Here is a 70,552-nt window from a genome sequence, read left to right as displayed (position 1 = left end):
AATGAACGACTATCCTTCCTCCTGAGATGCAGATCTCAGCCTTACAAACTTGCCACCAAACGAATTCTGGCAATCTCTTGGTTACGGTGACCACTCATGGCCACGGTGCCAAAGACCTAATTTGTCCACGCCAAATCCATGCCGGCCATGCATCCATGCCTATGGCTTCCAAACGGAAGGTTGCAACGATCAACGGCTGTCCTTCCTCCCAACTCTTTGGCCACGTCACATACTTAGCAAAAACAATTATTTGGTCACGACACCAAACCCTAATTAGCGACGCCAAGAGCATGCGCAAGCCATGCCAACATCGTGGCCACGCCACAAGGTAACCACAATCAACGGCTAACATTGCTCTCAAAATGCGAAATCTCGGCTATCGAAAGTCACCACCGAACCGGCAAGCCTCTCAATCTTAACTTGCCAAACAATAGCAACATGCTACACGTTTTCCACGAAAACACTTGAGACATCAAGACATGTCATAAACTGCGGGATGCTCATTAGGGTATTGGTCTGGCGGTTTACAGCGTGCGGCGTACACTACGCCCGTTACAAGAAAGTGTCATAAGAGTGAGGCGGTTAGTAAATACAAGAAGTAACGGTGAAACATTTTTTTTATTATGGAAACATCAATTCCAGGCGTTACCCGTTACTGATTTCTTCCATTTACTCAACTGTTTCAATTCTTACGAGACCAGGATATGTTTCGTTGCGACTTGTATAAATAGGTCTCACCTATTTCCACCAAAGAACAAGTTTGTGGTCAGGAGAATACAACACTCAGAAATCACTTGTTAGCTTTCTCATACGTTAGCTTTTCATTTTCTGATACAAGTCGCCAAACAACTACTCTTTCCGAATCAACTATTCCAGTATCAACACTATTCCGTTTTCATAACAAGCTCAATACACGATCAGTCCTCGAGCGCTCGTCCTTGAGCAGCCAGTTCTGATCAATGTTTGCGCATGTCATGGACTAATTTGCTGCTTTAGATCTGAAATTTGTTTGGTGAGCTGCTCAGCTGATTTGATGCGAGATTCAGACAAAATAAATGTAAAGGTGATACACACAGTAGCTTGAATTTACCTCATGTAACTGGGCATAATTCTATCCGTAACTAAGAAGCAGAAAACAATGTAGAAGATTTTAACTAATTTCTTGAACTTATCAGTCTTATCTAGGTCCTTGCAATTGAGAACACTTTGGCAGTGCAGTTACCACATTTTTTTGACCTCTGAATGTCAACTAGTTGGATATATCCACATTTAAATATAGAATAGAATTCAATAGAGTACATGCAAATCTATGGGAAAGGCAGATAATTTTAATTCGGAAATGATATGTTGACAGAGGAAAGCTCCCGATTTTTTGTCCGGAGTTTAATACAAGTGGGACCCGTACGCCCCATTACCGATGCAGATGCTGAGAAGCTTGGGTAGAGACCGTTGATTTCCCTATCGGGATTTTTTGCCGGATTAAATGTCGGTATGTCTAGCACTTCCGATTTTAGTTTCACACTCATCTTACTTGCTGATAAAATGCAAGTGGTTAAACGTTTGTTTTCCTTTTAGTTCGTATCTAGCAAATGACAATTGCAGACTAGATAATTTTCAATTTTTATTTATTTTTTGAGCTCGATATTTACCAAAATGTATCTATCAATAATTTACTTGGTATTGGGGTTAGTACTTCCACTATTTCATCCCGGGGCCTGATCGGTTTAGGCCTTTAGGGTTTAGAAAGATTCGACCACTCACTATATAAACTTAGAGATCCATCTCTATCGATTATTCTCACTATGTTGGCTTCTGCATTATGTGGTCGGCTTTGTGATTCCGGTAGCATCTCCAAAATATTTTGGCCTACATGAAGCCTTCTAACAACAAATCCCTCACCTCACCTTCAAATGAGCTACAATCAAGGCAATGAAATAAAACTTTTAGAGTTGAAGGAATCGGCATTATTCCTGCACAAATTATACTTGGCGATGCATTAAACTTACTGTAGCAATGACAAATCAAAGCTAATGAAAATTCAGATGGTTTTCGTTTTTTATTGATTTTGCTTTCTATTTTACCAAAGTGCTTGTATAAATTAATTTATTAGGTTCCCATTATGTGATCTAGGCTCCGGTCACTTATGTGGTGGTGCGGGATCATCAAGTAAGAAATTAGTTTGGGTGTAAAATTTTAAAACGACTTCTAGTAACAAAAAGATCGACTTTTTGTGAGGAAAAATTTCTTTGCTTATGACTTCTGCTTCGATATCTAAACGGGCTATCATAGTATTAGCTAATAAACTGATCCTGGGCCTGATCAGGTTAGGCCTTTAGGGTTTAGAAAGAAGTATTACCACTCACTGTATAAACCTAGAGATCTCTCTTTCTGTCTATCTCCTCTCATTCAATCTCATGAAACAAAACCCTAGCCGTCTTCACTTCAAAAATTGTAGTATGTCTGCGCCATTCTGTCTTGGTCGCGTATTTGGGATCAGCTGCAAAAATTGCTATTGCGGAGGTAATTGTATAGGATAGGAAGTCTTTGACTATTATTTTGCGGCCAGAAGCTTGAGTCTGTTTGAGAAATTAATCAAGCAATAACAAAGTTTTCTTCTGCAAGCAAATTATCAATAAAGCAGCAATAAATATGCCATACCTGCTAGACGCAATAATAATTCATTAAATTTGGCCGACATCATCAACTCCATTTTATCCCTTGCTTCTTCTTCTTCTTCTCTATCAGCAAAAATGTCTGGATCCAACCCCAATTAAAGTCAACTATAAAGCGAATGTGCACAAAATCGACCATGTATACATGTACTATCCGCATGTACGTACATGAGAAAAAAGTCTAAGTAACGCTTGTGATGCACTATCTACCTTATTAATGGTTTAAATTCTTTAGCTGCCGGCTCTCAAATAAGATTTTATGTCTTTTATGTTTGGTTCTGTAGAATCTGTAAGTTCAAATGCCTAAAATGACACTTCCAATAGACCGTGGTGCTCAAACTGTAACGATGTAGTAGTTGGTATTGAGATACGACGCTTTATCCTTTTGAGAAAAATCTTCACCGAAATTCAATTCTTTGTAAAAACAACAATAATGGGCTATGCCACTATAGATCTAAATCACAACTAACATAATTTTCTTTAAAGGTGCAATATTGGTGTATACAAGTGGACATTTAAGCTTTGATAGGAGAAGATAAGATCGGACAACACATATTTATTATGGACACCCCAAGCTCAATACCCCGACAACATTTTCTTTGTCTCTATCCCAATTTTGACCAATACTCTCTAGCAACTAAACTGTACACGCCCTGAACTAGTCAATTTGTTTGTCTATCTTATTTTTCAATAAGTCTATAAATTCAGTCGAAAATCACACTCATTTCCTCATCCTTCTCTATTCAAAAACAAATATTTCATCGCAAGAGAGATACTATTTGTCGATTTAATTATTAGCTAGCTAGAGAGTACTAGTTAAAATGGGTACTGGAGAGAATGTCAAGGTTTTCATTTTGTTGGGTCTTCTGTTAGCTGTTGTAACACTAATCTCTTTTGAGGTTTCAGCTGCTACGGATTTACCGGAGAAAACAAGTGAGTATCATCAATTACCAAATCTTAGTAGGATAATTTTTTGTTAATGTATTTCCTTATATGTAGATGTTTGGCATCTAATTCCAAATTTCCAATACTAACTGTATATTATTGTCGTGTATAGCTGCAAAAGAAGAGACAACTAAGAAAAATGGTCTGCAGGATGCCAAGTTCGGAGGATCTAATGGTGGTGGATACCCAGGTAACGGAGGATATCAAGGTGGCGCCGGATATCCAGGAAATGGAGGGTATCAAGGTGGCGGTGGATATCCAGGTAATGGAGGGTATCAAGGTGGTGGTGGATACCTAGGTAATGGAGGTGGGTACCAAGGCGGTGGTGGACGTAATGGAGGTGGGTACCGTAATGGTGGAGGTAGAGGAGGTAATTACAGATGCCGACATGGTTGTTGTGACCGTGGTGGGTACTATAGAGGCGATTGCTACAACTGTTGCTATTCTGCTGCTCAAGCCAAAGCCTTTGCTGCTGAAACTACCACTACGACCGATAATATCAAGCCTTAGAGATCTAGCTTACTATGTGTATCTTGATAAATATGTATTATTCGTGTGAGGTATCTTCGAAGAAGCTACTTAGTGAAGTGGCATCGACTTCGAGATTCTATATAATTAATATAAGTAAAATAAAGTTTTTTATATCGTCTGTATGCAGTTGGAGCACAATTTGCAAATCTTCTTATAAGAAAATTCACTCAAATTTTACCTCAAAACCACCTACCGCAATTAAACTCATCATTTGTCGCTTTGTTATATCTTCTTATTGCAAATTAAGATACAACAGAAAGGAAAGGATCATTTGAAGATAGAGCAAATGAGCATTATAAGATTATGCCAGAATTAGATACTCAAAGAATGGAGCTATGGAAAAGAGAGAGGCACAGATTGAAGCGGAACGCTGCAGCTGATCATGTAATTGCTGTAAGTTCAATAAGTTTGTTGGTCGTAGCTGCCACGACTAACGGAGTAACTGATACCACATTAACATCGATCAGTAGTGGTGCATTCAGTGGAGGCAAGCATATACCATCTTGCTTCTAAACGTGCATACATATGTTCGGTCATTTGGACGAAAAATAAAATAAAATAACTTTAGTCCGATCCAGAATACTCTTTGATTTTTCTTTATTAGTAGGATTATCCCCTTCAGTTTTATTTTTCTTGGTACACTAATTGATACTGGGTTGATACATTAATTACGTACTAATGGGTTGATAAAACCACATTCATGCTTAATTTTCAGCACCGTTAATTACTAATGGTTGCGACAACATCTAAATTCATCTGTGATTGTTGCTGATGAGGATGAGCATTTTGGATAGCAGAAAGAAGTTACGTCCAAGCATTTACATTTAGGAGGCTGAGACATGGCGCACCTACAGAGCTCGCAGTTTGCATGACACTGAGGCTTAATGTCCTCACACTGGCATTTTGGTGGGATAGATCTTGTACAAAGGCACCCATCACAACATGCTGTAGCACCCATCTGTCGATCCTTACTGCCTGACTGATCATCTGCGGAGAATGGAGTTATAACAAAACACAAGGCACGAAACATATTCATGCATGGATCTTAGCAAGTGAATATATTATACTAATTACTAAGTATTTAATCAAAAGACTAATTAAAAAGTTTAATTTTATACATTGGAGTAAGTTAGAGTGACCATCATTAACTCCGATGAAGTTGTGGATGGAAGAAGACGAGTACTTGAGCGTTTCTTCAGTTTCAGCGGTAGTTCTAGTACTTGTTGCTGCTACGAACACTAGGAAAAAAGTTAGTAAATTTGTATTGATTGTCTTGATGATGCTCGGGGATTCATCCTGTATTTACAGGAAATCCTACAACAACACCCCTTAGATAATCTATAGAACAAACTATAAAACCATTATGAAGAACACTTAGAAGAATTTTATTAAACTATAGAACAAACTATGAAACCATTATGAAGAACACTTGGAAATTTTTTATTAAGTTTAGAAATCAATACAAAGAAAGAAGATAAAACCATAACTTGGGGATGTTGATAGTGGTTTTTAGCTTAGGATTAAAATCGTAAAACCTTAATCTAACGCGACGTCACTCTTTAAGAAAACGAAGCCGAGAGTACTAATAGCTCCACTAACAAATTTATTGATCCATTCAATATGTCTACGTGAAATTTACCAGGGTACCTTTTTTTTTATACATGCTATGTTTCATGATAGAACCCTCAGTATTGACTGGCATCATATCCGCGTCAAAGGCATACCATGTCGGCCGCCCCACCGTGCCAACGGCATGCCAGCCATGCCAGCCACATCTCCGCGCCAAAGGCATACCATGCCAGCCGCACCACCGTGCCAACGGCATGCCAGTCATGCCAGCCACATCTCCGCGCCAAAGGCATAACATGCCGGCGGCACCACCGTGCCCGCGGCATGCCAGCCACATCTCCGCGCCAAAGGAATACCATGCCATCCGCACCACCGTGCCAACGGCATGCTAGCCACATCTCCGCGCCAAAGGCATACCATGCCGGCGGCACCACCGTGCCCGCGGCATGCCAGCCACATCTCTGCGCTAAAGGCATACCATGCCAACGACATGCTAGCCACATCTCCGCGCCAAAGGCATACCATGTCATCCGCACCACCGTGCCAACGGCATGCTATCCACATCTCCGCGTCAAAGGCATACCATGCCAGCCGCACCACCTTGCCAATGGCATGCCATGCCGACCACATCTCCGCGCCAAAGGAATGCCAGCCGCACCACCGTGCGAATTACATGCCATGCCAGCCACATCTCCACGCCAAAGGCATGCCAACCATGTCAGCCACACCACCGTGCCAACGGCATGCCATGCCAGCCACATCTACGCGCCAAAGGCATGCCAACCATGCCAGCTGCACCATAGTACCAATGACATGCCATGCCAGCCACACCTCCGCACCAAATCCATGCCGTCCATGCCTCCATGTCGCTGGCTGCCAAATGACGGGTTGCAACAATCAACGGCCACCCTTCCTTCTGAGATGCAAACCTCAACCGTCCAAGTTCTCCACCAAACGCGTGGCAACTTTTGTCCCAATGCCAAGCCCTAATTTTGGCCGCGCCTAAACTATGCCAAAACCCTAATTTTGGCCGCGCCTAAAACTATGCCAAAATCCTAGCTTGGCCGCGCCTAAACCATGCCAAAGCCACGCTGGCCATTCCTCCATGTCGCTGGCTTCCAAACGAAGGGTTGCAACAATCAACGACCACCCTTCCTTCTTAGACTATCACAAGTAGGTGTAATCCCTTCCCATGTTTCTAGCGCCAAAATTTAGTTGCAGGAAATCCTACAACCACACCCCTTAGATAATCTATAAAACAAACTATGAAACCATTATGAAGAACCCTTAGAATAATTTTATTAAGTTTAGAAATCAATACAAAGAAAGAAGATAAAACCCTAACTTGGAGAGAAAATAACTTTCTCTCTCCTAAAATTCTATCTCAACTCTCCAAAAAAGTCAATCTCAACACGATGGTAGTTGGTCCTATATATAGGAGTTTTACATAGTGGAAGACAGCTAATAAAGCCCATATTTTCGGATATGACGTGCGATGTCCTCGCACGTTTATATTTAGATCTTCTCGCACATGCTCTTTGAACTTCGCACAGACTTCACACTTTACTCGTGAGTTCATGACGTCATTGGTTCCGTCATCTTGAATATGCTACATGAGAAGGTAGTTCGCTCCTTTATAATGATACCACTTCGCATGATAACTATGTATGCGACATTTTACCCTTACACATCATTCTAGCTTCCACAAATTTTCCTCTTCTAAATTTTTTGATGCAAAACTCTCTTTAATCCTCCCTATCTTTATAGACCGTCTCTCTCATTCTCACCCTCTTTCTCATTATTTTTAATTTTGAGCACCATTAATTTTTTGCCTGCTCTCCTGCTGCCGGTTTTAGTGAACACTTAATTCACGAGTTTTACCTACTATGGTTTTTTAAGGTGATAATAACAGTATTTGTTTCACAAAAAGAATATTTTTTTAGCTTCTAGAAGGTTGTTCTCAAATTTTATTCAGACCTAATTCCAAGCCCAAAAATAAGAATGGATCTCGACGAGGGCCCAAACATCCTCAAAACACTAAACCCATTTAGTCTGGGGAGCCGTTACTTCTTTTGGTGGACTTAAGCCTGAACGATTAAGACCCGTAATAACTTATGTATCGGTTACAGTGTTGTTTTTCATTCTGTAATGCTTAAAATTATTGCGGGGGATTATAAACTTCATTCTGTAATGAAGTTTAATGAATTTTCTCTGTTGCACTCTCTGTGGCAGTGACTAAATGCAACCCACACAAAGTTTAAATACAATCCTCATCTAAAAGTTTGAATATTTATTAACCTAATCTATGTGGCTAATTAAGACCTACCAACATCACCGTTTGTTCTTCAAACTCCATGAAAATTAGGGTTTGATCAATCCTTTTGTTTCACAAATATGAATTAAGCCCGTAATTAGTTCAGTATCTTGGATGCTTATAAGATCGTTTTTTATTCTGGATAAAGAAATTTTGATGTTTTGTTCTGCTGTGATGAAGTTACAACTTCTATTGGGCTGAAAAGTGAAAATCAATGATATGATGATTGGACAGAGTCAACATTTCTGTCTATATGAATTTGGCTAAAAAACAAAAGGGGGTTGATGCATGTGTGCCCTTATTAACAACCAAAATAGAATCACTGGAAAAACACTTAAACACACATGATACTGAAGAGAGATAATGCGAAGGTATTAGATTGTCATGAATTTATCCAATGGAATAACCACCAAATCAAACGGAATAGCGATAAGAGCATGCAGTAAAAGGGTAGAGATGGTGAGAGTAAAAGAACGTATATGATTTTGATGATCTTTTATCTTTAGTCTTTTTATATAATACGGCAGGAACGATGGTGGGTTTTGTTTACGCATGAAACTTAGGTCAAAAAAATATTTTGACTTTTAGATAAGGATTGTATTTAATTTTTGTGGGGTTGTATTTAGTCACTGTCCTACGTGTCGGCTCCGGATCCTCTGTTACGAAATTCCTCTATTCCTCTGTTCCGGCCAATCTCCGACAGCCGCGTGTCTTTAATTTTAACAGAGGATATGTTTACAAATTTAGATGCAATTTACTCGACTAATTAATGGATTTTCTAACAGGGAAATAAGTATTCTTCCCTTAATTATCTCTTCCGTCCATAGCATACTCCAACATACTCCCGGGTCTTTTTCCTTGTAAACAACTTACTGAGATATTCGTTATAACGTCCGATCTTAAGCTACGCTAGATTATCACAATTCACAATATTAGTGATGTAATGTTTTTATGATGAAAAAAATTTCAATCAATTCCGATGGAATGAATACATTATTGTGCAAAAAATTAATTTACCACAGAGTGAATGCTAGATTTTCTTATGCATGATGCTCTAAAGTCTTATCACAATAGATAAATACGTTTTGTGATTGTCTCTTTGGTTTCTGGGTATCAATCTCCCACTAAAATTAGAACAAAACTTATGTTAGACGGTGATACAGAAGTCCACAGTGAAGTCAGATTAAACCACTGGGATTCAAGGACCATGTGATCCTAATTCAAATCATTACCTCAGCTATGTATTATGATCCTAATTCAAATAACCAGTGATTGAAGTCACCCACTAATTACTGGGTTGTTAAGAAGATGATGATATTAGGATAATGGTAGTGGTAGAAAAAGATAAGTTGCAAATCAAATATTTCCTTTTTCTTTCTGTTAGAAAATCCGTTAAATTAGTCAAGTAAATCACGTCTAAATTTGTAAACAGAGGTGGTTAAAATTTGAGATACGTGGATGTTGGAGATTGGCCGGAACAGAGGAATAGAGGAGTTTCATAACAGAAGATCCGGAGCCCTATGTGTCTCTTTCAACAAAAAAAAAGAGGAAGGAATAGACTCCTGAATTAGAAGTTTAGAACTGGAAAAGTGCGAGGCACAGATCAAAACCCAACCATAAAATCTCAGATACGACAAGAAATCCAAGGTAGCTTTTTTATAGGGCGTTATTTTATATACCCCATAAAATACTAACGGTACCCCCATTAGTTAGTTATGGTAGTTTTAATTTGGTTAACATGAAAATCATGAAATTATTCAAAATTTTGAGATTGATACCCCTTTCAAAAATTTATTATACAACCATATATATATAGACGTAAAATTATATTTCTAAATACGCAAAATCTTTCTTCCAAATATAGAACATTATTTTGACTGTGAGTTTAATTGTGAGATTATATACTAAAAATATTATATCTTATGGAAGAACATAGAAAACCATAGTTAGGTAAATCAACTATGGAATCGTTAGAATCCCATTTGGAAGGTTCGGGGATTGAATCATATTAAGATGAACCGTAAGGCATTTTATCAAATCATGTTTAAACAAAACCCACAAATCAAAATATCTTTTTAGAATCCTTAAATTACAATCGATTGCAAAGAAAATTTTTAAGGCATTTTATCAAACGGAGAAGGTATGTTGTACAAAACAATAAGTTTTCAAATTAGGCTAAATAAAGCATAACATAAAATTAATATCAATGATCATGAGTTCATGAATCATGATTGTTTTATTGATAACCTCTACAAACTATTCATTTTAATTCTCCTCATCCATCACTATTGATACAGTAACAAGAAATTAACCAGACGAAAATTTTTATTCCCAAAGAAGAGAACTAAAAAACCAAGATTAGGATTTTTTGCGAGCTATCATTAGCTTCAGACATTCCATTGTTTTGTGTAGAGGAAGTGAACAAATTCCAAAAGAAAATTTAAAGTTCGAGACTTTTACAAAGAGAAGGAAGAAGAACAAAAACTCTGTAATAAAGGTGGGTTTGTGTTTTTATTTCTGATTTGTTATTCGGGGGTATAATTATTTTTTGAATTTGATGGGTAGGTAGATAAATGTTGGGGGTATATAAATAAAGGGGTATAGTTAGTATTTCTGGGGGTATATAGAAGAACACCCTTTTTATATCATTAATTTATTTATTTTGAAAGGAAGCTTAATGTTGTTCATGTGTGCCCTTTAATCAATTATTCCCTCTGTCTCTAAATAATAGACTGGTTTCCTGATGCAGGTTATGGCATTCCGTGAAATGGTGAGGAAATCAAAGAAGATTTGGTTTTGAAATTAGCTAGAACAATCATCAGAGAACAAGAGCATCTTCAATGCTTGGGGTCAAGGTCATCATATGTGGAGGTCTTAATAACACCTTCTTTTAGTGGGTCATTGCTGAAAGACAGAAAGAAAAAAAGATTAAATATTTCACCGAAAATGTATCTCAAAATTCCAAGGTCTTATCATATCAGAATTTGTTTAAATTTAGAAACAAATGATGATGTTCACTTAAGACCAAAGGACATAAAGAAAGTCTAATCTAGACTTTCTCCCTTACCTTCACTTAGTTATGTCATCCTTTTTTATGACCTTCAACTTTGCATTGGAGATCATACTTTGGTAGAAAAGATGTTAAATTTCTGGTGTCATACAATTTTAAGACCTTGACACTTTGTCACTCCGAAGAGGAACTAATATAAAAAATATTATTGTGTTATGGCGAATATAGTTTTTTGAAAGATATATCAAAGTATGTCTTAAGCCTGTTTGCCTTTTGGTTTTGGCATGTGTTTGGAGTGTATGGAAAATTTTTAGTAGTCGAAAATCCTCTAATTATTTATTGTAATTTCAATGAGTTATTCTTTTTGAATGGCTAGTATAATATGGATGAGTTGTGGAATATGATATGTTTTTCAATATCTTGTATTAGAGGTGTAAAACGCGCCAGTACGTATAGCCCGATCCATGAAGTCACGTGTTTGGCGTATTACGTGCTGGGCTGGGTTGTGTCAGAGATTCAGACGTGTTATGTTGTTCCGTACTAAATGGCGTGATGTGTTGCGCCAGAAAAAATAATCGTGTTCTGTCGTCTTGTGCTGTGATAGCCTACTTATTTAATGTTTTCCAAAATATATATATTTCCAATTGCTTAGTTAGTAATATATTTGTATTATTATAGAAATTAATCAGTATAATTAAAATAAAATGTCAAAGCTAGCTTAAATAAAGACTTTTTCTTTGAAATATGCATGAATGTGATGTATTGTGTTGAATTTTATGCATAATTTGGGGTGCTTTCCTCGCGTGTCATGCTGTGTTGTGCCTAGAGCTTACTCGTGCCACGTGTTGTGCCCTGCTGGTGTGTCTATTTATTTGGCACAACACAAGCCAATGCACTAATCTAACGTGTTGAGCTTGTGTTGTGCCAGGTCCCGTGTTGTGCCGTGCCGTGCTCGAATTTTAACGTGTTGTGTTGTGCCATAAACATGCTGGTCCGGGCCAATTTATATCTTTACCCTATATAATGTGCCCAAAAATAACTCATTTCATGTAGAGAATACTTTTGTCATTGCAGTTTTATTCAAAAGATGATATAGACCTTTGTATTCCCCGTAGAAAATCTATGATACATTGATACTGCAAAGAACTCTATTTATAAGAATCTTCAGCCAAGCACGATGTGCCTTGAAGATTAATGGTGGGGATAAAAACTAAGAACTATGATTTTAGGCGTACCAAAAACTTTCAAGGTATATTAAATAGTTTTTCCATCCTAGGTAACCTTATAAGGGGTGTCTATTGGGTAGTTTAATTACCTATATACTCTTGAACCTAAAATCAAAAAATAAACTATCCTAAACATCTCTTCTTCTTCCTCTAGCTAAACCACCTTCCTTTTCTCTGAGATTTTTTTTTTCATCACTGTAATTAATTATCGATTCGTGAAAATTCGATCATCGGTTAAATTGAACTATATAATGGATCGTACAAAGAAAAAAGCAAACATCAGGTGTTCTAAATCCTCTTCCAATCCATGAATTAAAGAAGAAGAACCAATTGAAGATGAAGGTGTAAAAACTATAATTGAACCGGAAATTGAGTCGAAAATTCAACCATTTGAAGCTCCAAATACTGAAATGAGGATAAAAAGGTATTCCCTACAAACCCAATCTTTTATTTGTTGTTTTTCATGGATTGAATGGGTTAAATTGCTAAAAACTTAGGGTTTTTGACGGTTACAGTAGCGGGTTCGGCTGATAATTGAGTTGAGTTTTGAGCCGAACTGTTCTTGGAATTTCTCCCTGAAAGTGTCTATGAACAGTTCAGCTAAACCGTAAATGTCAATTTTTAGCCAAACCCCAAACTGTGTATTGAATACGCCCCAGAACAGTGTCGGGTTCGGCTAATACCTTGCAAACGTTCCCGACCGAACCTGAGAAGTGAAATTTACTCCAGGTGGTTTTCAGGTTCGGCTGACTCGATTAGATCACTTTCAAGCAGAACCTATTTATGTAAACACTTAGAAAATATTGATTTGAAGGATCTAGGTTCGGCTAGCTCGTGTTGTTGAGTTATCAGCCGAACCTTCTCTTTGCACACTCAAGTTTTTCGGTCTTGTTTTGGCCATAACTTTTTCGTCCGATGTCGGAATGACCTCATTCTTTTTGCGTTGTGTTTGTATTTTCATTATCTTGAAGTTGAAGAGAAGATCTAATTGATTTTAATGAGTTTAATATGGACCTTGGTATTCTCCATCATTAGACTTCACTTTCTTAACATTTTTAGTAATTTCCACTTTTTTTTGTTTGGTTCATCCTATGAAAAGGCTGCACAATAGAAAACATATGTAATAAAAATCCTAACCCCTAAATGTGTATGAATTTAAGTGTTTCATGGAAAATCAATATCATGTTCGGCTGATGTGATTTTTTGAATATGAGCCGAACTTGGAAAAATATATAGTTCGGCTGATACGATATTTAGATTGAGAACCGAACCTAACTCTCAGGAATAAGTTCGGCTTGTTATTAGACTTTAAAATAAGCCGAACTAGGATCTTGCAAATAGGTTGGAAGTTGGAAAATAAAGGTTTGGCATATAACGTTAACAAATTCAGTTACCCAAACTGTTCATCAATTTAGTGGGTTCGGCTTAAATTTTTAAGCCGAACATAGTCCTGGTTCGCCGAACCATCATGAAAAATACAATTTTTTGATAATTTCAAGCTACAAAAGTGAGACTAAACATAAAATAGAAGTGTACATGTGTGTTAGAAGCATTGGGTTCCTCATCTATGTATTCATCATATGGATTTGGCTCATAAAAATCATCATCTTGAGTTTGAGATTGAGTTTGTGTAAAATCATTCTCATAATCTAAGAAATCAGCCATTTCTGGATCCTTGTTGTAGTTGATATGTATTTTCCTAGGTTTTTTAGATGAAGATTGACCCTCCTCATCCTCCGTTGAATCAAGAAGAAAAAATTTCTCACTTTCTCCTTCTCTCCTTCTCAATAAAAACTTTGATTTTTTTTCCCAATTTTTTTCATCTAAACAAACCTTTATAATTCTGAAATTTATCTTAATCACTAAACAAAAATTTTAATCACTAATCCAGATTACTAGCACTAATACGTAAAGGGTAGATTTGCCATTAAAAAAATTTTGGTTTAGGGGATATCTGATTTTGTTATTTCACATTCTTTTTTGTCTTTATTCAATATGCCTAATAAGATTTCAGTATGCCAAAAATCATAGTTCAAAACTAAATGATTGGAAGCCATTTTGGCAAAACTTCAGCTAATTTTGAAAACGAACACAAAAGAAGTACAAAGAAAAAAAAAAAAAGAAGAAAGCCCAGTTTCCTGTAATATTCTTATAAGACAGATAATTCTACCCCTTACATTTTTTTCTTTTCTTATACCTTAAACTAATTATCTTAAAATACTTTTAAACTCCCAAACTTGAAGTGGATTCTGGCAATCACGGATCGAAACCCGTAATATGCCTTACCAGTTAGACACTATAATTGCCTTTTAAAAGAAGTAGTATCAAATATCTGTAACTTCAGCAAGAGCACAATAAGCCCCATGGAGCATGTGGGGGGATGTCATTAAATTTGGCCGACATCATTCGTATATTATCCTCTCTTCTTCTTTTCTATCCACCCAGAGTCTATTATATTGCAGAATGTGTGCAAAATCGACCAAGTATATGTACATGTACTCGCCGCGTGTAGGAACATGAGCAAAAAGTCTAAGATATGGTTGGGTAGTACTATCTGCCATTTTAATGGCTCAGACAGATACGTTTCAACTTAGTTATTAGAAGATCAGATTAATTTTGTCATATTCATTGATTACGGAGACCCTAACCCCAACTGTATTTTCTTGCCGACCACAATTTCGACTAGCACGTATACTACTCTCCACTAAATTGCATTGTCTATTATCTTTCTTTGAAGTCCATAAATTGAGTTGAAAATCACACTGATTTCCTCATCATTCTCTACTCTAAACACAATTTCATCTCAATAGTACTGAAACTAGCTACTTTGTGTTATTGTAAAATGGGTACCAGAAACAATGTCAAACTTTTCATTTTCTTGGGTCTTCTGTTCGCTGTCGTTTCATTAATCTCTTCTGAGGTTTCAGCAGCCAAGGATTTGGCCGAGAAAACAAGTGAGTCTCGTCAACTGTATATACAATCTTAATCTCAAAATATTCATTTGTGCAGATTTTTATTATTCATGTTTAGCATCCAATTCTTATAGTAAGTGTATATTATCGTTGTGTTTTCCAGCAGAAGATGAGTCAAGAAAGAAATATGGTCTAAAAGATGCCCAGTACGGAGGATCTAATGGTAGAGGTGGTTACCAAGGTGGCAATGGAGGTGGTTACCAAGGTGGCAATGGTGGTGGATACCAAGGTGGAAATGGAGGCAATGGAGGTGGGTACCAAGGTGGAAATGGAGGCGGATACAAAGGTGGCAATGGAGGCAATGGAGGTGGATACCAAGGGGGCAACGGAGGTGGGTACAAAGGTGGCAATGGAGGTGGGTACCAAGGTGGCAATGGAGGGGGATACAAAGGCGGCAATGGAGGCAACGGAGGGTACCAAGGTGGCAACGGAGGTGGATACAAAGGTGGCAACGGAGGGTACCAAGGTGGCAACGGAGGTGGATACAAAGGTGGCAACGGAGGGCACCAAGGTGGCAATGGAGGTGGATACAAAGGTGGAAATGGAGGTGGGTACCAAGGTGGCAACGGGCGTGGTGGAAGAGGTGGAGGTGGTGGCGGTAAAGGAGGCCGTGGGTGCCCACATGGTTGTTGAGACCGTGGAGGATACTACCGTGATTGTGATGGTTGTTGCTAATCTTCTGCTCAAGTCGAAGCCTTCACTTTTCAAACTACGACTACAATTAGTAGTACCACTACCAATAATCTCATGCCTTAGAGATAAAGCTCGTGTATCTGGATGAATATGCTGTATTATTACTTTCATATATCTTCGAAGAAGCTACTTCGAAAATAATCGCTCGACTTGAATTAGAATTCATACGAATGAAATAAGATATTTTATGCCCAAAGTTATCAATTTTACCCTTAATGGGAAATTAGCTAAACTATATTCACGCACGTAGTAAATATTTTTTTTTTCTAATATTGCCAAAAGCAAGAAAACATTTATCCAATTCAATCAGAACTCTAAAATGTGGATAGCCAAATCTCCTGATTAATCTATGATTACGATCAACTATCAACCTCATCGGCACTGGACTAACCAAAACTTGGGTTATAATTAATGGTTCGAAACTTATAATGACCAAATAAAATATCCTTGTTCCTTCATAAAGGCTGACTAAATGCAACCCATGGTTGGACTAGATACAACCCAACCATTAGGCATTAAATACCTTGCTAACCAGTTTAATGTAGGTGAGAAAAAACCAGGTCATCAAGATCATGTTTTCTTGACAGTAATGTTTTCTCCATTGATGAAAAAACTACTACTATATTTTTTTATTTTTTTTAGATTAAAATATGATAATCCTACCATCTTATTAAAAAAAGATGAAACTAAACATCAAATTAGGCTGGCAAGATTATAAAAAGATGAAACTAACCATCAAATTAGGTTGGCAAGATTATAGAAGCATACAAACCAGATCACAGAAGGTTGGAAATATTTTGGAAGCATAAAAACAAGAGCAGGGAGAAGATGATAGAGGTAGGTTTTGTTTACCTATGCAGCTATGCTAATTAGGTTTTGTTTAATTAGCTATGCTAATTGCGTTCTTATTGGTTGAGAAGATGATTGTGGTAAAAGTTATCCACCAAACCATCCGTAAAAAGTAGTCATCCCATATATCAACACCTTATTCTTAGAAAATTATCCTCGGATAGTATACATAATAATCCTCGGATAGTATACATAATATCACGCAGAATATACATATGAGAATATTTTGCTCAAAATAAACAAAGATCTATCCTTCGTTATCGAAATCCACATTTCTTAAGGAAGACGAAAACCACATTCCGCCGCAAGAAGAAAATCTTGGAAAATCTAGATAAATATAGAACGTCGGGCGAATTCTAGGTTGCTAACCCTAAAATATTCAACATCAATATATCTATATAAACCTGAAAATGAGATTACCACATTCCACCGCAAGAAGAAAAGGAAAAAAAAATGCCGAGGAAGCATGCCAACTTCTTGAGAAAAAATTGTAAGTTTTACTATGATATTAATACGATGTTTTATAGAGCTTCAACTATAAGTTACTCTGCTTATATTTTTTTGGCGTGCAACAATCTTCACAGTACTTCTAATAAAATACAAGGAAACCTACGACATTCTGAAGTAAAATTTTCTTTTACAAGGTTCTTTCCTCCTTTGACTTTCCCTTATCAATTCCCTCCTTTATTTTCCGATAACGATTAGCCTCTAGAAACATACATAACATGGAATAGCATTCACATTGAAAACAACAATGACCGATATCTTTTTTTTTTGAAGAGAACAATGACCGATATCATAGCATGTCCAAAGTGCAATAAAGGACACGTCTGGCGTAATGGAGCGCCATGTTTTGACGCTTAAGAAAAAAAGTTAGAACCCCGGTTGCACGTTAAAAATGGAGTTAAAGTGATATACCATACCGAAACAGATACAATGCGTTGGTACCACTGCCTAACCCTTTCTCAATAAGGTAAAAATATCAAATTAAGAAGGGATTCGGCAGTTGGTCCCAACACAATTATTGCAACTTTCAGCTCCAACGTGCAACTGAGGTTCTAACTTTTTGTTCACAAATGTGGCACCATGGTGCTACATTATGCCGGATGGGTTTTCTGTTGCAGTTGGGACACGCCATAAAAAACCCAGTCGGTCGATTCACAATATCAGCCATTATTGCTTTCAAGGTGAATGCTATTCCCTGTTATGGATATATATCGACAGAGATTAATGATTAACAGAGAGTAGAGAGGGACGCAAAGTCAAAGGACGAAAAGAACTACAATTTACAGTGATCCGCACTGTAAAAGAAAAAACTACTACAGATTGTCCGCGAGATTTCCTTGTAATCAATAAAGCAGTTATAAATATGCCTTACCTGTTAGAAAAAACAATGTTTTCCAAGCCCCGTCAAGCATGTGGATGTGGAAGAATATCATTAAATTTTCCGACATCATCATCATCCATATTACCCCTCTCTTATTCTTTTCTAACTGCAAAAATGTCTGTATCCAAACCGAAAGTAAATGGTAAAGCGACTTTGCGCAAAGTATTCATGTACTATAACCCCGGGTATGTACACGAGCAAAAAGTCTAAGAAACGATTAGGAAGTAATGGTTTATAATTTTCAGATACAGGCCCCAAATGGGATTTATGCTTGTTTGGTTAACAATCTTTAATTTTGGTTTTATTGAGATGCTTAAATGATACTTACAGTAGATCATATTGCTGCTCAAACATTAAGAATCCATGATACTGAGATACGACGATTTATCCTCGGAGGAATCCGAAATTTAATACTTTGTGAAAAACAAATAAGGAAACGATACTGAAGGGCAAATAACATGAATGGTGCAAACTCGGTGAATTCGAAATGCGACAGTGGGATTTTGGTGTGTACTTTCCATGTTGGTTATTAGGGACGCCTATTTTCGTAACTGTTATATACAGAAATATTTGTTTGAAGTGGGAATGCTATAAATACCCCATTTTGGTTTGCACAAATATCCGGGAAGGGTAAAAAATAACTCTGCTTTGAAAGGAAGTTGTAGAAAGTTGCTTCCAATTTTAAAAGCAACTACTAGTGGATTTTGAGCATTGATAACTAGGAAAAGATAAGATGGATTATTTAATATGGAGACCCCAAGCTCAACACCCCAACTACATTTTGACCGATAAACTCTGTAGCTGCCAAATTGTACACGCCTTAATTAGTATGGTTAGTCAATTTGCCCTGTCTATCTTCCTTTCCAGCAGTCTATAAATTGAGTTTGAAACCACATTCATTTCCTCGTCCTTCTCTACTCCAATACAATTTCATCGGAAGAGAGAAACTACTTAATTTGTAGAGTTCATTACTAGATTATAAAATGGGTACTGGAAAAAATGTCAGGGTTTTTATTTTGTTGGGTCTTTTGTTTGCTGTTGTGACACTAATCTCTTCTGAGGTTGCAGCTGGCAAGGAGTTAGCAGAGAAAACAAGTAAGTATCATCAATTATGAGGCATACTTTATTGTCCGATACTTTGTATGTAGATGGTCAGCATCCAATTTCGAATGCCAATTATATATATTATCGTTGTGTATTGCAGAAGAAGAGACAACTAAGAAAAATGGTCTTCAAGATGCCAAGTTCGGAGGGTTTAACGGTGGTGGATACCCAGGTAACGGAGGATATCAAGGTGGCGGTGGATACCCCGGTAACGGAGGGTATCAAGGTGGCGGTGGATATCCAGGTAACGGAGGGTATCAAGGCGGTGGTGGATACCCAGGTAATGGAGGTGGGTACCAAGGTGGTGGGGGGCGTAATGGAGGTGGGTACCGTAATGGAGGCGGGCGTGGTGGTGGAGGTAGAGGAGGTGGTTACAGATGCAGACATGGTTGTTGTGACCGTGGCGGGTACTACAGAGGTGATTGCTACAATTGTTGCTATTCTGCTGCTCAAGCCAAAGCCGTTGCCGCGAAAACTACCACTACGGCCGATAACCTCAAGCCTTAGAGTTCTAGCCTAGTATATATGGGTATCATGATAGATATGTATTGTGAGTGTGATGTATCTTCGAGTAAGCTACTTAGTAAATTAGCATCTACTCGAAGACTATAATTAATACAAATGAAATAGAATATGATATCGTTTGTTGGTTTGTATGCATTTTAAAACACAAGTTGCAGATGTTCTTAACAGAAATGCCTCAAAACCGTTTACGGCAATTTAATTCATCATGCTATTTGCTGCTTTGTCATATCGCCCTATTCACCACACTCAAATATTCGCCCTTGGGCTAAATGAGTAGAGGTACTTACTTGAACATTGCACTTTTCATTTAGTGACAGGTTAATAATTTAAGTGCGGGTATCATATCTCAAAAATTTAACTGTTGCTATCACCTAGCATATCTAGATCTCAGCGACTTTTACTATTTTGTTGTTAGCCAACAGACTTCGCGTAGACTTCTAGAATTCGCAATGCCCCTGTAGTTGTGTTCTACACTACGCAACGCACATGGTATGTGTTTGGAACAGATATTAGCGTCGTGTATTGCAGGAGAAAAAGTGACAAGCAAGTTGCAAAGTCTGGATGGTTTTATGATGGTGGATACCCAGGTCAAGGAGGGTATCATACGTAAAGGAGGATATCAAGGAGGTGGTGGATACCCCAGGAATGGTGGGTACCAAGGTGAAGCCGGACATAATGGAGGAGGCTACTATGGTGGTGGTGGATACCCCAGGAATGGTGGGTACCAAGGTGAAGCCGGACATAATGGAGGAGGCTACTATGGTGGTGGTGGACGGAATGGAGGTGGGTACCGTAATGGAGGTAGGTGCGCTGGTGGCAGCGGTTACAGATACCAACAAGATTTTTGCTACAATAGTTGCTATTCCATCGATGCTGAAACGACGACTACAAAAAGTCTGATAAAAATAAAAAAAATAAAAAAGGACTACAAAAAGTACTGCTGCCTATAATATCTAAAGACTTACCTAGATAAATAAAGCTCCCACATTTAACGGTGAGGGAACTCTCGCTTTTTATTGGCCGAAATAATCTTTTTCCGAGTTTTGTGAAACGAGCATTTTGGCAAGGACACTTGGCAACGTATAATTGGTTTTATAAATAACACACTCAAAAAAAAAGGAAAACGTCAGTGACCATATTTAGAATTCTATGCAAATCAAAATTCAAAATTTGACTCAAAACTATATCAGGAAACCAATTTTTTTTTCATCAGCAAGGTGTACCGAACATAACTAAACATATGATACACCCACCCAAGATTTACACCGCAAAGTGTACTTCGATGGAATCCAACGTCCCGTAACGGCTCTGAACATTGGGATAGGGAGTGGGCAGAAATGGGCCCCACCCCATCTCTCACACACAACTCCACAGTACAGCTGGCGGTGCAAATGTTGGGTGAGTTAAACATTTTTGTAACTAAAAACGGAATTTTCTCTAATGTAACCGGGTATGTTGTCGTGACCAGTATATTTTTTATACAATGAAGGGATAACTTTTATCAAATACGCACCATGATTCGGTTGCAAAAGCAGAAACATAGGATCTCTCACTATTAGCCGTCGGGTACCCAGGAGAAGTTGTTAAAAATGGTTCAAGATGTGATGAATACTGCGCTCAAACAATTCCTTAAAAAGGAACATTCTTGATGCAATGTATTGCTTAGAGATACAACTTAAACTGAAGGTCTTTCCTGGTGGATGTGACTCCTCTTTCCTTTTCCTATTTTGCTTTGCTCTTTTCAAATTTTTATTGTCTTTAACATTGTTAGCACTTTAATAGTGATCCTTGATTTTTCTGATTAGAGAATCGTTTCCTAAAATATTGAATTGACTGCAATACCAACGGTTGTATGTTACATTAGGACGACCTGCACAGATATCTTCCCCGTTCTGTTGCACTCTATACCTCTAAGGCTTCAAGAACAGCCATACCAATAACCAAAGAGAATGCTAAAGGAAAAGAATAGCGATGGTTGTTGCGATCTAAATAAGGACAATCAGAGAACAAATAGGATTACACAAGGTAACTGAATTTTCTTATCGACACTACCACAATTTACTTCGTCGTGTTGACATACATACTTGCATGAACAGTAATCTATAGTTTTGTTATAGAATTCAGTCCATAATTTCTAAGCAGTCCTAGTCCTAATGGCTTTGCCTCAATCGAAGTTAGGTACCTTTTGTTCTGCCACCATCAGGATCTGTCCTTCGCTTTTGAACCGGACGAGTGAACCGTTAACTGTATATGGCTTCTAGCAAATTTTTATCTATGAATTGGATTCTTAAATCCTGTTCTTTAATGCATCTCGAAAAACATTAGGATTTGGAACGCATTTTCTTTGACGGATAAAGGGAGAAAAACACAATACTTCACACATTCTGCGTCAAAATAATAGGAGAAAAATAAATATAATCCCACGAATTTCTTTTATTTTCTCCAACTATTTAATGTATGCAGCTTTTTTCTTTTCTTTTTTTAGTTTTAAATAAACAAAAAAAAAGCTCTGCTACACCAAATTAAAAAGGATTTCATCACAAGGCGTAGCTAAGCCCCGCACACATCAAACCAAAAATATAGTTAATAGAAGATAAATACCCAGTTGTTTGGATTTAATCGGAAGTCCAAATTTAATTTGGGACTCAAGTACCTATCATATTAGGACTCTTATTTCCAAACTAATACATGGGTGGGAGGAGCGACCCACATATTTCACACATACTTTTTGCGGAAATAAAATGAAAATATAAATAAAAAGCATTCTTATTTTTCTCCACCTATTTAACTTGGTATGTGTGGGGCTTCATCCCGCCCCGTGATAATGCATTTTTGATATCGTGTGCGCGTCTGCACATGTTCTCCAACTATTAAATGTATTTACCCCGCCATACCAAATTAAAAATACATCGTTACGGGGCTGGACAAAGCCCTGCGCACACAAATTAAAAATGCATCGTCACGAGACGGGACAAACCCCAGCGCACACCAAATTAAAAATGCATTGCCACGGGGCTAGGTGAACCCCAGCGCACACCAAGTTAATAAAATCTGCACATATTCTCCACCTATTTAATGTATTTGCCCCGTCACACCAAATAAAAAAATGAATCGCCACCGGGCGAGGCGAAACCCGCGCACACCAAATAAAAAGTATAAATAAATAAAACCTGCACATATTCCCAAGCTATTTAATGTATGTGCCTCACCACACCAAATCAAAAATACATCGCCACAGGTCGGGTTGAAGATCCGTGCAAACCAAATCAAAAATGCATCGCCACGGAGTGGGGCGATGCCCCGCGCACCAAATCAAAAATGCATCGTCACGGGACGGAGCGAAATTCCTGGCACACCAAATCAAAAATGCATCGCCACCAAGCAGGGCAAAGCGCTGCACATACCAAATTAAAAGGAAAAAAATGTTCGGTGCGAAGAACAGGCACAAATCTAGTCAAGTCTTACAGATGCAGCTCACCAAATGTAGCTTGATAAATATGTATTATTAGTGTTGACATATCTTCGAAGACGCTATTTAAAAATTAGCATGACTCACAAAATTTTATAGTATCGATAAATTGAAATAAAATAGTATTAAAAAGAATGAAATAAGTATTTTATCATCTCTCTATTGTCTGTATGCGTTTGTATGGACAATTTGCAAATGTTCTTAACACAAATTCACGCAAAATCTTCCTCAAAACGATCTTATATGGCAAATTGGTGATTAAATTGTTCATATTATTTGTAAAAATGCAATTTGGCGCTATGTTATATTGCCCTACTCTTAAATCTTCCCTCTTAAAGGTCTTGACAAATAAAGGAACCCTTGATAACTAAAGATCACATTAAACGGTGATGAAATCCTCGTTTCCTATTTGTCTAGAAAGGTCTTTTCTAATGCAGAAGCTATGGTGAGGATACTTGGCAGAACTTTATTAGTTGTAATAATTAAAATTTGATTATAATTTGGATACATCAAATATTTAACTGTCTGTTAGTAACGGTGTTGAAAAAAAAGAAGATAGACAATACTTATATTAGAATTTAAACTCGTGTTTACACCTATACTTAAGTGTACTTTAGTAAGGTTGGACAAAACTCCCGACCAAATCATTAAATAAAAATCTTAAAAAAATTGTGAAAATCTTAAAAAAAATTGTCAATTTTTTCGTTAAATACGGAAACAAAATTATTATGGATATATTATGGAATCGTTTGTTTCCAGCTTATTATAGAAATTGTGTCACTAAGGAAATCGTGTTAATTTAAGGACCCTATTAGTTAGGAAACTGGACTCAAAACTATATTAGGAAATCAATTAAGAACTCACACTAGGAAATCTATACGAAAACAATATGTAATTTTGAAAATCCTTGGATAACCAGTCTTATAGATAGAGCAGGCAAGATTAAATATGTCGCATGTGAATAGGTTATATACTGCTTTGCATTACGAAAAATAGCCTTTGATTCTTTCATTATGGTTTGATTATTGATTTTTGATTATAGAGAGTTGTTCTTCCAGTTTTATGCTACACAAATCATTTGTTCTTGACAGGTAAGCTATTCTTCTTCTAGAACCTTACTCTAATCTTTTCTTCTATTTTTTTTTTTTAGGTAATGTTGACGACATAAGTAACTTAGGTGGTGGTGGTATCCATGGTGATGATATTCTAGTAGACGTATTAGCATGGTTAGTATTTTTGTTTTTGTTGTGCGCTTTGATTAAAATTGATTTTGTCAATAGTTTTATTTATTGTTTTGTTTTGATTTTGCATCCACTAGCCTATGATCCGAAGAGTATCTCTTTTGTTTTCTATAGGGGCTTGCACTTGAAAACTAAAATAATGACCTTTATTAAAAGATTGCATCTGTGTTTCATCACCATATTTGGGTCTCTGATGATCTGATTTTATCAAACACGTAAAGTATCTCCACCAAACAGAAGATGCATGATTGTTCCCAATTTTGTTAAAGATATGGACTTCCATATTTTAGGAGTAAGTTCTCGCTGCACAATTCGCAGAGGAATGAGATGGAAGAAAAGTAAAATACAATGATTCTTTTGCCGTGGGATTTAGGTTCATGCATATATTTATTGTATCAAAATATAGGAATTACTTATGCACTGCTTATGAAGAATACAAACCTTTAAGGTTTGTTTATGTATACTCAAAAAAATTATTTTCGATTTAGGTTCTATCTATGCTTCCGTTTGATTACGCCGCCAGTTTAGATAAAATCAGTGGTTTTCTTTCATTGGATTTTAATATGGAAGTGGTTTTAGATAATGGATCGTATTTTGCAGTTAAGGCATGTCAGAGGAGAAGTGAGCTTGTTAAGGATCAAGCAAGAGAGAGGAGAGCATAAACGCGGAAGCGTAAAAGACTACATTGATAATAATTCTTGGTATCTCAACTTTCATGGCTCAACAGCCTATTTATGTTGTTCACAAACTTGACGACCACTCAAGGTACTTTCCTAACTAAGATCAAACTCTAAACATAGACACTTTCCTAATATAACTCTCACAACTTAATGTGCATATCTCCTAAATATAGACTCTCATATATTATTTCCTAATACCCTCCCTCAAGATGGAGCATGTAGATCACGAATGCCCATCTTGGACCAAAGAAATTTAACTTCGGTTTTCTTTTTTTTTTTTTTTTTCTTCCAACGCTTTTGCGAAAAAAAAATCTTCAGATCATAGTTTAAGGACGTTTCGGTCCTCTTCGTAGTTTAAGGACATTTCGGTCCCCTTCGTAGTTTAAGGACATTACGGTCCCATCTTCGTAGTTTAAGGACATTTCGGTCCTCTTCGTAGTTTAAGGACGTTTCGGTCCCCTTCGTAGTTTAAGGACATTACGGTCCCATCTTCATAGTTTAAGGACATTTCGGTCCTCTTCGTAGTTTAAGGACATTTCGGTCCCAATGCAAGTTTAAGGACATTGCGGTCCCATCTTCGTAGTTTTAGAACATTTCGGTTCCATCTTCGTAGTTTAAGGACGTTTCGGTCCTCTCTTCGTAGTTTAAGGACATTGCGGTCCCATCTTCGTAGTTTTAGAACATTTCGGTTCCCTTCGTAGAATACTTCTTGTACTCTTGGTTTCTTGGTTTCTTCGATAGAATACTTTTTGTACTCTCTCGACAACTCATGTGATTTCAACCTATTATTGTTGTTCTTTTTCTCATCACCTCTTGGTGATTGTTTTCTTTTCTCTTTTTTTTTTCTTTCTTCACAACATGAATGTTGGTTCTTCTTCTCTTTTGTTCCAGTCACGCACTTCTTGCGAAACTTTCACACTTCTTTGTTCTTCAAGATTCTCTCACAATCCTGTCGTCTTTACAAAGTCTGCCACACTTTGTAGGATATCCAAGTTTCTGCCACAAACTCTTCAACCACACTTCACTTCTTCCAACATGTTTAACAGCTTTCTGCAATACCTCTGACAGAACTGTCACACTTGCTTCTGTTACGCTTCTGTAACGATTCTTCTTTGTAACATCCAAACTGTTACAAATTTTCAATAACACTTTCTTTTTTTTTCTTTTTTTTTTCTTTTTTTTCTTTTTCTTTTCCGCCGGACGTGAAACCCTAACTGCTTCTTTGTCCAAACTTTGAACTCGAGCTTCCCTGTTTTGCTACTCGGACTTCTACATCTCATCTCATGAGTACCAACTCCATGGCTGAATCTTCATCATCCATTCACTGCCAAGCTCCAACTTCATTCCCTGTCACTTCCGTCAACGTAATCACGATGATCAAAGCAACAACATCCTTCCAGTCTTCATCATCGAACCTTCTCTGCAACATCAATGGCAGCAACGTCAACGCAAACCAATACTTTAGTTTCCATGACTTCTCCGTCACCAATCTCAAATCAAAACAACAACCAACAATCAAGCTTCATTGAGATCAATGGTTTTGAACCATTACAGCCAATCAATCCAGATTTAACAACATCAGATGCTGCATTTTTTTTCCTTCTTTCTTAGCTTAAACACACAACAACTACAGAACCCATCTCTCGGCATCAGGATCACTCTTTTGTGCTGGTAATCGGAGTTATTAAGTAATTCAAATTCCCATATTAACCACCTATTTCCTTGTTTATCTCCACTTCTAAAAAAACAAGTTCTGACTTTTTCTTTTTAAACACGATCACACCCCAACACAGGCCTCCACCTAGTATTATCACCCAGCTACTTGTTTTACTGGTTTCTCGGCTCAAATAAACTGACCAAGACCACCGTAAACTTGTACCAAAAACTTACCTCTTGACCCTTGGTGAACAACTTCCAACACCATGCAAACGTACGTCCTGTTCAACCCACATAGCCTCAGCAACACTTGCACCTTCTTAACAGCACGCGAACAAACCCACACGAACGGACTTTGATAGGCAACAAGTTTTGGATCAGCATCTACCGGCTACACCTTCTTCTTATCTCACAATTATCATCAGAACTTTAAGCAGCGATTATTATTTTTTTTATTTTTTATTTTTTTTTTTAATTTAACGTGGAACTCACACAACTTTTTCGAAAAAAAACAATTCTCTAATTCTTTCTCTCCTCTCTCCGTCTCACCCGCTCTGATACCATGTTAAGGATCAAGCAAGAGAAAGGAGAGCATAAACGCGGAAGAGTAAAAGACTACATTGATAATAATTCTTGGTATCTCAACTTTCATGGCTCAACAGCCTATTTATATTGTTCACAAACTTGACGACCACTCAAGGTACTTTCCTAACTAAGATCAAACTCTAAACATAGACACTTTCCTAATATAACTCTCACAACTTAATGTGCATATCTCCTAAATATAGACTCTCATATATTATTTCCTAATAGAGCTTAGTTGTGAGGATGCTTTCAACTGTTCATAACTACACTGGCTTTGTTAAAGTGGAGGTAAGATAATTTATATGGAGATACTTGAAAGTACAAAATGGAACCATTCTAGGATAATGCGAGTCACTTATTAAATAATCACAAGTTTATATTTGTATGGTTTAAGATTCTACTTTATTGTTTCCTAGGGGGTGGATTATCGGCTCTAGCACTTCTCAATGAGTAAATCTAACTGCATCTCCACGGGGCGGGGAGAAGCCTCGCGCACAACAAATCAAAAAATACATCCCCACGGGAAGGAATGAAGTCTCGCATGTCAAATCGAAAAATGTCTCAGTACGGGGCGGGGCCAGCCCGCGCACATCAAGTTAAAGAAAAAAAATTCCCAGTGCGTAGCACGGGCACAATTCCAAAATTACTTCATGGGTTTAGTGATTGGGCAGTGTAAAGAAATATTAGAGTTAGTTCCTTAGTGGTGGTCTGGTGATTTTCACGTGTGGTATCTGTAGTTGCAGGAAATTCTACAACCACATCCTTGATGAAATCTATAGAACAATTCAAGTAATCGTCATAAAATTCATAAGAACATTCATTAGATTTTTAATTTGGATACAAAATTATAAGAAAGCTCTAACTTGGATAATAAACAATCTTTCTCTCTCCTAAATTTCTTGTCTAAGCTCTCCAAAAGATTTTCCTCAATACAAGGTCGCTCAGTCCCTTATATAGGGATTTACATAGTGGATGACAGCTAATAAAGTCCTTATTTTCGGATCTGGCATGCGTCATTAATGCACGCTTACACTGAATCTTCTCGCACATATTCTATAACATCGCATAATCTTCACACTTTACTCGTGATTAGGCTGACGTCACCAAATGCGTCATTCTGAATGAGTTATACGCTGTTGTCTTCGCTTGGTCTTGATAATCAGTACTTCGCATGCGTTATTAGTGTGCGGTATTCTGTATCTACATTTTGCCTCTTCTCATGTCGTTCTTTTGATAAAGAGAGTGATATGAGAAACCTTAATTTATTCTTTCGCACCCGTTTATCTTTTCATATTCTCTTTTGCCGACAAATTTTCCTAATTCATGCATGTTAACTTGCGTGTCCTTTCAACCATTTATTATCTGACACGTCTCTTGTAACCGCTTCTTCCTATCCGTTCACTTTCAATCATCATATTAATGGAGTGAATATCTTGGAAATCGGGAGTAGATCTCTTGTTTACTCTCGACTTTCTTCTTTTAATTCTCTTCCTTTTCTTGTGTTTCTTCTGTTATTGTTCTTCTAATTTCGTTGTTGTTATTCTGATTCAACCTTTTTAAAATTGATCACCATCTTACCCTGTTTTTACCCTTTTCTTCTTATATCTTCATTTTCGTGCTTTACTTCTCGTATTCTGATCATCATCCTGATTTTGATCTATTTGATCATCTTTGAATATCGTTTTTCATCATCCCTCATTCCCATACTAAAAATGCCTCATGTTGGTTGGAAGAACGACAGAGAATTCGATAGAATTCAAGAGGAGTTCAAGAATAAAGGCTTTGCATTATCTTATCCTCCCAATTCAAAATCCACTTGTACTCTTAACCCCAGGTAGTTCTCGCTTGATCACTGGAATGACCAAAAGATCATCATTTCAGTTTGGAAAATCCTCGCTGGCCTTCCCATTCCTCTCTATAATCCCCATATACTTTTATTCTATAGGATTCTTTCTGATGCAAGATTCTCACGTGCGGTCTATCAAGTGAGCGGTGATTGCATTAGAATCATGGTAGAGTACGCTCGTCGTGCGGATGGATTAGAATCCCTCTACCCCAAAAAGGTAAGGAAAGCGGAGTATGTGGACTTAGAGATCAATCCTGAAAAGTATATGGTAGAGAATTTCTTCGCTCACAATGATATTGTTATCGTAAATAATTAGTCATCTCATTGGGGCGTTCTATTGCAAAGGAAGGATGACATTGCAAAAGAGAATAAAATCATGCGAGATATTGATTTTCATGCGAGATATTGATGGGGAAGACATTCAAAAGATGATCGCTGGAATGTCTTCCCCATCATCCTAAAAGGACCTTATATATTTGGTGTTAATGCTGATGGATCAATTAATCCTCTCCCTGAGGGTTTTCCCGTTTACAGTCCTTGGGAGTCCTAGTGGATAGAAAGAGAGATTATGGTATGTTATTCATGACTTCGCTTGTTTACTTTTCATTATTCACCTTATTTTTTGCTCTGCTAATGTTCATTGATTTCAGATTGCCAAGTTGAAGAAGGATCTAAGGACTCATGGGAAACAGAGCACGTTGGAAGCGCTACATTCGATCACCGATGAACTAAGAAATATCTTCCTTCATATTTTAACAATATTGTTGACTCTGTTTCTTATCTTCATTTGTGTGCTAAGGTTGAAGCTGGAGAGGTTGGTGGTTTTGGCGAAGCTGTAGGTGTTAAAGGTAAGGGTGTAGTTCGCAGCAAGAATACTGCTTCTAAATCCTCTTCTAAGAATCCTTCAAAGAAGCGGAAAGCACCTTCTCCCTCTTCTTCAAGTTCTAACTCTAGCGATGATGATGATATCCTTCTCATTGAATATCCTTCAGTCATCTCTTCTATCGAGCAATTATCCAGCATCTTTTCTGACTCCATGTCAGCAATTGGAAATGAGCCATTAACTCGCGCGTGTAAAACTGTTGCGAAGATATGTGATGCCCCTGTTGCGAAAATAAAAACCCTTTCCATGGATGAGCTCAAGGCGAAGTACTAACTTCTTAACTGATCACAGAGTGCTTTATCTACGAGTAATGGTTTTAAATGTCACTTCTTGCAATCCAAATAAAGGATTAAGATCTTAGAAGAAAGAATTAATACCCTTATTAATGAGAATGATCAGGTTGCTCCCAAAGGTGCTAAAGATTTGAAGGAATTTCAAGGAACAATCTTTCAAGTTCAAATAAAGCGAGATCGTGATATAAGCGAAAAAGACGCACTTATTGAACGAGGGAGTTTGATCCACTCCCGACTTCTTATAGAGAGTGATACTGAGTTTGAATGGGCGGCTAGGGTCTTAGATAATGCCAGGAATGATTTAGCTGTAAATTTTATCCTTGAGTCGGATCACACTGCCTTGGTTAAGGATATTAATACTAATAGAGAAGGTTGTTTATCATTTTTTTTTGTTTGTCATTTCTCGGAAAATATTCTTAAGTGATGTTAACCTTCTGATCTTCTTTCGCAGAGGCTGGGAAGGAATTTCGTAAGCAAATTAAGGATCAGGAGGCGAAGCTTGCGGCTCGTGACTCCAAATATCGCAGGCTTAAGAAGCAGTTGGTTGTCACTATTTCCAATAATAGCAAGGATGCTACTCGCGTCCGTGATGCGGATGTTAAAAAAGTATGTGCTGATAATGGCATTCCTGTTTCTCAGTATAATCTTTCTATCCTCCCAACGAATAAAGTTCTGATATCTCTGATAGCGAAGGAGAAGACGAGGAGTATGAGGAGATTGATGAAGAAGATAATGGTTCTGAAACTGATGAGGTTAATGAAGATAACATAGGAGAGAAGTAGCTCTTTGTTCTTGCAGATCCTTTATATCTTGTCATGCTTGTAAATCCTTTGTCAGTTCTTTGTACATCAGATTTTTTCTAACTTTTGAAACTTCTCCTTCAATGCAAACTCTTTAAGTATTTAATATCTCTTAATGTAAATTCTCCATGTGATATACCTGCATCTATAAAAAATAGTTCTTTCTAATAGTTGGAGTTAATTTGGTGGTAATAACATGTATAATAATATTTACTTATGACGACAAATAACCTGTCCGTAAGTGTATCATATGGAGGCGAATAACACCTTTTATATGCTTGCATTCCCATGCTTGTCTCTGTTAGTTGCCACCAGATGAGTGAACTAAGCAAGTATCGAGTTATGAAAGATTATTTGTTATCATGTATGTGTGTATTTAACTTGTGCGGTGATCTAGTATGTGTCTATTTGTCTCAATTACGTTATCTTAACTCATCTTACGATTGTACCTTATTTTGTTTCCTCAACTATATTCTTTTTTAATGTGTCACATATATGCATCTGTTGCTTTCTTCTTGTGGGAAATACCTTTTCCGTATGCGATTATGTTCGCAAGCTTAGTTACTCTCTCATTAGTATATCCTGCAAAACAATGATTATTAACTTCTGTTTTATTTTTCTCATGAGGTCTTATTTTTCCTTCCTAATTAATGGTCTTATTTTCATACTATATGGCTTTGTTTCTATGGGACGAGATCGCATGAGGTCTTTACACTTTCGTGCAATGACCCATTGATCTCTCCTTATCATCTTCTTGTATTTTATTGTCGCGCAAATACGACATGCCTTAATACTCCCGTGAGTAAAAAGCCTCATGATATTTGCGTCTTTTGACACAATTCAGCTCCCTAATGGAGGGTGTCGTCCTTATATTCCCTTTGATTGCCCCTTCAAGGAGGCTTACCCCTATCGGGTTAGGGTGGGCTCCTCCCATCCAGTGATGCAACAACCAGTTGTTTTCGCGGCCTCTTATCCTTCTGCCTATATGGCTTATGGTTACAAGACCGCACCCTAAATGGGGTTTCTTCGGACCGAGTGCATCATAGTCAAGACTTATCAAGAGCGGTCAGGTTCGCTCCAGACGCCCCAGACACTCTTGACTTAACCGTGTACCTCGGCTCCTTGATCGAGTTTCTACACTCGTTGGGAGAGACCTTGTCACCTTAATTTTTCAATTTAGTAGCCTCTCCTGGATGGGCTTTTATTTCACCCGAAATCTCCATGACTCAAGTTCCAGGGTCGGTGTAGCTTTCACTTGAGCCATGCTAACTAGGTTTTCCCAATTATGACGCGCGTTAGGTCTTATTATTGCCTCTTGCTGCATGCGAATTAGGGTGCATGCCATAATTGGTTACCTAGCCTCCCTAATTGGAGTCTTTACTTATGATGCCTTCTATTAAGGTCTTATCTTTTCCTTTTTCTGGTGTAATATCATCATAATGAAAAGTTTTTATCACATTCATATTTATGATTAATACAATTATTCTATCTTATTTTCTTTTCTTATTCGCATGATTGATAATTGTCTTCTAGAAAATTTTATATCTGAGATTTCTTGCTTGCTTCTTTCTCCTTTTGTGCTTCCTTAAGTTCGCGTATGTTATCCAATACACTGGTTCGCATGAGTTCCATATCTTCTGGTGTGCGAGAACTGTCGCAAAGACCATAACTCTTTAGATACATTTGACTCCATAACTGATTAGATGATTATCCTTTCTTCGCATCTGCCAACTCATACTTTCCTTCCCCAACTACCTCTATGATTCTGTATGGTCCTTCCCATATACTATCCATGCTTCTTTTATTATTTTTCTGATATGGAGGTTTCTGCCTCAATACTAAATCTCCTTTCTGAAATTCGCTTTGGTGTTCATGTGCGGCTGTCGTCACCTTTGTAGAAGTCCTTCTTATTTTACTTTCCTTGTGTAGTGCCCCCTAAGCTACAAGCTGACTAATCCAAGAGATTGACTAAATAAAGAGGCACTACAAATCTAATTCAAATACTTAAACATTCAATTAAGAAATCTGCTACCAAACTTATCCCAAAACTAACCCCGCTCAGAATATATATACATGAACTTCTCTCAAATGATACATATACAATAGTCAATTGGTTTACAGATACAATAAACAACATAATAAACATAGAAGAAGTTAACTAATTAACGGAGTCAACACTTGTGGCTTTCGCTGCGCAACTCAGATCTCTCTCTGAAAACTGAAAGTGGGAATAATTAACATTTAACTTCTAAGTAATCATAAACAAGATTAAGAAAAACAATAATGTTCTTCCCGGACATTAAATAGTGACCAAGTCACTGAGATACACAACCACCAATATGGACAAGCTCTTTCTTCAAACAATGTATACTATGGTTGTGCAATTCCTAACTCGCAAATCCACACCTAATCGTAAATATGGATGTCGACAATTCCAAACTCGCAAATTGTAGACCGATATAAGCATAAAAGCTGAATTCATGTAGATATAAATGTGAAAGAGCATATCCTCACAGAAGTAAACAAACATGTATATGGAAAAACTCCTTCTTCAAACAATATATACTATGGTTGTGCAACTCCGAACTCGCAAATCCACACCTAATCGTAAATATGGATGTCGATAATTCCGAACTCACAAACTGTCGACCAATATATCATAAAAGCGCTAGGTATAAATGTGAAGGAGCGTATCCTATATACAACACGTGGAATTCTTATTTCCCATAACAATTCATATTGACCACAACACATTACAGGTCCTTTCCAAACCATGGAAAGATTAACAGAATCAACAGAATTATCGTAAAACAAGTTAAACAATGCATAGAATGCACAAACATAAATAAGTGAGTTTGTTAAACATAAACTGTTGTAAAGAAAAACAATAATGGTTACAAATAGTCAAATGTATTTCCACCTCTTTTGATGACAAGCCTCGCCTACCTCGAGATCCACGATCCGCTGGTTCGTCCTTTGAATCGATCGTTGTTAATAGACTAACTGTTAATCATACAAAACTCTAAGAGTTTAGCCAGAAAGGCTCACACAAGAATCATACAAATCTATCTAATGATTTTAGGTCCATTAAGGTCATACAAACCCATCCTTCAATTATTCTTAATCATAACCTAATCGAACTCTAATTGAATTCAAAGAAATCTTAAATATAAAATTCTAACCACTCTTCACCCTCATAATCTAATTCGTGACAAACCCATATTTAATCGTTCCCTTAAAACCTAAATTTTATTTTCCAATTCTTTTTTGAATTTCTTCCAGAACCCTAACTTCATCAATCCATCACTGAATCAACATCAGAACTTCAATTCGCTACAGTTTTCTCAATTCCTCAATCACTTCTTCAATTTCTTTCTTAAACATCGACAAATCATCAATCGATCAAATACCCCTTTGTTCTTTATCAATATGCTACTCTAAACATCTACTGGTTGTATATAAACCCTAATTTCAGAACCCAAACTTCGATTTACAGTAGTATCATCTTCATCCACTTCTAGAGCTAACCAACACCAATACCACACCTCTTTACTCGGGTCATCAAACTAATAATCTTCTAAAAATTGTTCACTCATAATCGATATCAGTTCTGGTGAATTTATTCCGCCAGAGAAAGAAAATAGAAGATAAAGAGAGAAAGAAAGGAAGAAAGGAAGAGATAATAAGAAAAGAGTAATGGCCTTCTCTTCGACACGTTTTGGTACATAAGACCAACGGGGATACTAAACACACACCACCTGCGATAAGGGAAGCCCGGGTTGGTCTAAAAGCAAAAGGACTAATTCGCCCTTCATGCTAATCTGATGATTTCTTCTCCGTCCAAGATCCGAAAGACACGTTCGCGTAGTCCACTCCGTGTAACTTTTCGAAGTCTATATAATGATACTAATTTCGTATCTAGATCGTTGTTAGATTAATTCCTATTAATTAACATTCATGTTAAACTAATCGAGTTATTATCGGCCAATACATTCTCGTGACTAGTCTAATAGCGTTGACGAGCTTGAGGGTCTTTACATCCTCCCCACCTTATAACATTTTCGTCCTAGAAAATCAAACCATCCTTCTGGTCTTCAAAACTCCCCACCTTATAGAATCATCCTATCTTTAGTCTAAGCGCAAACAACATGAAACAAAGCACAAACTTATATCACTTTCTATAATTAAAATTTGTGGCTCTAGGTTCGACTACGTTGATTTAAGTTTTATCAAATAGGGAAGTCTAAATTTTCTTACACTAATTATACAATGGAAAATATGAATTTTATTTTATAGGCTTCTTACAATGATTTCTTTTTTATAAGATATTTGTCTCTATCTTTAAGGAAGAATTCTACTAATCTTTCCTAATAAAAAAAATGGTTTGTTTGTTTTTCTTTTTATGTTTTCTTTTTAAACTTTGAGAAGGAGTTTTTTGCTTTCTTTTTTTTCTTTAAATGGTTTGTTGTTTTCAGGATACAACATCCCTGCCAGGGTTCCACTTCCATCTACGGTCGAGAAAACATGTACTTTCTCTACATTAGACTTGAAATTTCCTAGCTACCCACTTTACTCACAAAATATTTATACTTGGTACAGGATTTTAGGGGAAGGAATCCTTCCTTGATAGGTCATGGCCTTAAGAATCGCATTTCATACACTTCAGTATTTCAATATCCTGTGTTATCTGCCCAAACCAATAGCAGTTCCTTCAGGATACTTCGGCCAAATACAAACAGCTCTTTTTATGTATAATGTAATATAGACCTTTGTAAGTTCTTTATTCCCCACAGCTAGTTAATGAGTATGGCAACTTGCAACAAACTCTTGTGTATAGAAGGAGTCTTCAGTAGTTGTTGCCAAATCAATAAGCAGCGGAATTTTTCTTCTTTGAGAAATACCAAGATGACGGGGCTGGACCGTCTTGGAACATTGACCCTTGTAGAAGGCTTAAGAATCAGGAAATTCAAGATGTTACAGAATTCTCTAGACTTTTAGACGATCGAAGAGCTCCTGTTGCAACAGATGATAAACGGGAGTGGACTTACAGCCCCAAAGGTATGTTCTCTGTTAGTTCTTGCTATGCTTGGCTTATGCATGATCAAGGACATATCACTCCTCCAAAATTTCCATCTAAATACATTTGGAACAAGACAATCCCTCCTAAGGTTAGTTTCTTGGTTTGGGTTGCTGCAAATAGAGTTGTTCCCATTCTTTTTATGTTGTCGAGAAGGGGTATGATAGTGGTGAATTTATGTGGGTTCTGTGATAATAATGAGGAATCGGTTGAACATTTGTTTCTCCACTGCCCTTTCATTTGGAAGATTTGGGAACATTTTCTTCAACAGCTGGGTTTTGCCTGGGTTCATCCCACAACCATTATTGATTTCTTATGGAAGTGGAAATTGAAGTTTTCGACCAAACCCCTTGTGTTCTTGCGATATTGTCTTCCGTTTGCTTTGTGGTGGGTGGTGTGGTTGGAAAGAAATGACATTCAAATAGCGAAGAAGCAAGGGAGGAAAACCTTAAACTCTCTTATTATAGATATAAAGTTGTTGTTGCTTAGTTGGTCTGTTAATGTTGATTCATTCAAAAACATGAAGTTAGATGACTTCGTTTTTGATTGGAAAATCTTATTTAGAGAATAGTCAGTTGTAAGTTCTTTTTTCTCTCATGTATATTTCGAGGGTGCTGTCTTGGCACTTTCTTTTCTAATTCCATCTTTTCTTTTTCAAAAAAAAAAAAAAGAAAGAAAGAAATACCAACAAGACTAGCTGTCAAGGAAGATATTAATATTCCTTATCTGTTAGACACAATAATTGTCCTGTAAGCCCCATCGAGCATGTGGATGTGGAGGGATGCCATTAAATTTTGCAGACTTATCATCCGTATTATCCCTCTCTTCTTCTTCTCTATCAGAAAAAATGTCTGCATCCAAACAAAAAGTCAATTACGTTGCAAATGTTCGCAAATTCGACCAAGTGTACTGGTATGTACATATACATGTACATGCCGCGTGTACGTACTTGACCAAAAAGTCTAAGAAACAGTTGGAAAGTACTATCTACCGTTTTAATGGTTTGATAAAGCAACTAGTTAGTCAAAGTGTTGATAATACAGTGGGCGATACCTTTAGTTACATCAACTGGCCATTTTATGTCTTTTGGGTATACATTGTTGATGTTGGTTCCGTTGAAACGCTTAAAATAACAATTTTGATTGACTGTATTGCCTAAACATAATAGTTCCATTGGTAATATTGAGATACATGATTTATCCTTTGAGAACAAAATTCAATCCTTCGTGAGGAAAAAAAAAACACGGCAATTGGCTATAGAATGACAAATAAAATAATTTCCATGAAAGGTGCAAACGTGGTGAATTCAAGTGGATTTTGAGCTTTGATTGGAGAAGAAGATATGACCGGTTTTGGCATAACTTATTTATTACGGAGACCCCAAGCTCAACACCCCAACTACATTTTCTTGTCTCTACCCCTATTTCGATGAACACACTCTCTAGCTACTAAACTGCACACGAATTAATTAATTAACTAGTCAATTTGCATTGTCCATCTTCCTTTCATATCTATATATTGAGTTGAAAATCACACTGATTTCCTCATCCTTCTCTACTCCAATATAATTTTGTGCATTACTCTAGCTAGTTAGAGAGTACTAGTAAAAATGGGTACTGGAAACAATGTCAGGGTTTTCATTTTGTTGGGTCTTTTGTTTGCTGTTGTAACCTTAATCTCCTCTGAAGTTTCATCTGCTAAGAATCTAGCTGAGAAAACAAGTGAGTATCACCATTTACGAAACCTTATAGTACAATCTATTACGCAATTATTTACTATTTACATGTAGATGGTTGGCGGCTTGGCGCCTCTCCGGTACCGATATTAATTGTATATTATTGCTGTGTATTGTAGCAGAAGAAGAGACTACAAAGAAAAATGATCTTCAAGATGCCAAGTTCGGAGGGTTTAACGGTGGTGGATACCCAGGTAACGGAGGGTATCAAGGTGGCGGTGGATATCCAGGTAACGGAGGATATCAAGGTGGTGGCGGATATCCAGGTAACGGAGGGTATCAAGGTGGCGGTGGATACCCTGGTAATGGAGGTGGGAACCGTAATGGAGGTGGATACCAAGGTGGAGGCGGACGTAATGGAGGAGGTTACCGTAATGGAGGTGGTCGTGGTGGTGGAGGTAGAGGAGGTGGTTACAGATGCCGACATGGCTGTTGTGACCGTGGTGGGTACTACAGAGGAGACTGCTACAACTGTTGCTATTCTGCTGCTCAAGCCAAAGCCTTTGCTGCTGAAACTACAACTACAAAAAGTACTACTGCCGATAATCTCAAGCCATAGAGATGTTGCTCACTCTATGTATCTTAATAAATATGTATCGTTAGTGTGAAATAGTGTGATATGTCTTCGAAGACGCAAATTAGTAATTAGCATCGAATCGAAGATTCTCTTATGAATAGATATGAAATAAAATAAAATGTTTTATCAATTCATTACAAATGCTCTTTAAAGAAAGTAACCCAAAATCCACCAACCAGGACAGGGGCGATTCCTGCTTCACCAAGACAAAAAGGAATGTCGTCAGCATCCCGTGTGTACATCTAAATTCTATGCATGATCTGAATTGCGTGCCTACCGTGCCCCTAGGATGAAAGTGAATTTCAGCTTCATAATCACCATGTTTTATGCTTAAACAAAATTATAAGAACCCTTATGCTGAAAACACACCATAATCCTAGTCTTCTCATGCTCAACAACATCTCTAAGGATACACAGAACAGTCAAGCAATAACTTTTAGCTAAACATAGTCACTATATCAGCACAGCAACATGAAACATAACAATACAAGTTAAGATGATATATAGAAATAAAAGCATATCAAACAGAAACATGAATATGACTTAGCTTCTACTTCTGTTTCCTCTCATTCCTTATATGAAATTAACTGAAGAATTGATATGTATAAAAATCTAGAAGAGAGCGTAGTCGTAGCCTATGTGTCGACCAACCTGTCCATCATTAGTTGGTTGACACCTCACTAGGTGAGTCATAGGACTGTAATACAGCTTAGCACTAATCCTAAATAACCAAAACATGATTACCTTAAGCTAAGCAGGATTATCTTAAGCCAAGTAAAATTAGTTGCTAAACCAACATTAAGTCTAACATTCTCCCATTGCTCCCACACTTTATGGGCTGTGGTCATTTGACCCATTTTCTACAAACATTAACTATCCATGATATTGAGATACGACGATTTATCTTCTAAATACAATCTCGGCCGAAATTCGGTACTTTGTGAAAAAACAACCATACCGAATGGCAAATAACATGAATGGTGCAAACTGGGTGAACTCGAAATGCGACAGTCGGATAATAAGAAGCTTGGCTGATAGTTTATAGACAGAAATATAATATTTTATCATCCCTATTCTCTGTATTCTTTGTAAGAACTGTAAATGTTCTTAAATTCACCTAAAATCTGCCTCAAAACCACCTTATATGGCAAATTGGTGATTAAATTCTTCAGGTTATTTGTAAAAATGCAATTTGACGCTTCGTTATATCTGTCTATTCACCTCTTAAATATGTTCGTAAATAATAGGCTTCATGAGAAGAGATGCGTACATTAATGACGGTATGCTTTTAATTCTTGAGATTTTTGAATATTTAATCTTGTCATGTTAAATACACCTGCAACTTGTTGTAATGTGTATCTGTTAGAGATAACAAAGATGCAACAGTATGCAAAACATCATTTGCAGAAGATTCGCGCGCACCAAGATAAGGTGTGGTAAAGCGAAAGGCACAAATTGAATGCGAACGCTGCAACTGATCATGTTTCCCTGCAATGTATATCAGTTAGTCTATGAGCAGAGTCAAGTATACCAATCTTTCTGCTAAACGGTCATTGACGAAAAATAATACGATAAAGTGACCTTAGTCTGATCCAGAATACTCATTTGATTTTTCTTAGTAGGATTGCACCATTTAGTTTTATTTTTCTTAGTACATTTACTCCTAAAGGGTTGATACATTAATTACTATTGGGTTGATAGATCGATATTATCCATTCTTGATTCCCCGAGCCATTAATTTACTAATGTGGCCAACAAACATCTTCATTCATCTGGGATTGTTACTGATGAGGACGAGCATTCTGGATAGCAGAAAGAAGTTACGTCCATGCATCTACATTGAGGAGGCTGAGATCTAGTACACCTACACAGCTTGCAGTTTGCATGACATTGAGGCTTGATATCGTCACACTGGCATTTTGGTGGGTTTGATCTTGTAGGAATACACTCATCACAACATGCTGTAGCACCCATCTGTAGATCCTTACTCCTTGACTGATCATCTATCAAGTGGAAACCAAAACACAAGATAACATACTTAAGATCTTAATTAGCTAGCTAGTGAATATTAGCAAGTCTTAAAAGGCTGAAATGTAAACTTTGGAGTAAGTTAGAGTTACGATCATCAATTTTATTAACTCCGATGAAGTTGTGGATGGACGAAAACGAGTACTTCAGCGTTTCTTCAGTTTTGTCCGTAATTCTAGTAGTACTCTTAGATGAAGTCGTTGCTGCTACGAACAAAGTTAGTATTACTACTGCTAGTTTTGATGATCCTTGAGGATTCATCCTTCTTCAACTAAGTTCTCTCTTCTAAATTTTTATGTTTGTATATGAAATTCTTTCTTTGATTCTACTCTTTCTTTATAAACCCTCACTAACTCGCTCACTCACTCTCTTTCTCTGTCTCACACAACCATTGCCTGCTGGCTTGATGCGGGTTTTAGTGAACATGTAATTAACAAGGTATACCTACTATGGTTTTATTTTGTTGAGAGAAATATTCCCAAGGGTGCAGATTCTGCTCTGATGAAAATAATCCATACCCATGGTGTCGCTCCAGATGTTGATAAGCAAAGTAAGTTGTATTAGCATAAAATCGTATGAAATTTCTCCAATCTCTACATACTTGTTTGCAATCTAATACCAACTCAGCTGGTAATCTAAAAAGTATATTCAACGTGATTTCCTCGGGGAGACGTTTTAGAGGACTGTCCTCCATCTCTGCTTCCTCTACTAATTTAGCTACGCCTAATAACACTAAGACTTGTACCAGAGACCACAAAAACTAGTCGGAAATAAAATAAGAGCGGAAAGAATTCCGTTTCCGTTTGTCAATGTGCCTACACTCCACTGCTTAAACCAAAGGGGAATGCCTCTTATTTATAGGCGTAATAGAGAGAACAAAGTCCTAATACAACTGGAAACAAGACTTGTAGTATAACTAGAAATAAGATTACAAAATCTAAAATCGAACTATCCAAAATTATGTACCGGTAAAGGTCACTGAGTCGACTGTTTTTTTTTTCTTTGAAAAGTCGACCCAGTTTTATATCGGCTAAGAAATTAAATTGTCATCCCCTGTTTTCCATTCTAAAAAAATGAGCTGAAAATCACACTGATTTCCTCATCCTATTCTATTACTAAAATATAATTTCAGCTTAAATTATAACACTGAGGACGATTACATAAACAAATTAAGAAAGAGATGGACGTATCTCCGAAGAACTATGTTTCAGCAAGTGCTAATTATTAAAGCACTTTAGGTTGGAACTCACGATTCTTTGGTGCTAAAAATTACGAGGCCGGGCAAGACATGTCTTATTGAAAATTATCAACGTCTAACTTTCATTCCAACCATTATACATGGATGTAAATTGCTGATTTGCTGTCAAGGAAATCTTTGGTAAAGATTATAGGAAGACAAATATATTCAAGATATATATCAACGGTGGAATGAAGATATTCATGAATACTAAAAATTTATGTGAGAGGTGGTTTTTAAAGTTTCTGTACAGATGGTTTGTCGAGAATTTTTTTAATAATTAAACGGAATTAGATCAGCAAGTTAGACTCAAAGAACACGATACATGCACATGGTATTCGGCTGTGATAAGAGAAGATAAGGCTGATGTGGTATAAGCTTATTTACTATACAGTGACCCCAAGCTCAACTCCCCAACTACATTTTGCTGCCTACCAATATTCTTATCAATACGTACAGTCTCTAGGAGATGGGTACACGCCTTAATTAGCATGGGTGGTCATACTAAGTTGTCTCCTTTCTTATCCATTCTATAAATTGAGTTGAAAATCACACTGATTACCTCATCCTTCTCTACTGCAACACATTTTCATCACAAGAGTGAAACTACTTAATTTGTGGAGTGCATTACTAGGTAATTAGAGTGTACTAGTAATATGGGTACTGGAAACGATGTCAGGGTTTTCATGTTGTTGGGTCTTTTGTTTGCTGTTGTAACACTAATCGCCTCGGAGGTTTCAGCAGCTAGCAATTTAGCTGAGAAGACAAGTGAGTCTTATTGATTGCTCATTATTATAAAACCGATCTTAAAACTTTACTGTACGTGGAATTCTTTACATTAAAATGAATTGTATTGTAATGTTGATCTCTTGTATTGCAGCTGAGGAAGAGACATCTGCAAAAAATGGGCTACAAGATGCCAAGTACGGAGGGTATCAAGGTGGCGGTGGATATCCAGGTAATGGAGGATATCAAGGCGGTGGTGGTAATGGAGGTAGATACCAAGGTGGCAGAGGTAGAGGAGGTGGTGGGTACAGATGCCGACATGGTTGTTGTGACCGTGGTGGGTACTATAGAGGTGATTGCTACAATTGTTGCTATTCAGCTGCTCATGCCAAAGCCTTCGCCACTGATACTACCACTACCACTACCACCGATAATCTCAAGCCTTAGAGATCTATCCTACTATATATGTATCTTGAAACCGCGGATAATCTTGATCCTTAGAGAGACCTAGCTTATTATATGTATTTCGAAAATATGTATCCCTATCATCGAACTTAAGATTCTACAAGTAATATGAATGAATAAGATATGTTTTCATCTAGACAAACATTGGTAAAATAGTAAAACAAGATATCTACTTTACAGATCCGTAATCTGCGGATTTAACCGGGACCAATTATATTTTTTGTTGATGGATGCCCAGACCATTCGCTAGTGGGTTGGATGTGGATGATATTTTTGAAATCCAACGGATTATGGATTGGGTTCGGATGTAACCTTGAAAATCCGTTGGACATCTATATCTGTTAGATTAAGGGCAGTTATATAGTTTCTAGAAAACATATAGATAGTTTTGTAATTTTTAAGGTGTTTGCTTAGGGTGTTGCCCATGACACTTCTATATTTATCTACATATATAAAATGTGTAGGTTCTATAAGAAGTCATCTATATTGGTTTTACTTTTTCATTGTAGATTTTAACTAACACAAATCCATTGGATTATCCGCATCTAATCCATTCATCCGTGCATCTATTGGATGTTGGATTGGATGCGGATGACAAATTTGAAATCCGTAATGAATTGGATTGGATGCGGATGAGATAAAAACCGGTCCATATCGACCCATGCTCACCCTAATAATACTCCTACATCCTAGTTTTTTTTTTCTCTGATGGGTTAAGTACAAAATGGTTATTTCGTGTCTGGAAAAAAAAAGTGGCTATTTAATGTAAAAAAGGAAAAACATTTTTGGGGTCTCTATTTGACTGCTTATGTGGCCTAAGAGTGACCACAGTGGGCGAGTAAACCTATATATTTGGTAAAAAAACGAGACACAGCGGGACAGACTATCGACTAAAAGCCGGACTGAAACCAAATCCCAGACTATATTTGGTCTGGACCAAGACTAAAACCAAATATAGTCGAGCGATGGTATAATGTTCGTTTGTCATTGAGCGATAATATAAACTACGCTTGACATGAAGCGCATGTATAGTCTTCGTCCCACGAAAAGACGTGCATATAAACTACGCCCCAAGGAAACGTTGCTGAAATGTACGCCCGATTGGGCGTTTGCTGAAGTTTACGCCTGGCATCAGGCGTTGATATACACACCGCCCCATTGAGACTGTTGTAAACTCGAACCTAGTCAGTGTTGGTTACATGGCATCACCTGTCACCAATTGTTTGGAATCGCACATCTAACATTAATAATCGAGCATACAACGCATCCCATATTTGATTGTGAAGTTTATCCTTAAAATAAAAAAAAAAGATGTTTCATTGTCAAGTAACTAAATTGCGTGCATGTATATTATCCATCATTCACAACACTACAGGTAAACAAGGTCAGCCTGATTGGTTGCATAAAAGATATCGATTTCCAGAAGTTTGACTACTTCTACTACCCCACAAGGCGAACACTATATTTCCGTCTCGTTATGGGGCGTATGTTATACGCTCGCCCCAAAACCGTCCCATGTAAAGTCTCCGCCCGTTGTCGGGCGTGCATAATACCTCCGCTCCATCCAGGCGTGCAGTATACCACCGCCCCTCATCAAACGAACATTATATCTACGCTCCATCAAATTTAGTCTTGTACCAGAGTGTCATAACACGGACTAAATTCAAACTTTGGTCTTTTTTTCCCTCTTTGATCTTTGGTTATACTCCCACCATTGCAGTTGCTCTAAGCACTAGATAATGATCATAAAAATGATGTTAAATAAAATATTGAAAAAATGATGTTAAGATAAAAAATTTGAAAACTTAAATTACAGTGAATTATAGACAACACACAGATGACAACATTAAATTGTCCCCTAGTACAAACATTCACCGGTTTATCCCAAAAATAAGTGGTGTTAGTACCCCACAACGAAGTTGTGTCCAGGATAAAATTATCCGATACTCGTATTATAAACACTTCAATACTTGTCCACTCAATGAAATCAACAGTAAAAGCACAAAATGAAAAAACCACATAAACAGAAAAGGGACGAAAAGAATTGGAGTCTCTTTTTCAGACCGAAATTAAAGAGGTATAGTAATGGCAATTGATTGTGGTGTTAATTATTCTTACAACCCTAGAAAATTTGTGTCTTACTATCTTGGCCCTTCGGTCATAAAAACCATAATGCAAATTATTATCACGACCCTGAAACAATTTTTATTATGGGAAGACCCAAATCACCTTTTTAATTGGGGATATTTCCTGCACAGATTCTAGTTGTGCATATTTTTTAGACAACTTCATATTAATACATTTGTTCATTTTTAGAAAAACGGTTTTCAAAACTCATTTCTTGATTTGACTGATAGTGCATATTTTTTGTACATATTTACTTGTGTACTTATATTGCAAAAATTATAGAATCCAAAGAGAGTTTTTTTAGCTCCTATAATAGCATACATACTATAATGTAAATATTTATGGAAGGTTACTTAACATTGTGGATAATATCCGCACACTAGAAAAACATCGTGGATAATAGTTGCACATTAAAAAAGTTGTGGATAATATCTGCACACTAACAGGAGTTTACTCAATAGATACTTTTATTGATTTTCAAAGAGTTTAATGCATTTACAAAGTATTGTGTTATTGGTTGTATACTTTTAAAATCTTTTTCAAAGTTTACGTTACTGGTTGTAGATTGTCAAAATGGCTTCTAAAGTTTGTGTTACTCGTTATAAACTAGAAAATTCAAAGACTTTGCATACTTACCCATTTTCAAGACTTTGAGTGACTTTTGTGTATAAATTTTCCTTGATAAAAGTCTTGCAAAATATGCAAGATTTTGGATGACTTCCAAAAATTTTATATAAAATGTTTTCTATTCTCCTTAATTTTATTTCATAAATACAAAATATATAAAACCCTATATTTTATTTCATAAATACACAATATATAAAACCCCTATTTATAGATGCATATAATTTATATGATGATTAAACATTTTTTTATTTTCATTATTATGTACAAATGTACAATAATAATTATTTTAATTTATTATTATATTTTATTGTATTTTATTGAACAAAACAAAGAAGTTATATATATTTAAAATAAATAATTATTTATTTTAATAAATAATTATTTATTTTAATAAATAAGATAAAATAAATTTTGTATTTAGGTCTATCATCCATATTTCAATATAAAATTTGTTTTTACAACTTTTCAGGATTCTACAAAACTCTGCAAGACATTAGAAAACTCTGTATAACTCCACAAAATTTTCCTCAATTCTGTATAACTCTCGGAAAGTTATTAATTTTCGTGACTCCTTTTTAAATCTCTACAAATATACAAAAGTATTTATTGAGTAAACCCCTGTAAAAGAAATACTATGAATAATAGTTGTAATATGAGAAAATTTTAAAACTCTTTTAAGAAAAAAAAAAGTTTAAAAAGTTTTGGATATTTGTATTTACCGTAGTTGCATGGGTTTTTCAAAAGCTTTTTATATATATAGATTTGTCAAATTTCTAGGTATGATTTATGAGATATGTTATACTTAAGTTGGTTTGACAATTATGGCCTTAATCAATAAAGTATATGTCAGATTTTATTATGTTTTTCCACATAAAGTTATTTTTGCCACTAAAATATATTTTCTTATGATATCATCAAACATCTCTATTAATATGACTTTCCTTTTTTAGGTATCATTTCAGTAAAATCAGTTAAATTTTTTTTTAATAAATGGATTTTAAACTCAAAACCATTAGAGTAAGAAAGAGTGAGGATACAACCAAACACATAATTTTCACTTGATTCTCAATCAATTCGGTGTATAAAGCCCTATGAAGCACGGATACTTCAAAATTGGTGACGTATCCGTAACGACGCTGTATCAGTATCGGATACTTGGGGATACGTATCAGATACTCCATTTAAAATGTCACATTTTTTTAATTACAAAAAGGGTAGGGGATACTCTGAGATACCTCTTAGATACTCTAAGAGGGGATACTTCTTATAATTTATAATTTATTTTTATATATAAAATCTATATATTTATAAATTCATACATAAAATCAACATATTTATAGATATTTATACTCATCAAAATATCGAATAATTATATCTAAATCTAATAACTTGTTAACCACAAAGAAAGAAGATTTGGTGGTTATTTTATTGTGCTTCAGCTCCAGTGTTAGAAAATATAGTTTTAGGGTTTCTTGGGAAGCCATGTTCCTCATGTTGTTCGGAGTACACAGAATTTTATTCATTCAATTAACAGAATTAAAAATGGACCCGAAAATGCTGAGAATTTAATGTTTGCTAAAAGGATCAGAGAAAGTAAAATGTGAGATATTAGTGGAGATGCATTTGATCCACTTAACAATGTTAAAGAGCTTGAAATTGGAAATCTTTCGCTTGACGATGTTTGATAAAAACAATATTGATGGATGATGGGAGAGTAAGATGTTTGATAGTTTTTATCAATATTTTTTTAATATTCCAAATAGTATTTAGCGAATTTATTATCTTATGTGATTTTTTAGTAGAATTAACTATTATTATATTTAGTATTTTTTATTAAATACACGTATTCCACAATATACCGTATCTCCATTTCTTAAAAATTGACGAATCCCCATATCAGTATCGCCGCATCAGTGTCCCCGTATCAGTGTCGGTGCATCATAGATAAAGCCAAGACTTAAATGAGAAAACTGAAATAAAATTGATAAATCAACTTAATTCCCAATATGGTGTGCGGAAATAAAGTTTAAAATCGAAACAATATTTAAATCTACTAAATCTGACCATTTTGATTGGTTTCTTCTGGTCGATTGACAACCTTGGAAGATTCACAATTTGTCTAGTATCGGGGTTTCAGATGTATAAAGGTTTGTCAGGCAACTCTGGCTTGCTTCTCTAATAGCCGTGAATGCGTAATTTTTCTTGGCCGATGATAAGCAAATCAATTCCTTAAAAGAACCAACAATTCCATACGCGTCATCGACTGAATTTTGAATCCAACCAGATTACCAATAGTCCGATTCACAATGGTCACAGTATGCAACCCATCTTTTGCAGGGGAGAGTATCATCCACGTTGTTTGAAGGTACGATCTTAGCAAGCCGTGTTTCTAAAGAAATAAATTGAGTCAATGGACTTTTTATTATATACATCTTATGAATTAGTTTTCCTATTAAGGGTACAGGGAAAAAAATAATCGATAAAAAAGAAAATCAATTAGTATTTCTTGATTCATCAAAGTTTTATTCGACTCAATGACCATAATTAAACGAATATATATCCTTCCTAGATGTAGAAAAAAAAATTGGTTATCTGCATCAACCATCATCTAATAGATTGTGTAAAGTTATTGTAACTTGTTAAAAACAACTGCCAATATTTCAAGATTTGAATCGAATCTTCATCTCAGGTTATCAACGAAATAAAGGCTAGTATCATAGCTTGGTGTACTGCCTTCCGAAGAGACTTTAACTGCAATCTCAATTGGTGCATTATCACGTAGGAAAATATTTTTCATTAACAAGTTTTATTTGCATATGTTTAATTAAATCCTGGGTCTCCTGCAGTTTGCATGTAACTTGCATCTATTTTGACATTATGCAATTGTGTACATGTTTCATCTCTCTCAATAAAATATTCTTTCCTCGATCAAAAAAAAAATAAACTACGGCTTGGGTCCCTTGATTTTTACTGGGTGAAAAATATTGAAACCAGCGGTATATGGTGATACCCACATTTTCAATTTGAATTTCCTAATTGTCGAGCGATGGAATGTAATAATAATAATCAAACAAAACTAGATCTGCAAGTTCACTCAAAGAGCACGACATATTCACATGGTTTTTGGCTTTGATAAGAGAAGATAAGGCTGATGTGTGGTATCGGCTTATTTATCATACAGAGACCCCATGCTGTCTACCCATATATTTACTCTGTACTGAATGGGTACACGCCTTAATTAGTATGGGTAGTCAAATTTTGTCTCCAGCTTTTCCACTCTATAAATTGCGCTGAAAATGACACTGATTTTCATATCCTTATCTAGTTCAGTATATCATTTCATAGTGAGAGCCAAGAGAGAAACTAGTTTTGTAGAGTGCTTGATAAGAATGGGTGCAATGAACAATGTTAGGTTTTTCATTTTCTTAGGTGTTTTGATTGCTGTTGTTGCACTAGTCTCTTCTGAGGTTTCAGCTGCTAAGGATTTGGCTGAGACAACAAGTGAGTGTCGATCACCTTATATAAATCTTAATATATTTTTTTGTGCACTTGTTTCATAAATATGATTGGTATTATGATGTATTGCAGGGGAGACAGCTGAGAATAATGGACTGCAAGATGCCAAGTACGGTGGGAATGGATATCCTGGAAACGGAGGGTATCAGGGCGGTGGTGGGTACCCAGGTAACGGACGTGGCGGTGGAGGTAGAAGAGGTGGTGGGTTCAGATGCCGACATGGTTGTTGTGACCGTGGTGGGTACTACAGAGGTGATTGCCGCAATTGCTGCTATTCAGCTGCTCAAGCCAATGCCTTTGTTGCTGAAACTACTACCACCACCAATGATCTCAAGCCCTAGAGATCTAGCATATGATATGTATCTCCGATAATCTTATGCCTTGGAGATCTAGCCTACTATTTATGTAGTTCGAAAATTATGTATCAATTATCATCGAACTTGATATTTGATCCGCGAGTAAAATGAATGAATAAGATAATTAATCATCAGGACATGCATTTCGTTTTCTAGTTTTTGATCTTGTTCTTGTACATGCATGAAGCGATAAAATGTCATTGAAATCACTAATATTTTGAAAATCTTGGAGAACAATCATAAGAATAATCACAAAATACATTCATGTAAAGCAGCTAGTCAACATAGGTAACTTTCTGAAATTTTAGCAGGCTAGATCTGTTTTCTTGAAGGTCACTCTTTTCTTGAAGTTCTTCGTAAAGCTTGGACATCTCTTGCCTAGCTTCAGAAATTTTAGCACGAAAGACATCTGCCAAGATAACTTTCTGATCTGTTTTCAAAGCCGTCCGGCCCCGTCCCCCGTAACTTAAGACTCCCGAGTTCAGTATCCAGTGCCTCAATTTGAGCATTTGCTCCACTAATTCTTCTATTCCTTTCTAAAGTTCCAAACTTACATTTTTAGCCAAACCAATGTTTTTCATGTTATTCAATGTTTTTCTTAAGGGCAACTCCTATGGTATGGAGGTAAAATCATCCACAATCCAAGGAGTATCCACATGTATATGGACCCTCGGTAATTAGTGGAGTCAAAACCCATCATGGGTAAACTCCAGAAAACTAATCCATCCGGTTACTTCTAGTACGGATTTAAAAAAATAAGAAATCACCACAAATTCATCCGAGCCTTCTATGACCGGATGAGAAAAATTTTAGTTTAACTTCAAATGATAGAAATAAGCAACAATTAGAACTGTTGCTAATTCAAACAAAAACTGTTGCAATAATCCAGAAATGTATTTTCATTCAGAAAGTAAAGTTTATGTCCGATCATTTAGTCGCCGGTTTAACAAAACAAAATTATTTCATAGTGACCGGATGAGTGAAAAAGCAAAAAAGAAAATATATATATCCGGATGGGTATCCGGTGGACCAACGTTCGGATGAACTACTTCGTAGCACCCTCCTCAAATGTATGGAGTCCCATGTGGATCTCACAAATATATGGATGATAATTTTTCTTATAGTGGCGCTTTTTGGTCCATAAGATAGAGACCATCACAAAAATGTGAATGATTTTGTTCTCCATAGGAGTTGCCCTGGCAAATCCGTTCTTCAGTTACATTTGTTTTCTTGACTTGATTCCCTAGATCTAAAACCCTTTTCTGTAAGTTTTCTACTTCTGCCTACAATCAATACAACAATCAAAAGTTAGACTCAACTAATAGAAGCAAATAGTTGCATCCACAACAACAACAGTAAAATAAATAAATAAATTATTTAATAAATTTGTTGTTACCTTTTTCTCTTCGGCCAACATCATTGCATTTTCATAAGCCTTGTTTGTCATGAAAAGGAACAAATATTACCGGAAAGAATATTTTGAGATGGAGGGATACAGAGGACTGACTCTCATGCTCATGCATCCGTAGTTTCCAATAAACGAAAGAAAAAGAAAAACAAGAAGATCCTCTTCAAATTAAGATAAAAATGGGACTAAACTTACATGGGTTAATTTTCATAGGCTGTCCTGTCTCCACTCCATCAAAGGCTTTACGTTGCTTACAAACTAGATCTTGACCAATCGCTTCTAATACATTGGATTTCTTCTTCCGATTTACTATTATGCTTTCACCCATCTGAACTTCCATGACCTCCATTTCATTAGAACTGTTCATCTTAATTATTTCGTGGACCTTTTGAAACTTCGTTATTCACTGTATTTTGAGTTCATCAATTCATTTGTTTTTATATGCATTGTTTGGGAAGAGGAAATTATCATTTCCATATCCAGTGCATTCGTTTTTAATAACGAGTGGAATTAAGAAAACAGTTCGATACAGGCACTTCGAATTTCGGAAATGTATACAGTTGGATTGGCCCCATTATCAGACCCAATACCGCTCAATCCACTATACAACTAATCTACTATAAACCTTTACGACGGCGGGGATTGAACCCCTGACTTCCTCCTTATTGGAGTTAATAGGATACCAGTGAGCTATGCTCTTGGACCCTAGAGAGAGTTTAGGTTTATTTCTGTAAACGAAAATCATTAAAAGCACCCGAGAATACGAATCGCCCAGACAAATAGATTATTTTTACTTTAGAGTTGAGATTTATTTCCAGAAGTAGATGGATAGGAGATAGACATGAGGGCAACCGCATCTCCATGATAACATTTCTCCATTCAAATTACTTGGAAGAATCTTCAAGTTTGATGATGGGGATATATATTTAGAGAAAAATATGGTGTCTTTTTTAGGTGGTCTCATGTCTATTTGGGCTTTTCAGAAATCATATTTTCCATTTGGTCCATAATTATTTAAAAATATTAAAATATTTAAATTACTCTTTTTCTCTCTTATTTTCTTTCCTTCTAAGGTGAATCACTTTTCTAGTTTTCTTTCTCTTCTTTATTTTCTATGCTATTTTCTCTCTCTTCTTAAATTTAATGGATAAAAGTTTAAAAATTAAATATCTCTAAAAATATAAGTCAAAAATTAATAAGTTTTATATATTCGGAAAGCCCTCGACGATAGCTTTCCAACAAGTACCATTGTCGCTATGTTTCAGAGCTTTTAAATTTTTTCGATATAATAGTAATTCATACCTGAGAATGAACTCTTTAGATTGACTCGAGCTTTGTATCACTGAAATATTATCTGATCACCTCCTAATACTTCAGCTATGAACTGTGATGCTTTAATAATTAAATAAAAGACTAATGGGGGCATTGGTCTAATTATTCTCGATTTTGCACGAATCACAAAACTACCAATATGCAAAGCAAGAATGGATGGGGGAAGTAACCAGAAATCTTTGTGTGGGTGGGCTAAAAAATCTTCTATGAAAGCTCAATTTTGCTAATCTCAGTACAGGGCCGTTCCTGGGGAAAATTTGCCCCAAAGTGAATAATACTTTTTTTTGGCCCCTGTATAGGGTTCGGGATATTGTTTTGGGTACGGATTAGGATGCCACTAACATACGATGCTGCCGAAGGCCGCGACGAATTATTTTTCGAATGAATCATGTTTCTGATTTTACAAATAGAGTAGTAGTACATAATCAGAGAACTAAAAATTAGAATTGAAAAAGTTCAATAAAAAAAAATGGTCACGAAAAAAATTTATAGTTTCCGGAAAGAAATTAAATGATAATTAAAGTAGTAAGAAAACACTAATTTTCTTTAAAATAAAATTAATAATCTACATTAAATAGCCCAGTGATGGTGGGTAATGGGTATTAGTAAACTGACATCTCATGGACTATGGAGGGAAAAAAAAAGGAGAGGAGGAGGGACACGAGAAACGAGGGAAAGAGATAGAGAAAAAGAAAAAATTCTATCAAAGTTAAACTATTTATATAAGTTATTTACATCCCTTCAAAGTTGTATTAATAATAAGCCAGTCCATCTATTTTTTCTTTTAATGAGAACCCCCATCACAACTGGGCTTGTTGTTCCCCCTGGGCTGCTGTTGCCTGCAAGTGAGTCTTGCCCTGCTTGCCTATCAGGCCCGGCCATGCTCAGTAATAATAACAATAAAAATGTAATAAAAGTGTAAACTTATTCAAAGTTACGAACATAGCCAAAAATTTAACATACTCGGGACAAAAACTAGTGACGAATAATAATGTTCTTTACACGGTCGCAAGACATCTATAAAGTTTTTGAAATATTGACCTGTTTTTCTAGGAGAGATGATAGACTGACCGAGGGTTCTCTACAGAGAAATTCCGACGCATTCACACTAGCCCCTGGGCCCACCAAAGAACTATAGGGGTGGGTGTTTGGTCCCACATCATGTGTCTTGCGGGAGCTTTTGCAAGAGAACCCTCGTTACCTTTATCATTTCTCATTTTTCTAGAGCCAAATAACACAATAACACTTGAAAATCCAATACTTTTTTTTACATTTATCTTATAGAGTTAAATGGGCTAATGTATCTAGTATTATTACTGTCATATTGTAGTTAAATTGACTGGTGTATATCTAAGACTAACTCAACATTTTTCAAATGAAAAGGGGAGAGTTTAAAGATATTCTACTCTCCTAAGGTTAAATTTGTCATTTCTTGGTGGGATGAAAATCTAATTTAATGGACGAAAATTACTTTTGACGAGTTTTTTGGGGTGGGTTAAAATTTTCTTGGTGGGTACTTTCAGTGGGCTCGAATCACTTTTGGTGAGTTTTGGGGTGGGCTACAGCCCACCCTAGCCACCCTTGTCTCCTTCAATGGCTGTAGCTGGTAATGAAATGCTAACAGTCAAGCCTGTCAGAGCCAATGCATTCTCGAAGATGCAACAAATTTGTGATCTACTGTTTCATTTTCCAGGATTGTACGTCTTTAAGTTAGTGGAGTAACTCACAAACCAGCAAACTTAATGTCCAAACATGCTAGACTGGTAGGCACTAACAAGGTTTGGTGTGATGCACCACCTTTTATTTTGATTGGTCAGTTGGAGGATACTCATCATGTAACACCTTCTAGTTATAGAATTTCTTTTTGAGAATGAAATTAAGATCGCCTGATAGTAACCTTGGAGTATATATCTACACGCAGTCCCAATCCACGTACTTTACTTACGCGTTGCCTGTAGATACGTAAAATCTCACAACTACATCCTTTGTAATGGTAAAAACACAAAGTGTAAGTCATATCGATCAACTCAAACGTTAATGATATCATTTTGACACTAACATGACCTTCTTAAACACTTTATATTAAAGATATGATGTTCTGGATTCAAGTCGAGATTGTATAAAGTAATGGGGGAATACATAGATAAAGTTTGAGCTGTTAATACTTTCTCTCTAATAACTTCCTTAGATTATCTATCTCAGCTCATCTCTCTCTATTATTTTTGAGCCCTTATATAGGCAAATAAATCAGTAGAAGACAACCATGATTCACGTGCAAGATCTCGTTGAATGATTTGTTTTAGTTTGTCAAATACGCCGGCCTTTTAGAAGCTTTGTTTGTCTGACGCGCTGCTATTTAGTCCTTCGCGCTTCTTCTGATGGAGTTAATAGTCGCGTTGTCTTTATCGTGTAGTTATTCTTCGCATTCTTCCTCTATTATCGCGTGATTACTCTTCGCCTTATTTCTTGGTTATTTTTGTATCTTAGTGCTTAAGATTGTTTTGATTAGAGCAAGTTTCATATTTGTATTGTGCGATATTTTGCCCCTACATTTTGCCTCTTCCCGCGTTTTTCTTCTGTAAATGGAATAATGCGAGAATCCTAGTTTCGTATCAGTTGCATCCTTTCGTTTTCCTTTACCCGACATTTTTTCCGTTTTTCCGTATGATTATCTCCTTGTGCGGTAACTCATCTCTTCTCGATTGACACATCAAATGCTTCTTCTTTTGACCGGTTACTACCATAGCCGGATATCCTTTTTCAATAAATATTTTTGGAGAGAGAAATTCATCCTTTTTACTTTCTTGTTTCTTCTTCTTCTTTGTTTGAAAGGACCTGTTTTCATAGAATTTTGTTTTTGAAGAGATTTATCATTATGTCGAACCAATCCTCCATCCCTTCTACTATTAAATAATCTCCCCTCTAAGTATTATCTGGATATCTTGTATTTTTGGTTGAGCTTTTGACTATTAGGTTTCTCTTATTTCTGTTGTAGCTGCTATTTTTTGGAATTTTATCTGGTTTCAGTATTTCGTACTTATTCCCATACTGAAACCTGCTGCCTCAGACACACTCAGTCGAAACCTCCGTTGAATCTCGTTGCTGATCGAAAAAGGGTTACGAAGGAGAAGAAGGATTCTTGAAAGAAGAAATCTTCTTCGAATCAAGCGATTAGGGATAATGAGGGTTATCCACAATTACCACTGCGTTGATTGCCGAATCTTGGGCCATGATCATAGCGTCTAGAACAGCAAAAGATCGAAGTCGGGCACAAGTTCATTTTGAAATCGACTCGGAAAACCTGCTTCGATTCCTATCTTCAGATGCTGAGCCGCCTTGGTATATTTCGGGTATAATCCCGGAAACCAGGCTAATCATGAGCCAAATAACGAATGCATCATTAAACACATCTATAGGGAAGGTAATCAAGCTGCGGACGGAATGGTGAACCTTGTTGCCAACCGTAGCCATCTAGGAAACCTTTCAACCTTCGTTTGGGATCATATAGTCCCATCTTGCATTAACCAAATTGTAATGGATGACTTATTGGGTAAAACACACCCTCGTGTAATTGCAGCTTAATTTTAATACAATCTCATGCTTCAAAAAAAAAAAAAAAAAGGTTGGTATTTGCAAGCATCACCCACACTCGTGGAAGTCAACTAATAGACATGAGGATGTTTTTGTTAATTTTTCATCGTTAGGGAGGAAATTTAAATAAATCAATTTCTCCACTCTATAAATGTGGGGTTCGTTTATTTTCCGAGATTATTATTCCATTTTTTTTAATTACACTCTCCGCAGTCGTATTTATTTGGGGTTCTTCTTCTTCTCGGCATCGACATCAGATAATTCGCAAAATCGATAGCCGAAGTTACGTATGTTTATCTAATTTCTTCTTCTTTTATCTGTTTGAATGTATGTTTGTATGTTTTTCTCTTCAATTTGAATTTTTAGTTTTATGCAATCTAGGGTTTCGCAATTTGGGATTTTTATGCATCTTTTCATTTTATGAATTTCTAGAGATTGAGAGTTTTTATTTTATGATTTTCTAGAGATTGAGAGTTATTTTGAATGGAAGATTGAGAGTTATTTTGAATGGAAGGGAAGGATGATGATTCTTCGATTAGGTGGGAAAATAAGAAAAATAAGGGTTCTACAGAACAAAAATACAGATTGTCTGGTAATATGGATTTCAAAAGCTTCAGTGCCCGTTTGAAATATCAGAAGCGTCATTTTACTGAAGCTCTCTGGGATGAGATTATCAGGTCTGATAATAGAGAGATGTACAAAGGAGGAGTTACGCAGGCAGAGACAGCGAAGACTTGGCCGCAGATATCACAGAGAAACTGCCCAGAGGTTAGGTGTGATTAAGCCACTGGAGATCAAGCCACCGGCGATTAAGCTTATCGCTAAACAAGCTGAGAAAAAGCTTACTGCTAAACAAGCTGAGAAAAAGAAAAGGAGAAGATCTGTAGATTGTGGGACCACGACATTGGCAACGCAGAGGCAAAAATACCAGCATACACGGTTGTTTAATGTGTGAATCCATCCCTGCATAGTAAGAGGACGGCGTGGAAAGGATGTGACAGGTACACTCGAAGCTAATTTGAACGGTTTCCAGTATTCCAACTGTTGTATCCCCTTTAAGATTAATATCATGTATGGTGATATAAAGTATGCCTTCGCTCAAGATGGAGATGAGCAGAGTGCCCCGTTATGCCATTTGCACTTGCACAAGACTGAAATGACACAGAATATCCAGTTCCGTATGGTACTGAGGAGACCTGCTCATGGTTCGGGTAACTTTCAAAAAGAGCTGCAAAAGATTAGGGATGATAATAATAGGGTTATGCGGGAGTTTAGACGCAAAGTTGATTGTATTTTTGATCCGTTGCCACTCAGGCTTACATGTGATTATGTGGACACGAAACGAGGATTCTATGGCGAGCTTCACCTGAAGGGGCACCCTCCATTTTCAACCATTTTTGTCTTCTCCTATTTTACCCTAGTTCAACTCAATCACACACCTTTCACTATTGTCACACTGAAAGAGATCGAGATTGTCAATCTGGTGCAAGTTGGGTCTGAGATGGAGATGTTTAATATGACAATCGTGTTCAAGAACTTCGAGCTCGATGTGCTTCAGATAAACTCAATTCCTTCAGCAAAGCGCATTAGCATCAAAGAGTCACTTAACCTTGCTAGGGTCAAATACTATGAAAATAAGCAGGACTTTCCAGACTGGGGGTCCAAACTGGAGGAAATCAGAGCTAACCCAAAGGAGTTCATAGATAAGGGTGGATGGAAGTTCCTCAATGTGGAGGGGAGTGCTAATAACTCTGATAGCTCGGGGGATGAGTACAGTATTGGTTATTACTCCTCAGAACCTGAGCAGACATGTGAATCAGTTCCAAAAGGGAAAGAATCAGTTCCAAAAGGGAAAGAACAGTTTGTACAGTTTTGGAATCAAATTTGTTATCTTCTGACTCTGACAGCTCAGTGGATCTTTCTGACTTGCTCTGCAGCTTTGGTTATGATTCATACCCAAAAAAGGAAGAAAAGAAACACATTCCATTGATTCAGAAAACATGGACTATGGCAGAAGGAAAACGGGTAATGGTGTCATCGGATGAATGCGACTCGGACCCAGAAATGAAAGAAAAAAAGGCCACAACTCAGACGAAGCACGCTACGAAAACAAGAAGACTGAGAAAGTTGGTAATGGCTGAAGAATCAGGTGAGTAAAGTGGAGCATAAGAAAGGTTATGTCGTACATTTGTGTTTAAATTAATTGAGTAGTAAAATGACAGATGCAAGTAAGTCATAGTATTATTTTGCATACCGATTAACTAGTAATTGGTCTTTTTGTATTAATCCCTCAATTCCGTTGTAGGTATGGGTACTGAGGAGATTGAGGTGAATATATAACCTCTTTATTTAACTTAACAAAACCTTTGCATCTTTGTCTGTTTAGCAATCTGTTATATCCCTTTCTTCCTAGCTAGTAATCTTTGTATGGTTCTTGAGTGAGGAAAATCTTTTCACGCTTACGCTCAACCTGTATGGCACCCGAGACTGGCGACCAGCTTCAGGAGAGTATTTCCAAGTATGGGAATATTGTAATTGCAGGCTTGGTAGTTCCGACCTCTGCTGCTGTCATCCCAGCTGGATATCCCCTCTTTACTACACCGTGCCACCTAATATGGTTCCACCAAAGGGGCTTATGCATCAACCTTTGGGTCTGATCCACCTGAATGAAGGACCAGTAAATTTCTGCCTCCTGCTAGGCCAAGTTTCTATGTTGGTGCCCCGACCCATGGTGAGAGACGTAATATTCCATCAAAACTACCATCAGTTTAGCATCCAGTTGTTTGTCTAAGCTGAAACCCAAATTGTTCTAGGCAATTCTAGAAAAAATGGGGGAGAATGAGTGCGGATATGGTTGCTCAAACAGGTGGTCAATCGGTGTCATTTATGCCACACATTCCACATCTACCTCTCGGCCAGCGATTTCAGTGAGAGATCCAAACAATCAGCAGGTCTGTGACTTTCTCTTCCTCTACTTTTTTCTCCTTGAAAACTACTTGCACAGTGTTGATTTTCCTATGCTTGATCAAACATCCACTTGATTCTTTATGTAATTATTCCTGATGAATGATGATGATTGTGTCTATTCATAGTTGACGACGGGTTTCTATATTAAACGCATTTATATTTACATTTATATGGATATGGATATGGGTTCCTGATGATGATTGTAAGATATGAAAGTAACAATGTGATGAATAGATTTGAAAGTTTGTTTATCATTATTAGTCATGATGAACTGAGAAGTGTCTCTATGTTTCCTTGCATTGGTTTTTCCTGGGCAGAACAAGTACATAATGGAAGTGCAGATGGGCGAGATGAAAATTGGACCACACAGACTCTCATCTATTGCTGGTCCTAAATCTGTTCGAGGATTAAAGACATTGAGCACCAAGCTAGCTGCTGGCTGCTTTCCCTCAGCACCAGGAACAGATGCTTGGCGAATATCTTTACCCACTTGTCTTTAAACTCCAGGTAAACGATTCAGATATTCTTCCTTCTTCAGAGAAACGGACTGACACTTGTTCTAATCCTGCATTTGTCTTTTCGGTGGATTTCCAGCATTACCTTGCGGGCGGCAAAGCTAACTGGGATGTTTTTGGAGATGGATAACTCGGAGTTGCTTCTTTTATTGGAGTCACCAGAATCGTTGGCCATGAAAGCAGGGCAGGTTCTTAACAGCTCCTAGACAACAAGATCCTCTGGTGCTGGGTGGGCCCTCCATCCCCATTACATGTCAACTACCTCGTAGAATCTTGTTGCCGGAGTCTCTATCTGTATTTCTTTTTCCAAGTTTAAAGTTATGGTTTGACAACCAGGTGTATTCTGCGTGGGTAGCATTTTCGCTAATCGTACTTGTTGACTACACTTTGGTCTTTGAGTCTGGTTTTAGGCTATCGTAGTATAGTTATTAAGTTTGGAGAACATCCGTTATTGATCCACTCAAGGCTACCGCAGGCAGGCCCCACTCGATGCTACCTGTGTCCATCCGTGTATCCGTGGTTTCCGTATCACTCTTGTATCCGCATGTGTGTGCCCGTGGTTTCCGTACCACTCCGTCCATGGCTTCCGTGCCATCATGTCTGTGTAGCCCTAGTCGTTGAGGGGGCGTGTTAAATAGTACCACATCGCCTAGGGCATCCTAGGTCTCGCGCGTAAACCAGTCCCGTATCCGCCTGTGTGTGCCCGTGGTTTCCGTACCACTCCGTCCATGGCTTCTGTGCCATCCTGTCTATGTAGTCCTAGTCGTTGAGGATGCATGTTAAATACTACCACATCGCCTAGGGCATTCTAGGTCTCGCGCTTAATAAACTTGCAAGCCGGTTTTCGAGATTAGTTAGCCCTAGTCGTTGAGGGGTTGTTAAATAGTACTACATCGCCTAGGACATCTTAGGTCTCACGCTTAATAACTCTTCCAAGCCAGTTTTCGAGGTTAGTTAGGGTTAGTTAGGCCCGGGGATTCCTAACAGAGTGTACACTAAGGTACATGACTGTGTAAACTAGTACAATGTCACTGCCTAGATACAATACAAGACTATCTCAGTAGAGAATTTCGCCGCTTCTTTCATTTCCTCACCAGAGGAACTAATATGCATGATGTCTTATAATGAAAGCTATTACCATCTCATGACTGAAAATTAGAAATTATAATTGAGCTCTGCCCATCCAAAGGCTTGTCGCAGGTCTGTCTATTCAGTTGAAGTAGAAACTCGTTTTGGAATGAGATTAATGGCGTAGCTTGATAGCCAGCTGTACTTTTAAATTATGTACATCCAATATTTGGGAGTTAAGTATGTGCAGATAGCTGTTGCTCTAGATTTTGTGCCCGTGCTATGCACCGGGCGGCTCTGCAAACCATCCACCATCATTTTTGTTTCTCCCTCGGTCGTGCACTTTTTGATTTGGTGTTGCAGGGTTTCGTCCCTCCCCGTCGCTTAGGATTTTTCATTTGATGTTGCTCGGCTTCGTCTCGCCTCGTCCCCATGCGTTTTTGATTTGGTGCCGCACGGCTTCGCTACGCCCGTCACGATGTTTTTTTGATTTGGTATGTTTTAGAGACTCTCTATTTATAGACTTCAATTGCTTCCAATCTCCAAATCTCCAAAGATTCCAAATTTTCATCCAATTTCTAAATCTGTCTTCAAACCCAAAAACTTTGAAGAAAAACTTACATAAAAATTTGTATTTTCGCGTCGCCGGAAAAATCTATAGGATCAACGGAATAAAAAGCCACTGCCTGACACTGAGATTCTTCTGATCGGACAGGATATTCCATCATGGTCCTTTATAGTCAGCAGTCATGATAACCGCTGACGAACGGTCAAAGGGGTCAAGTCAGTTATTGAGTCAGAGGTCTAACACGGGTGACTGGTCTGAGTTGAAGGAATCCGAGTCGCTGAGTCGACTCGTCTGACCAGAATGCCATTCCAAAAATCCTGCTGGGCTTGTATCTAGTCCTAGAAATCCAGCCCGTTTATCTTATTCAGCTGTCAGTTACAGCGAACTGACAGTGTAATCTTCCTCTCCTAATTCCCGCGGACACGCATGCCTCTGAGAAAAATAAAAGTTACGGGATTTTACCGTCCATTGCTTCAATTACTTCATCTGCAAAACTGTAATGCACGACATTGACAAGAAAATATGGAGTGAGTCAGTATTAATGAATGACCGATCGTCTATCCGAGGTTACAAAACGCCCTTTCTTGGGTCATTTGTCTAGACTTGAAACTGTGCATGGATTAGAAAAAAATGATAGACACACTGACACAGAAAAGACTGCAATATTACTTTATTTTGCAACCATCGATTTCTGATGCAAGAACTGTCACACCTTCTTCATTAACTTTCAACAGCCCCTGTAATTTAGCATAAAAAATCCTTGGTATTGAAAAAATCTTTCACCAAAATTAATGAATTGTAGACGTATCGGGCCTCGTGGTTAATTGTAGTCAAGTAGCATGCATACCTTCTCTGTGTCGCACACTAAAAACCGCCTGCATTTGTAGTTGACATGGTGACTCCTAGTAACGTGTCACCCCCTACGAATTTCCAATCTTCGGAAGTTCCATTCTTATGAATCTTTTTAATCCAACCATCCCTTGTAGCTGTGTATATTATACCATCTTTATCCACTGTAATATCTTCTGGTTGTTTTAAGCATCCTTCGCCAAGTTTTGTGACTCTCTATAAAATTCAAAAATACACAAACCTTATACATTGGACTTGCAATTAAAGTAAAAGAACGATAGGCATGGGAATTGAATGAAGGAAAAAATGAATTGAAGATGATTACCTGCAAGTTGTTATTCCAAGGGACATCGGCATGCGACAAAGCCGATGGTGAAAATTCGAGGATTTTAGGATAATCAATCCGAGACATCGGAGAGTAGGAAAAGTTTGAAGCAGATTTTTGGATAACCGAACTGGTTTTTCCCCTGTAAATAGTCTTATATAATTATACATTTCCCAGCTAACCTGTATATTTTCTTGCCGTTCTTTTATCTCTTCCTCGAATCCAAAACTCAAAACCCTAGCAAGGTAGATATCACCAATCCAAAACACAACTCCTTATTCTATCTCTTTGAGTATCTAATTTCCCATCGTCAACACATTCTTAGTGATGATGCAAACCCTTGGAGCAGTAACAAGTATGTCAAGCCTTCCCAAAGAGGTTCAAGTAGATATCTTTTTGAAGTTTCCACTGCAATCCATCTCGATTTCTAGGTGCGTATGCAAACTCTGGTATAAATTTCATTGTAGCCCTAAATTAATTAAGTATCACCTCCATTATACTATCCAAAGTGTGGACACACGAACTACGCGGGGTCCGAATGCCCGCAATCAATTGTTAAAGTCTAAAGAGATTACGATGATGATACCCTGATGTGGGTTCATTGGCTCAAAACCCGCGGGTTTATCATGGCCTCCTCCAACTTCCCCATGCGTAGCGATTATGCATGGGGTACAAATATAAAAGGAAAACGACATATATAAGTAAATGCATGCGGATCTAAATGAATGTAAAGTACTGAAATGTAAATAAGACCAAGGTTTACGTGGTTCAGCACTAAGGCCTACATCCACGGGGTTTGTTGTTCTGCTATATTATTCACGGTTACACGAATAGTTGAATGACTTGGGGTTTACATATTTCTCTCCACTATGGGATTCCTTACCTTTGCTACTCTCTCTCTCTCTCTCTCTCTCTCTCTCTTTCCTGATGTTTTTTCGATCCCCTTCCCCCTTTGTGGAGATTGGGTATTTATAAGGTAGGAATGTGGGACCCATCTCTGAAGACCGTTGGAACCTTATCTTCTAGTGTCTTGTGTCCATCACGCAGAGGTCTGCGTTTCCCCCTCGATCCCGCGGAGGCATCTTCGCTCGTTCCATAGGTCGGTCGACACGTGCACTGCTCAGAGTGTTTAATGCGGGTGGTTGAGGGGTCTGCTCGTGTCAGACAAGTGTCTTCTGCCCCTGTCAGTCCGTGTCAGCTGACTTTCTCCCCACCGTTGATCTTAGCTCCTCTTCTGGGGATGAGATAAAGCAACTCCTAGGGGTTTATTTGGTGCTTCGCGACGCATCGTGTTTTGATGTCTTGGCTTGCATGCTTTCCACGTACCTTTCTGTATACACGTGTCCGATAGTGAGATATATGTGTACACAATTTGCCCCTTTTCTTCAGGCTTAACTGACTAAGGGGTGCCTTGAAGAAAAACTATCGCCGCACATTCTTCTCACTCCTAATAACTTCTCCTAGATACTTGGGCACGTCTTTTATTCGTGCATTAACTGCTTATGTAACGGGCACGTTTTCCTATTTCTCCCTTAATTTCCTCTTTTCTTTCGGGTATTTTAAGGATAGAGAGGAAATTTAATTTCATTCTTCCTAAACACTCTCTCAGTTCATTCTTCCTTTAAGTTTCCTACCTGCCTTCATTAAACCTGTGACCTTAAATTCTTTGTCAGTCTTCATTGCACCTGTGATCTTAATCTGTCTTCAGTCTTTATTGCACCTGGGATCTTCCCCTGTTCGTTTCTTCTACTTGCTGTTTTTGCCGGTGAGTTTTTTTTCTTGATTTCACTGTTTTATGCCGTGTTGATTGTGAATTTTCTGCTATTGTTGTTCCTTGTTTGTGATGAAGAACTCTTTCTGATGCTTGCATACTAGTTTGCCCCTGTTCTTCATCTTAAATTAAGGCAGCCATTACTTCGAGGGTGGAGTATTGAGATTGTATCCTAATTTTAGGGTTGCTATGTTGTCGTGGTTGTATTGCTATGAATGTGTTTTTTGATTTTTGGTTATTGTGTAACCTGTTCTTGATTTTATTCTTTCCGCAGCCATGTCTGACCGTCCGCGGCCTACTATGACTCCTGATTCTAGGTTGTCGAGATCTCCTCAGCGTCGAGAGTCTCAAGATGATGTTCGTCGGAGTCGAGTGTCTTCCGGAGCGAGAGCCTCGTCTTCTCGGAAGAGATTCCTCCGATAATTCCGTCTGGCTCACGGAGAGTCTTTAATCACTCAATGGTGCGTCCTCGTGAAGAGACTCGGAGTACGCAGGCTCCTCCCCGCGCTGTTGCTTTTGACGTTCCTCCTTTACGTTCGTTAGTGCCCGAGCATCATCCACGGTCTTCTCCAACTTTGAAAGGGAAGAATACAAAGGGCGTAGCTCCTGCGGCTGGATCTTCAAAGAATCCCCCCGTGAAGAGAAAAGCGTCTGAAGCGTTTGTTAGTCATCCGCCCCCCGCCGAGGAGGAAGAGGCTGCTCCCTTGATACGCAGTGTTTCTGTTAGCAGGAGAAAAGTAACCTTCAAGCATATCGATCTTGAAATATTCAAGGAAAGCATGAGCTCCAAGCCTTCGGGGTTCGTTTTATGCCCCCGAGGATGATATTACGTATGAGCTGATCTCTAAGTACGAATTCGATGAATTTCACTTGTTAACGACGGTTGGGGCCTTCGAGGCTGGTCTGATGCTGCCGTTGTACAAATCGGGTGATTCCTTCTACTACGACGTGCTCGCTAGTCGTGAGGGTTCTTCCACAAATACTCATAGCCGTTCCGTATCCCAATTATCGGGGAATTATCTCCGCGCCCTGAAGGAATGCTATCTGCGGAGTAAGGGGGAAACGTCGATGACTGCTACGTCCCCAATCCCTTGGAGAAGGAATGGTACACTCCTGAGAATTTCAATAACTCCTTCGGTGATTACGTCAATAGCAGGAATCGCAAGCCGTGGAGTGTCAGCCTTCGGAATCTTCCTGCTCCTCGAGGCGAGATTCGTCTGTTAAATGAGGTCAGCGATGCCAAGCTGAAGTATGTTCCTGGCACGGAGGCGTCCAATCGTCGGAAACTCTTCCCCGCGCGAGAAAGGATCAAGCGATCATGACTACGAGTGGCACGCCACTGTCATTGAGATAGTAGGTCCGTGGGCTTACGGTTGGATTCCCGGTTCCCCGGATGGCGGCCAACCGAGAATAGTAAGCCGCGCGAATCTCCTCCCGCTCGCTATGGAGATTTCTGCCCCTGGCGTCTGAACTTTGCGGGCATGAATTTTCCTTATGCCCTGGATGTCGTAGAGGGAGACGAGGAGGATGGTTCCGGTGCTATACTCCCATCGAAGAATATCTCAGCTGCTCAGGTACGCAGATTCTAGTTGTGTTTCGTTTTTATAACTTCCATCGGACGGGAAGAATAATTCCTTTGTGGTGTCGGTTTCAGGTATTGAAGAAGAAAAGATTAGGCCGAAGCAGTCTTCTACTATGGTGGTGGGTGAGGTTGAGGCCCAAGAAGAAGTTACTAGTCCTGTGAACGAAGAGTTTGCTGAGGACGAGATTACAGATGGGGAGGAACGTACTGGTACCTCCCCTATCAATGCCGAAGAAGAGGTCTTCGCTGGTCCGCCGGTGATGGAGGAAGGAACAAGGGTGTAGTGGCGGATGATGTTGTCATCGAGGATGTTTCCGTCCCTGCTGGTGATGTCATGGATACCCTCCCCACTTCTCAAGAATTTTCTTTCGATCGGATGTATTCCACGGGGAGTTCTTTGACGAAGCCCTCGATTTTCCCGAGGACTTCTCTTTACTTTCCCCTAATGACATTGGGATGTTCTTGGTGGTGATGGTAATGGTGATGCTGCTGTAGAAGTGTTGGTGCGGAGGAGCCTGCTGTGCATGTAGGCGCGGGAGAACATGCCAACGTTCATGCTGAGGGGGTCGAGTCGGTCAAAGGAAAATCTGTTGTTGACGCGCCCGCCGATAGTCTTCCCCAGTCGCCGATGTCTGAGGGTGAGGATGCCATCATGAGTTGGTTTAAGGAGAAGAATCTTCTGTTTGTCTCTCATCCTGCTCCTGTGGTTGTTGGGGAAAAGGAATCAACCGCGTATACCCGTCGCATGATGGAGATGTCTTCGAAGGCGCAGGTGTCTGAAGCCTGGGGAAAAGGTTGACCGTTCCCGAAGCTACCCTCGTGCCGGAGCCTCCTACTTCTGTTGCCGATATGATGGCTATTGCCGACGGGTATCAATATGGCTTCCCGCAACAGCGTGTGCTGGAGGTAAATTTTCGTACATTCTTGTTCGTGAGAATAGGACGCTTCGGTTGAATAATGTTTTGTCATTTTGATGTGTAGATGATGAGGAGCGAGCATTGCAACCACGTGCTATATCAGTTCTTTAAAGCAAAATCTCTGAAGCTCGAGGCTAAGCTTCGTCATCGGGAAAAGGAATTATCTGCGGCGGAGGTGGAAATAGAAGAGCTGAAGAAAAGCCTTAAGGAGAAAGAAAACTGGGTGAAGCAGAGGCTGATCTTCGTTCAGAACTTATTGCAGTGCGCGCTGAGTTAGAGCAAACTCGTAGCCAAGTTTCCACTTTCACAGGTTTGGTTCTTTTCCTTCGCCGTTGTCGTCATTCTTTTCTCTTAGTTGTTCTGTCTGAGTCTCCCCACCCTATGTCCAGTGGGTGGCATCCCCGAGCTGGTATGGCTTCGAAACGAAAGAGCTCGGCAAAAATCTCGTATTAGAGATTTGGTTGAGAAGATTAAGAGTGAGGCTAGGAAATGGGATGCTCGGGCTGAAGTATGGCGCGCGCGGCATGTTCAGATGGTCGACATGCAAAATCTGTACAACCATGATCGTGCTTTATTTATGGCACACTGCTGTGGACCAGTGATAATCTGCGGGAATCCCGCGAGCGTACTTCCTTGTTGGAATCTAGGATTCAGCTATTGGAAGAAGAATTACAGACGGCGCGGTCCATTCCTCTTTCAGGGGTCCAAGATAATATGCTTGGTCTTGCCAGGGAACGAGATGATGCTCGTGCTGAAGTCTATGCTCTCAGCAATGCTCTTTCCGCGTCTCGTGCCGATGTAGCCCGTCTTGCTGAGTCTGAGAGGAATCTTGAAGTGTGCATGTATAGACTCAGCAAAGGGGTCTCAGAGATAAATAAAGAGGTCGACCACCTTCGTCATATGGACTCGATGAAGCAGGTAGAATTAGATGCCTGTCAATTTACTCTCACCAACCTTCAACTAGACTATAAGAAATTATCCGCGGAATATGATCATCTTGATGAAGCGCGAGATGCGGTTGTTAATGAATATGAAGAGGCTTCGGCTTGTGTCGAAGGTATAATCCCAATTCATCGAGTGTGATCTTGTTGTTTTCTACGCTAACTCCGTGGTGTTGTCTTTTTCAGGGCTCGAGGAACGCTTCGCGTCACAAATGAAGAACTTGAAAAGGCTCAATCTTCCTTAGCACAGCAAAGGAACAAACCAATCACTTCAAGAATTTAGCAGCCACCCGCGAGGAGGCCGTTGGTGCTGCTTCCAGAGAAGTGAATCGGCTATCCTCGTTATTATCCCAAGCCCAACAGCGGACAACAGTTATTAAACATAAGGCTCGTTGTCAATTGGCTGAGGAGACGAACAAGATGCTGGAGAGGATAGAGCTTGGCCTAAGGAATGAACATGGTCTCGTGAAGAACTACCCTCGTCGTCCCGTTCCTGCTGCATTGCCCAGCTCCTCGGGCCCCTCTTCTGGTGGGAGCGTCCCATCAAGTCTGGAAAATCCGGATGACGGGACCGCCACCTAGGTAGAGATGGCAGCGTTCTGTAGGGTCCGCGGCATAATTGTGCTTTTTGTAACGATGTAAAAGGAATGTTTTTTGATTGTGTATCCTTGGCTTTGGCCGTTCACTTCTTGTAATCACCCTTTATGAAATGAATCTCTTCTTGATATACCTACAATGTTTTTGTATTTTAAGTTTGTGAAAAATCAAAACAAAAGTTAAGTGTTTTTGAGTGCGATACGAAAGGAAGGTACCTTCGTGATCGTCTTGAGACCTGTCACCCCCGGCAAATCCTGGGCCAGAGGATTCCCAGACGGTGGGGGCCGGGGCAACGTTCTAGGATATGGGGCGTAAAATATGTACGCACCCATTCCGTCGACCCGTTGCCTTAAGATTGGTTGGGTATCTCTTTCTGCTGGGTGCCTTCCCCCTGGTCCTACACTTATGGACACTGATGGGGGAGCCCTGAGAGATTGTAGATTAACTACTTTCCCCAATATTGTAGGTAGATTCCACAGACTTGATAATTTGAAAGCTTGTTTAATTGATAAGTTGAGGTCTGCAATTCCTCTTCCAGAGATAGAAACATGTTGGGCGGGGAGGCTCCTTTCTTCTTCTGGTATATTCCCAGCAGATTCAAATCTGCGTTGCTTCTATGGGAAGTATGGTTTGAGCCATTTAGCATTCCAAGGATGCCGGAGGACCTCACCTTTTAGATTACGAAGGTAGTAAGAACCATTACCCGCAATGTCGTGGATCATAAACGGTCCTCCCCATGTAGGTGCTAACTTTCCCCATTTCTTTTCTTGCTGATATCGTGGGATTGTTCTCAACACATACTGTCCCTCTACAAAATTTCGTAGCTTTACCTTTTTGTTGTACTCCCTTGCTAGTCTTCGTTGATAATTTTCCATCTTTTGCAATGCTACTTCCCTTCTTCCCCCAAGTCGTCCAACCTTTCTAACATCATATCTGTTGTTAGGTTTTTCTCCCAGGCTTCAGTCTTCGTGGTTGGCATGAGGATTTCTGTAGGTATGACTGCTTCAGCTCCATAAGTAAGAAGAAACGGGGATTCCCGGTAGCGGACCTTCGTGTTGTCCTGTATGCCCACAAGACATTGTGCAGTTGTTCGCACCATCTTCCCTTATGCTCGTCTAATTGTTTTTTGAGTATAAGGGCGAGGGTCTTGTTGGTAGCTTCCGCTTGTCCGTTGCTTTGAGGGTATAAGGGGGTGGACTTGTTCTTTCTTATTTTAAAGGTGTCGAAGAGCATGTCTATATTTTTTCCCTGTAATTGCTTGCCGTTATCAGACACAATTTCAGCAGGTATACCAAATCTGCAAATGATGTTCTGGAATATGAAAGTGAACACATCCGCGTCTCTGATCCTGGCCAAGGCCTTAGCCTCCACCCATTTACTGAAGTAGTCCGTGGCTACTATCAAAAATCGTCTCTTCCTGGATCCTTCGATGAAAGGCCCGACGATGTCTACTCCCCATTTTGCAAATGGCCACGGGCTATCGACAGAGTTTAACAATGTTGCCGGCGCGTGGATTTTTTTCGCGAAGCGCTGACATTCTTCGCATCGTCGGGACATCCTCGCAGCATCTTGTATCATGGTCGGCCAGTAATATCCTTGCGTTTTTGCCTTGTCAGCTAGTGATCTCATACCGCTATGATTCCCTGCGTCACCATAATGGATATCCTTTAGAATTCGATGCCCTTCTTTTCGGGATAAGCAGCGTAGTAATGGTCCGAGGAAAGATTTTCTATATAGGACCCCGTCCCGAAGATCGTATCTTCCCACTTTGGAGAGCGTCTTTCTAGCTTGCTTCCGATCCGCAGGTAGGCTTCCTTTGTCGAGGAAGGCATGTATTGTCACCCTCCAGTCATCTTCATTGCTGAAATCTTCGTCTTGATTTGCTTTTGACAAGATGTCTTCTTCATCAAAGTCGTTATGGATGTCTTCTCCTACTTGGTCTTCATATATTCTTCCATCGTATCTTGATTGGTAGCGAAGGAGAATTGAGATGCAATCGAAGGCTCGTATACCCTTGCTATTTTAATACCTTCGGCATTTTTATCCCTCAACATGGATGATATGTATGCTAGGGCATCCGCATGCCTGAGGTCCCTTCTGCATAAGTGCCGGAACTTAATGTTCGGGATTTGTGAAGCCAATGTTTGGACCAATGCCATGTAAGCTGAAAGGGTGTCATCGTACACATTATATTCGAGCGCGATTTGCCGTATGACCAGCTGCGAATCACTTGTCAGCCTTACATCGGTTACCCCCATCTCTATTATTACGTAGGGCATGTATGACAGCTTCGTATTCAACAATGTTATTGGTATGCTCTTTGAATTCCAATCTAAGTGCCTGTATGATCCTTTCTCCAGTTGGGGTGATGATGACAATACCTATTCCTGCCCCTTCCTT

General features: G+C 38.1%; 8 protein-coding genes across 18 annotated transcripts; 7 read left to right on the top strand and 1 right to left on the bottom strand.

The window, feature by feature from the left end:
• Window positions 1-15,033: 15,033 nt before the first annotated feature.
• LOC113345031 (ctenidin-3-like) lies at window positions 15,034-16,136 on the top strand. Of its 7 annotated transcripts, none has more exons than XM_026588892.1 (3): window positions 15,035-15,221; window positions 15,343-15,468; window positions 15,583-16,136. In XM_026588892.1, the coding sequence occupies exons 1-3, from the start codon at window positions 15,110-15,112 to the stop codon at window positions 15,870-15,872; spliced, it is 528 nt and encodes a 175-aa protein (XP_026444677.1). In that variant the 5' UTR covers window positions 15,035-15,109; the 3' UTR covers window positions 15,873-16,136. The 7 variants fall into 7 exon arrangements, with proteins under 7 accessions (XP_026444673.1, XP_026444677.1, XP_026444678.1 ...); XM_026588893.1 differs by having other exon boundaries at window positions 15,343-15,480; window positions 15,595-16,136; XM_026588891.1 differs by having other exon boundaries at window positions 15,343-15,489; window positions 15,595-16,136.
• Window positions 16,137-19,086: 2,950 nt separating this feature from the next.
• LOC113345033 (dormancy-associated protein 2-like) lies at window positions 19,087-20,023 on the top strand. The gene is made up of 2 exons (XM_026588894.1): window positions 19,087-19,263; window positions 19,373-20,023. The coding sequence occupies exons 1-2, from the start codon at window positions 19,152-19,154 to the stop codon at window positions 19,777-19,779; spliced, it is 519 nt and encodes a 172-aa protein (XP_026444679.1). The 5' UTR covers window positions 19,087-19,151; the 3' UTR covers window positions 19,780-20,023.
• Window positions 20,024-20,369: 346 nt separating this feature from the next.
• On the top strand, window positions 20,370-25,169 carry LOC113344919 (glycine-rich protein HC1-like). The gene is made up of 3 exons (XM_026588799.1): window positions 20,370-20,598; window positions 24,417-24,492; window positions 25,031-25,169. Exons 1-3 carry the CDS (start codon window positions 20,370-20,372, stop codon window positions 25,167-25,169), a joined length of 444 nt encoding a protein of 147 aa, XP_026444584.1.
• A 12,726-nt stretch (window positions 25,170-37,895) lies between these two features.
• On the top strand, window positions 37,896-38,776 carry LOC113345078 (dormancy-associated protein 2-like). Of its 2 annotated transcripts, none has more exons than XM_026588946.1 (2): window positions 37,896-38,048; window positions 38,185-38,776. In XM_026588946.1, exons 1-2 carry the CDS (start codon window positions 37,937-37,939, stop codon window positions 38,619-38,621), a joined length of 549 nt encoding a protein of 182 aa, XP_026444731.1. In that variant the 5' UTR covers window positions 37,896-37,936; the 3' UTR covers window positions 38,622-38,776. The 2 variants fall into 2 exon arrangements, with proteins under 2 accessions (XP_026444731.1, XP_026444730.1); XM_026588945.1 differs by having other exon boundaries at window positions 38,182-38,776.
• Window positions 38,777-40,113: 1,337 nt separating this feature from the next.
• On the bottom strand, window positions 40,114-40,956 carry LOC113344940 (Bowman-Birk type proteinase inhibitor D-II-like). Its single transcript, XM_026588809.1, has 2 exons — window positions 40,739-40,956; window positions 40,114-40,642 (listed from the first exon to the last, which is right to left on the bottom strand). Exons 1-2 carry the CDS (start codon window positions 40,926-40,928, stop codon window positions 40,404-40,406), a joined length of 429 nt encoding a protein of 142 aa, XP_026444594.1. The 5' UTR covers window positions 40,929-40,956; the 3' UTR covers window positions 40,114-40,403.
• A 1,524-nt stretch (window positions 40,957-42,480) lies between these two features.
• Window positions 42,481-43,219, top strand: LOC113344850 (glycine-rich protein DC7.1-like). Its single transcript, XM_026588747.1, has 2 exons — window positions 42,481-42,672; window positions 42,785-43,219. Exons 1-2 carry the CDS (start codon window positions 42,561-42,563, stop codon window positions 43,075-43,077), a joined length of 405 nt encoding a protein of 134 aa, XP_026444532.1. The 5' UTR covers window positions 42,481-42,560; the 3' UTR covers window positions 43,078-43,219.
• Window positions 43,220-49,179: 5,960 nt separating this feature from the next.
• LOC113344851 (glycine-rich protein DC7.1-like) lies at window positions 49,180-49,858 on the top strand. Its single transcript, XM_026588748.1, has 2 exons — window positions 49,180-49,350; window positions 49,438-49,858. Exons 1-2 carry the CDS (start codon window positions 49,239-49,241, stop codon window positions 49,704-49,706), a joined length of 381 nt encoding a protein of 126 aa, XP_026444533.1. The 5' UTR covers window positions 49,180-49,238; the 3' UTR covers window positions 49,707-49,858.
• Window positions 49,859-56,248: 6,390 nt separating this feature from the next.
• Window positions 56,249-59,919, top strand: LOC113345030. 4 transcript variants are annotated; one of them, XR_003357975.1, is made up of 5 exons: window positions 56,249-56,339; window positions 56,517-58,783; window positions 58,866-59,003; window positions 59,337-59,526; window positions 59,614-59,919. XR_003357975.1 is itself a non-coding variant. In XM_026588886.1 (4 exons), the coding sequence occupies exons 1-3, from the start codon at window positions 58,667-58,669 to the stop codon at window positions 59,517-59,519; spliced, it is 438 nt and encodes a 145-aa protein (XP_026444671.1). In that variant the 5' UTR covers window positions 58,475-58,666; the 3' UTR covers window positions 59,520-59,526; window positions 59,614-59,919. The 4 variants fall into 4 exon arrangements, 1 of the variants encoding a protein (XP_026444671.1); XR_003357976.1 differs by having other exon boundaries at window positions 56,268-56,334; XR_003357974.1 differs by having other exon boundaries at window positions 56,256-58,783.
• The last annotated feature ends 10,633 nt before the right edge of the window (window positions 59,920-70,552 follow it).

This window comes from Papaver somniferum, unplaced genomic scaffold, assembly GCF_003573695.1.
Source record: "Papaver somniferum cultivar HN1 unplaced genomic scaffold, ASM357369v1 unplaced-scaffold_80, whole genome shotgun sequence".
Classification (NCBI taxonomy): Eukaryota; Viridiplantae; Streptophyta; class Magnoliopsida; order Ranunculales; family Papaveraceae; genus Papaver; species Papaver somniferum.
The sequence above is the reverse complement of the archived record's forward strand: the minus strand, read 5'-3'. Positions and strand labels throughout refer to the sequence as shown.

Bases quoted from the DNA above. Each gene is read 5' to 3' on its own strand.
- LOC113345031 (XM_026588887.1), top strand. From the start codon at position 15,110: ATGGGTACCAGAAACAATGTCAAACTTTTCATTTTCTTGGGTCTTCTG. The intron at 15,222-15,342 runs GTGAGTCTCGTC...TGTGTTTTCCAG, and splicing joins GGATTTGGCCGAGAAAACAA to CAGAAGATGAGTCAAGAAAG.
- LOC113345033 (XM_026588894.1), top strand. From the start codon at position 19,152: ATGGGTACTGGAAAAAATGTCAGGGTTTTTATTTTGTTGGGTCTTTTG. The intron at 19,264-19,372 runs GTAAGTATCATC...TGTGTATTGCAG, and splicing joins GGAGTTAGCAGAGAAAACAA to AAGAAGAGACAACTAAGAAA.
- LOC113344919 (XM_026588799.1), top strand. From the start codon at position 20,370: ATGGTGGATACCCAGGTCAAGGAGGGTATCATACGTAAAGGAGGATAT. The intron at 20,599-24,416 runs GTAGGTGCGCTG...TTTTTTTTTTAG, and splicing joins AGGTGGGTACCGTAATGGAG to GTAATGTTGACGACATAAGT. The intron at 24,493-25,030 runs GTTAGTATTTTT...TTACGCCGCCAG, and splicing joins CTAGTAGACGTATTAGCATG to TTTAGATAAAATCAGTGGTT.
- LOC113345078 (XM_026588945.1), top strand. From the start codon at position 37,937: ATGGGTACTGGAAACAATGTCAGGGTTTTCATTTTGTTGGGTCTTTTG. The intron at 38,049-38,181 runs GTGAGTATCACC...TGTGTATTGTAG, and splicing joins GAATCTAGCTGAGAAAACAA to CAGAAGAAGAGACTACAAAG.
- LOC113344940 (XM_026588809.1), bottom strand. From the start codon at position 40,928: ATGAATCCTCAAGGATCATCAAAACTAGCAGTAGTAATACTAACTTTG. The intron at 40,643-40,738 runs GTTTACATTTCA...TCCACTTGATAG, and splicing joins TAACTCTAACTTACTCCAAA to ATGATCAGTCAAGGAGTAAG.
- LOC113344850 (XM_026588747.1), top strand. From the start codon at position 42,561: ATGGGTACTGGAAACGATGTCAGGGTTTTCATGTTGTTGGGTCTTTTG. The intron at 42,673-42,784 runs GTGAGTCTTATT...CTTGTATTGCAG, and splicing joins CAATTTAGCTGAGAAGACAA to CTGAGGAAGAGACATCTGCA.
- LOC113344851 (XM_026588748.1), top strand. From the start codon at position 49,239: ATGGGTGCAATGAACAATGTTAGGTTTTTCATTTTCTTAGGTGTTTTG. The intron at 49,351-49,437 runs GTGAGTGTCGAT...GATGTATTGCAG, and splicing joins GGATTTGGCTGAGACAACAA to GGGAGACAGCTGAGAATAAT.
- LOC113345030 (XM_026588886.1), top strand. From the start codon at position 58,667: ATGGTTCCACCAAAGGGGCTTATGCATCAACCTTTGGGTCTGATCCAC. The intron at 58,784-58,865 runs GTGAGAGACGTA...AAATTGTTCTAG, and splicing joins TGTTGGTGCCCCGACCCATG to GCAATTCTAGAAAAAATGGG. The intron at 59,004-59,336 runs GTCTGTGACTTT...TTTCCTGGGCAG, and splicing joins GAGATCCAAACAATCAGCAG to AACAAGTACATAATGGAAGT.